Consider the following 72,089-nt stretch of genomic DNA (forward strand, 5'->3'; position numbering starts at 1 on the left):
GGGCAAAATAATATATCATAGAGAATTTTTTAAATGGCCTATCAATTCCCTAGCAACCACTCACAACACCTTAGCAACACCATAGCAACACCCTATAATAACTATAATATGTATTATTATTATTAGTGATGCTATTAGTTATTAGTGAGGCAATAAAATGGGCAAAATAATATATCATAGAGATTTTTTTGAAATGGCCTATCAATTCCCTAGCAACCACTCACAACACCTTAGCAACACCATAGCAACACCCTAGCAACCACTGAGTACACTCTAGAAAGTTTTCTAACTCCAACATTGTGGAGGCAAGTTTTGCATGAGCAAGCACTTTTCCATAGAAAATATAAAAATCTAGTTAATATTATTTTGGTCTTGTAAATGTTATGCAGTCTTTTAATGTTTGACACAGGCACATTACTTACTCCATACTTCCATAGAGTATTTTTACTGAAGTCGTGGATTAATTTACATTTTACTCCGGCATATTCACAGTCCATCTTGAGCGGAAACTGCACTTTAAAATTATAAACACAAGTGCTTGTGTAAAGCATATTTCAAGACATTAGTCTCTCAGATGTGTTTGTGTTCTCTGTTTATACAAAAATCTTTGGTGGTAAAATGATATATCACAGGAAACCTAATTCTTCGATAAACCTTAACACAAGGGCAAAGAAAGAAAAAGAAAACAGTGAGAAAGAAGAAAAACAAAGTGCTATGTCCTCCAGAGGAACTCGCACTATATGCTAATAATGCGTCTGCAAATCATCTGGACAGACAGACCATCTCCCTCTCCTGATATACTGCTTCCTTTCAGCCCGTTTCAAATTCCTGTGACACTTCTAATAAAGGGTGACTAATACACATTAGTCATCATTTACTAATTAAAGTCCTAACATGTTTATACACTTTTGCTTCGCTGACATGTCAAACATTTTGAAGAGTAGTTAGATGAAGCTACGTGAATTCAAATGTTTATTGTGTTTAAATTACTTACTGGCACAGAAGGAGAGTTTGACAAAGCACATCTTGGAAATTCTGTTTGCGTTGTGTTGGATATTTGCGTAGCATATACGCTGGTCAGGCAGTATGATTGAATTAAACTCTGATCATGTAGCTAAAAGTCAAAAAGAGATTATGTGTGAAGCTGAAACACTTTACCAGCTCTTGCAAAGACCATGACGTAATTTTAAGTTTGTTTATGAAACTTTTACAGAGGAACTTTGAAGCACAAACTCTCAAAGCTTGTGTTTGAAGAAGAAGCTTAGTGTGTGAACATGCTGTATGATGAACGACTCAGTTATCATATCAATAATCAGTAATGCTTTCTAACGGTGACAATAATGCACACTATAAAGTCAAATGTCTTGCAATGAGCGCTGAACATGATATAATTGCCACTGTTTGTGGAAGATATTACTTATGTATGTTTTACAAGAAAATACTATTTCAGTCTTTCTAGTTCAAAATTTCACGTTTAATTCAATGTTACTTGCCGTTTCATTGTAATTATTTGTGAAAATAATTTGATTGGAAACTTTTGAAAACTTCTGCTTCATATCCCATTGCATTCCATGTTACCATAATGTTTAATGAGTGTCATGCTAAAAGAAGTTTATTGTGACATCCTGAGTAGCGTGACCATTGAAATCATTTGATATGTGCTTGTTTAGAACCGCAATCAACTGTATTTCAGTCATTTGGTTCTATTTAAGTTATTTGATCCATTTCACCGATCAGATTCACTTCTAGAAATGTGTTTAGACGAAGCTTTTCCTCCTTTTTGAGCACCACCAGATGACTGTTTCAGGCTACAGCGTTTATCCCAGGCCCAAAGGCATGGCGAATTCCATGCATGTGCGTTTATTTGATTGTTTAAGAGTGATTTCCGGAAACCAAGTATTAAAGCGCCAGGAGCTGCCTTGTAACAATTAGGGGGTTAAATGGTAGTTGGCCACACAGGAGGGCATCGTCACACTGCACCCCTCTTCCTGGTCCCCACAGGTCAAAGTTCAAGGAACTTTTCAGGAAACGTCAATTTCTCAACTGCCCCAAAGCAGGTGGACACCAGGCTGGCACTGTTTACCCAAACAGAATGAGGGAAGTGAGGGAACGGCCAGCGAACGAACGCTCACAAGAAAGTCCAAGGATGAGGGTGTCCCGTTGTCTCTCCTGAAACCCTCATCTCCAAACTGTGTGGCGTGACGTGTGCAAAGTGGAGTTTGTTATTATTATATTAGGTTAATCCTGCTTTTCGGCAATAGCAAGTCTAATATAACTTAAACTTTAGTTCAGGTACTCCAGCTTTGAAGCTGATGCCCTTAAAGCTGATGGTCCCTCAGAGTTATGCACTTCCACCATGTTATTGTATTGAGACCTGAAGATGAACCCTCCGGGGAAGAGTTAGCCATTAGTAAAAGGATCAGACTGTTATTTGAAGAGCCTGGGTCAGATTTAGTAGATTGAAGGAGAGATAAGCTTTAGGCTTCAGTGTTTTGATTATGAGGTAAACATCATGGCCTCGGTTGGGACGTCTCTTGAAGGAACGCTCCGCCCTTTCTCCACCGATCGCCACGCACCTGCGAGAGGAGCTCGAGGAGTACAGCAGAGGACAGAGGTCCCGGGAACTCTGTGGCGTTGTTCTCCTTGACACCAGCTGCCATCACCAGCGTGGCCAAGGGCAAGGTCACTACGCCGACCAGAGGGAACAGCAGGCAGATTGTTTTCGCTCCAGCAATAGACAAACAGCCGCCGTGGACACGCTGAGAGAGCCAGCTGTGGCCGTGACCTTTATACCCCACAGCCTGACCCCAAATTAGCACTATAAAGGCAAGCAGGGATGACAACTAATTATTGGCCTCTTGGCCGCCTCTGGCCCCACCTGAGAAAAATGCAGCTCAGATGTGCTGCTATGTGCAGCTTTTTTAAAGGCAGAAATTTGAGTTATGACTTCAGTGGGTATTTAATTTTATACAAGCAGCAATCATTTATTCATTCATCAACTATGACTTTTACTACAATAAACTACTAATTACTGTTTATTAATAATAAACAGTAATTTGTTCAGTTTAGGTATTGGGTAGGATTAAGGGATTAAGGCATTAATATGTGCTTTATAAGTACTAATAAACAGCCAATATCCTAGTAGTATGTTAATAGTGAGAATTGGACCCTAAACTGAAGTGTTACCATATATTTACAAATCTTTATATATGAAGACTTCAGTACTATAGCCTAGTACTGGGCAAAAGTCTTAGGCAAGTTAGGTGTTTTGCTCCTTACTGCCTACATAAGCATTGCCTTCTAAGAAATCATCGGATCTGAAATGGGACTTCATTAGTGATGATTTGCAATGCTCTACATATGGGCAGCAACTCTGCACAGCACGCAAATAACGCTTCACACGGTAGACTTGACTTGCAATTGATTTCAATTGAGTTTGATGTTAGCATGTTGCTAAGCAAAATACTCGACAAAAATTACAGCACAGATGTTCATGATAATATGATAATACATTAAATATTTGATGATTTGATTATATTGAACTAATCTGAACAATGCTTTTTTGAGTTTATATATATATCGAATAATTTATATATTTATGAATTGTGATATAAACATTGATCTTTTCTCCCATCTTGGATTTTTTTTTCAGTGAGCTTGTTACGCGGCATTCTGGGATCGTCTTTTCTGTGAAGGATACCATGCCAGAAACATTATAATGGGAGGAGATGGGCCATAATAGATTTTAGTCACGATTATATATGCTTTTCAAAAGGACTATTCATTTCTTAATTGTGCACCTCTAATTTTGATGTTTGACTTGTAAGTAAATTTGGCTTGTAATTTTATCTTTAACTCTTAAATACTGTTATGCTCAATATTTGTCCATGTGAATTATTAGTATTATTATAGTTGGTGTATTTTACTACAACACACACATTCATCCCATGACCTATATTCACCGTCAGACAAGCCTCTGTAATGACACCGATTTTGTAGTCTGTCCCCTGACAGCCTGCTTGCCTAAAACATACAGTAGGTTTTATAGGTTCATATGACATAACATTTATCGCTAAATTAAAGAACTGCTTGCAGCGTTGGCTCGGTTCCCTCCGATGGAAATACCCACATAGTCGTCTAATTATTATCATTTCAGCACTGTAATCACGGAAACGTTTGGTAAAAGCTACAGGTTAGCATTTGAAAACGTTTTGCACAAACACAATTCTCACGAAGATTGTGCTCCACCTGTTTTACCACCCAAATGAAAAAATATAGTTCCATTAAAACAACTCAATTTTTCCATTACGTTTCCCATCGACCACAAGCTCATGAGCTCATAGCACATATTGTGCTGATGTTGCCTGGTGTTCTTTGCGCAGTATGTCGCTAAGTTGGCCTTATCCCATTATTAGGCTAATGTAATGGGCTGGCCTAATCCAAACACACCAACTCGCTGGACCACAGGGGGTGAAACGTTGGGGCACCATGTTATCTGGGCACAATGCGGCTTCTTCCACTGATACTCTGGCAGGCATTAGGCCTGTTCAAACAAGTCCTTCACACCAGCTCTCTTTTAAAATGATTTTCTCCCTTCAGTCTCTCTTTTTCTCTCGCCCCGACTCTGACTGACAATCACATCGCTGGCTGTGCACATTCTACGGTCTTTAATGCCAAATTAAGCTCCGGACTCTTTTATTTTAAATGGGGGAGCCAGAGAGAGTGCTGACAATCACGATTGTGCCAGAGAGAGGAAAAATTAAACGGTATTTAAAAAATACAGAACCCCACATTAAAACCCTCCGCCACAATTGCTGCTAATTGGTAGATTATCCGGCCGCTCTTGGAAGCCTAACACACGGGGTTGAGGAAGAGGAGACCGGGCCCCCGTACTCTTCCTCGGAGCGGCGGGGTGTGGGGGTCCAATCGCGTCTGAGTGGGCGAAGGATTAGAGTAGCGCCATTGTCGGAGAACATGACCTTGAGTGGAGTTTGGTTTAGCCCCTCCCTGTCCTCTCCGCAATCTCTGTCACCATATTCTTTAACGGCACATAATGATATGCTTTGGGAGAGCCGCCGATCCCACAACAGACAGGATCCTGCTCGCCGATGCCAAAGGAGGTCTGATTTACAAGTATATAAAAGTGTCACGTTTCATGTCCTTTTGAAATAAAAGAGAAACAACTGGTAATGAATTCCTTCAACTTGACCTTCCAGAGTGACAGACATAAAACACACTGATTTGGGATTTCACCTCAGAAAATATATCCTCATGTTGTTCCAAACCTCTATGACTTTCTTTCCTTCTTCTGTGACACACACACACACACACACACACACACACACAAAAGATATTTGAAGAAAATAGTCATATGGATTCATTTCGTGTTAAATACATAATTGGTCAAAAGTTTGGATTAATTATGATTTTTTTAATGTTTTTGAAAGAGGACTTATGCTTACCAAGGCTGCATTTATTTAATGACATACACACTGCAAACAGTAATATTGTGAGCTATTATTACAATTTCTGTTTTAATATATTTTGAAATGTAAGTTAGTCTGTGTATAAGAATGATTTCTGAAGGATCACGTGACACTAAAGACTGGATCACTAAATTACATTTTAAAATCTAAGTTATTTACTGTATTTTTCATCAAATAAATGCAGCCATGGTCAGCATATTTCTTTCAAAAGGATTTAAAAAAAGTAATCATTCCAAACTTTTAATGCATGTGCTTTTTAGAGCTTGAAGGTTTTGCACTGCACTGATTTTCAGAATATGGACAAAGGAGATGATGCATTCTTCAAAATATCTTCTTTTGTTTCCTGAAGAATAAAGAAAGTCCTACAAGTTTAGAACATCGTGATGGTGAGTTTTTGGTCAAACTATCCCTTTACTATTCAGAATTTTCTCCAAAGTTGTTCCATTTGAAGGGAGAGATCAAATGCCCAAGCTGTTGACGAGCAATTATCTTCATTAATAAGAAAAAATATTTAATTCCTGTACATTATAACTAACTGCTGTTCTATCTCCCTCACGTTTATTGCAAAGCCTCTTTTAATTAATCACTACTGCACCATAATAACACTCAAATTACATTTAAACTTCATTACTATTTGGCTTACTGATCCATAAACAGGGGGCTGGGAACAAATTAGCAGTGTGTTGTCCAGTATTGCGCTCCTAATAATTTGAACCCTAATCCTTTAATTGCGAGTGTGTGTGACTCGGATATCGTAGCAGGAAGACGTGTACAATGTCCACACCTGTGCAGGCGACTGCTTTTCAGCACTCTGAGTGGACACTTTACACAGTCCTTGGCTGTGTGATTTCCCAGAACGAGAGCGAGACCCATTACCGTCCCAAAGAAAGAGATGTTTTTCGGTGCTGCTTTTGATGAGCGTCCATTTGCATCAAAAAAGGCCTCAGTTTCCGACTGTAACTTGTGAACTGATCAAAAGGCCAAGCGATGTCTTAAAAGCTGAGCGGCTTTTCCCCTCTTTTGACATAAGAGAGGCTCTCCAGAGGCCCCCTTGCTGTTGTGGCCTTGGAGGTTAGCTAAACCAGCCTCTCAGACTGTACTGAACAGATCTGTGCGCTCCTCTCCACTGTGGCCCGTTTCAAAGGAGAGGCTCAGTCACAGCGTATCGACGCCCCCTTTCACGAAAACACAATGAAAGCAACTTGTGTGCCTGCAATATGTGTATATGTGCGTATCGGTGGTCATAATGTGCGCCGCTGTGAGTGCATGTTGGAATGCTTTGGAATAAAACGCCTGGAATTCTAGAATTATCCCTCGAGTTGCATTATTTGCGCTATGCACCAAGTACATTTATACTCCCGAATCTGCTTAATATGAGAAGAAATACAGTGAGGGTCTAAATGTCTGAGAGCACTATAGTAAAAAAATTTTTGCAAATATTTATAAACATAAAAAATAAAATAAAATGTATTATTATTATTATTTATAAAATATATTTTCATTTTAAAATATTTGTTTTTAATTTGAATATTATTTTACAAATTGTATTATCAGCATGACAATTTGAGAGAAAGATTCAACTTAAAAATTGTGAATTTCAGGACATAGTTGGTCTGTTTTAATGACAGCTGAAGCTACATGAAGTTTGTGTCAAACCTGATGATCATATTTTCAGCATGATTTGAGAATGATCTAAAGAGTATCGTATGCTTTAATGGAAGCAATAATGTCTATGAAATGGAGTTTGCATGATCAATATCATAAATTTGCTTTTTGATATTTGCTATTTTATTACTGGCATAGAAAAAGCACAGAACATTAATTATATATTTTAAATAAATATACAAATTTTACATCATAATTTTTCATAAGCCCTCTGTTTATTTCAGTAAAAAAACAAAACAGATTTAAGATTTTCAATTTGAACCCCACTATACTGTATGTTCCCTTGACCTGCTTTCCTCCATTTGTTCTGCTAAGGTAAGTAATAGAGCACTTCCTTTTAAAAATAAACGTCAATTTAGTTCATTTAAGAGCTATCGATCCATCTCAGTTTTAAAATATAAATATTTGTAAAAACCTTTACAGATGTCATATTGACCCTTCATAACGTTCTACATTTTGTGAAAGGGTTTGCATGTTTTCATTGACCGGCACATTATTACAACACAGAATAGAGATGAGAACAGGTTGTATGTGTGCGTGTATGAGTGTTTACATGTGCAAATCTCTCCTGATCTGCACCCAGCTGCTTTCACTTACAGGACATAGGGGTATAGGGGTCACAAGGTCACAGCATGACCTCATCAAATTAGCCCCAACCGAGCGAGGTGTTTAGCACGAGTTAACGCTCGTAATCTGAAGGGCATTAAATGCAAATGCAGCAACCATATGCCCACTTCAAACAGGCACCTCTCGCTAGCCCCCCCTACCAGTATGTATTCACTGCCCAATCATTCACATGCCTGCCTGAGTAGGGGGCTGTTAAAATGACAATGGTTTTCTCTCATACTGACCAGGTGCAAAACATTTCCATCCCTGCAGAGGGAAAGACTGGGAATGGAAAGGCATTCGATATCTGGAAAGATTTGCCATCAAAATATCTAATGTTGAGCACCAAATTGTGTTTTCTAACTCTTCCGCACTCCCATGCATATCTCCTGATGAGTCAATGACGTGATGCAGATTCTTTGTCCGATCTATTACTTTATTTAAAAATGCATGCAATTCAGATATACTGTATAATTTGAATACAGAAAAAAAATGATAAATATGACATATTCATGACAAGGCACAAGGATTTCAGATTATAAAATCCCATGAGGTGCAACTCCCAGAAAGAGAATTTTTTTTTTTTTTATTGGTGATCGAGACATTCAATTTAAAAGTTTTAAACTTTTGCTACTAACATTTAAACTAACTTTGTTAAAGGTTTATCATTTTCTTAATCGTGGACATTCTTATATGACACTGACCCTTATATATACTAGAGTACTGTTGATCTAGTGAAGTGAACTTTAGGGTGTATTTACAAAATGGTTTGCTGCCGTAGTCGATCTCTCATGAGACAGAATGAGTGAGTAAAAGAGAGAGAGTGAGTGCTGCCAGGGTTGCTGATGATTATGGGTGTGAGGGCTGATTGTACACCCTGAGGCTGTGTTGCATGCTGGGACATATGGCAGCTCCTATGTGCTAATAAACACCTGTGGACAAAGTGAAACAGGGGAGACCCCCACTGGGCCTGAGGCCTTTAATGCCACCTGTGCAGACCTCCACTATTCATACTCTTTTTTTTCTCCTCTTGACTTTGTAATTTTACCCAATAGTTATCTTTTAACTCCTTTTTGGTCTGGATTTCTTTAATGATGCACTCAGGAATTTTTGATTTAAAAAAGTAACCCAACTAAAATTACTGAGTACACCTTGAATTACATACTGTTTTAAAAAAAAAAAATGTCTTCATGCATTGGAGAAGATACTCACCATTAAAGCGTAATGCAATGTTAAAACGTGTATCATGACCACCACGTACTATTATTATGGTGGCATTTAAATAGGGAAATGTTTTCATAATGCTCTCGGAGTGAGATTCAATTGTTGGGTTAAGACGCACCTCTGCACAGCTGCTGTGGAGTAGGAGGAGTTCCCGGCAAAAAGAGAGCATTGTGGGAGAGCTCCCCCCTGTCACTCAAAGCTCCTCTGATTAAATTTGTTTAAGCTGTAAAAGCACTTTGACAAGAGTTAGACTGTGTGCCTCATAACATATTCCAAATGGTAAACCTGAAAATTAGGGATGCGCTATCAGGGATTCCCAGAGAATAGTTTACTACTGCTTTGAAACCAAGGGAAATTGAGTCTACTATGGTTAATGTCTTTTAAAACTAATATCACCACTGCTTTTAATATAACCTCAGAAAATATTTATTTCTCATCATTAATGAATGACACACTATCCATTATTGTTATGTGTTGGTATAATATTATGTTGGTGAAATTCATGATCCCTTAAGACCAGGGCAGAGTGGCCAGAAAGCACATGATGGTATGTGTGTGAGATGTACACATGCATTTATACCCACTTAAAACTCTGAGTCTCGGTTTCCTCAGATAATTAGATTCTTTACTGTGGGTCCAGTCTGCAAAACCACATTACAGAGGGGCAAAATATGTGGGGCTTTAATCTGGGAAAAAGGCTATGAGCGATGTCCTGGTACATATTTCAACTTATTTCAAAATAATTTATAGAATTTCATTTTAAACATCTGCTTTTCATTAAGAGATTTGTGTGATGTATGCTGACCTCTGTGGACATTCTGTATATTTCAATGAAGATTTGAAATGTATTTTAATAAATGTTTTTCTGCTTTTATCCGTTTTTGATAAATTACACAGAAGTTCTGTAAAAAAATAAATAAAAAAAATACATCAGTGGGTATAAAAGAAGTATATTGTAACTGAAGAATTTACTGTAAGTGTATAAGTGTATCTTTTGTCGTCCAGCTGCTGATTTAAAAAAAAAATTACATTCTATTCAATAATACACAATAAGAGTGATTTTTAAAAAGGATTATAATTTTTAAGAATAGCTCAAATGTACCAATGTACTCACCATAGAAATATTTGTAGACACACAATTCAATCCTTTACCTTCTATCAAAATAAAAGTTCCACAAGGACTTTTTTGTACTGTCTGTCCGTCTACACGTGACTTATTTATATGTATTATTTGATTGCATTATGAAATAAAAATGAGTTTAATTAATTTGCAATAGATCACATCATCATTTATCACTTTAGTCAGTTGCCACTCATACAAAGGTTACACGTGTTTTGCGTCATTTTCTTGTTTGTTTTGGTGGCAATATTACAAATCTGAGATTTAGTTCACCCTACACAGGCAGGATTCTCAAGATTACGTCAGTTCAATTCTCTGTTACGCCATTTATGTGAAGACTAACATTAGACTACCCACCTTTAATCCTTTTCCTGAGCCTGTGTCCTAAACAAGGGCCTTTTGACCCATTCATTGAGCCTGTGCCCTTTGATATTGAGGACTGGTTGTAGAGGAGCGCAGCCCCTTTTGCAATGCCTTAATAAGTAGCTTCAAGCGCAAGGTATGGAGATCTGCTCTTGAAGGTGAAGGGTTAGCATTGCTAGGGCATGAGATCAAGCACTGGTTTATCCCAGCATGGTATTGAAAAGCAGAGCCACTTCAGACACTAACTGCCCGGACAATGCCGATCGGGTCGAACAGCGTTTGGATGAAGTGGTGCCCCTTTCACATCCGCAACAAGTGACAAAAGAGGCAGAATGAGAGACTAACCTGCTGTTTAGATAAATAAAGCTACTCTATCAGCTCTCATAATTGCTCCGGCCCCCTTCTCCTCTTCAGAGTCCCAGCACCCCTATTGTCCAGCGGCGAGTGCTGCATGGCCCCCTCAGATCCTCCTAATTGCTGACAGATTTGATTTCTCAGTGACGGCGGGAGCTCTGTTCGTGGCCTTTACATCCAGTAATTGCTTTCTCTTCTCCCCCCTCGTTCTCCCCTTCCCCTTCCCCTTCCTTCTTCACTCTGCAGTCCGTTCTGCCCCCACTCTTCTCCCAAAACGGAATTCCCCCTCCCCGTTCCGAACCCCCTTTTAATGGTTTCCTTCTATGTTAATAAATCCTCGCCATTTAAATCACATTTAGAGATGTTTTGAATAACTGATTCCAATTACCCCGTGCCCCTCTCGCAGAGGAGTCTCGGTGCGAGACCGAGCTGCATTTGGAAAGTGGGAAAAAGTACAGGGTTTAAAGTGAAAGAGGGGTCCTCGAGTCTCTCTTCAACCCTCAATAGTGCATGAGCGCATACTGCGGAAGTTTCCAGAAGCCCTCTGAATCGTAGAATCACTGGATTTGACTTTCCTCTTGAATATTTTAGGGAGATTGAAATGATACAGTTGTGCTTCGTAATTCTTTTTCCTGTCTAAAGATTATTATTATTTTATTAATTATTATGAATACTGTATATCCAATCATTTCCATTTTAAACAAGAAAAGTAATTAATAAATTAAAAGTAATAATAATAATAATACATTTTTCTAGATAACAGTTCAATGCAGCTTCAATGACATGAAAGACAAATCATACAAGTTTTCTTGTTTTATGTTCTTATTCATGTATGTGTGTGTATACAGTATAATATATATAAATTAATTGATGCAGCCATGCAGTTAAGCCATAAACATGCCTCAAATATTCCTGAAATATCAGTTCAGTACTATTTTATTCTATTTGTGTATTATATTACATATTCTAGCTTATGTATTTTTTATATACATACTGTAAAATAATATGATAAAATATACTGTAAATAATTACATGCGTAGGTGCACCAAAATATTATACAATGAAATTCACGAAGCACATTCAAAACACAAAGCAATTTTGTCTCTGTAAATGTGTTTTAAACATGAATGAAGGGGCAATTCAAAAGCAACTAACCTATTAATGCAACTCCATTAAAATATGTACAAAGCCTCAAGCATAAAATCAAAAAGAAGTCTAAACAAACAAATATGCTGAACTACAAAGTTATTTACAGCCAGAAAGCCACTTTTCCCCGCTAATAAAAGTCCTCAACACACATACACAAGCAAACACAAGTCTCATTCCCCTCAGGAAAGCTAGAGGGCCCACTTGAAAAAAGAACAGGCGCCAGAGCACAGCTCCCACAATCACTCCAGCAAACATTAAAAAGCTAATTATCCCGGGAACAAAAGTGCCAGTTTATTTTCACTTAACACAATTAGTCATAAACTGCATTTTGAGTTGTTAATCCAAGCCAGCTCCCATTCTCTGCCAATTATTCATAGTTGCATATTCATGCCGACCGTATTCAAAGTTTCAAAGCAAATGTTTTTTTTTTTTCATTTGGTTGTGTGAACGTTAATCACCCCACCCACACATTGCATGGATTAGCCATTTAGATATGAGGCCGTATCAGGGCCCGAACGCAGCACCGCCAAGTGCTCGCTTTAATGTATATAGTGTTTATTCTCTTACTGTGGTAAGTGGCTAGGTACTATGTTCTCTGTCGAAATCGTCGTTCTAATCCACTCTCAGAGTGGGTGGAATAATTAAATGATTAGCAAAATATAGAAATATTTAATGCGTCTTGCCTTTTATTCACTGAGCATCAATGCAGCCCCTTGAAGTGTCATAGGAGCTTGAAATGCTCAAAATCAAATTGGCTTGACATTCATTTTCGAATGCTTGAAACTAATTCAAATGAACTCTGTCAACGCATGACCCTGAAAGCCACAACTTTTCATTACCGTCCTGCAGACTCACACGTTCACAAGTGTGCGTGTGCTTGTGAAACTGACCAACTGCTTTTTTGTTTGTCCTGCCCACCAAATATTTTGTGAATGTTCCATAAAGAGAAATGTGCAAAATCACTTGTTTGGAAGTTGCATCTCTGTTCCGTATGTTTAAAAAGACCAAATCCATCGCGGACATCACCTCTGAAGGTCATAAACCTCAATGTGTCAGTCAAACACGTCTAAGGAGCATAATGTCATCTTGGTAACCTTTAATGTTAAGATATCATTTTTTAATCGAAACACCTCTCTGATGTGAGATGCCCTTTGTTCAGCCAGCAAATATACAAATAATTATGTGGCTTGTGATTCAAAGACTTTCTTTTCTTGCACTCGACGCTGTCGTATGCAACCTCCCCGTTTGTTTGACTATGACAATGAAAAATAAAAGTAGATGATCTGCAGGCCACGTTCAGGAGAAGGCACAGAGAATAGTAGGTGTACAAAAACATCAAACATAAAGCCGAATGCATAACATCTGGATAGTGCATTAGCAGTCTGGTCAGATATAAGTGATTTTTTGGTAAGGTCACTAACACGTCTTGCGCAGCGCAGGATGAAGAGTGATGGTGACAGTAAAGCAGTGCTGTGACTCGCTGACCCTCCTGTGCTACCACTCCTGGGACACCTGGGAAGAGTTTTTAACAATACCCATGACAGCTATGGTCTACACAGAGGCGTTATTTAAAACATTTAGAAGTTACGGCATTTCCGCTGCAACTTGCTTCATTTTAGCGTCCTAGTGCAGACTTATAAAATACACATAAGGAACATCACATACACAAATAACTTGAAAAATGTAAAGTGTGACCAAATGTTCTCTGATTTGATTGGTTAAAAATGTTTCAATAGTGCACTTTAGACATTCTACTAAATATAAGTAACTTTGCAACAACATGTCAACTAACTTAATTTGCAACATCAACTAAGTGTACCGTTATACAACAAAGATGTACAAAAAAAAAAAAAAAAACGTGTTTTTTGCATACAGACAACTTCTCCAAATCTCCATTCACACAGATCCTCCAAAATGATTAAAAACGCTGTATGCCAGGGGATGTCACTTTGTAAAGAAACAATATGCGCCTATAGACTGAAAACATAACTTGCATGCACATGACGTCACCGTTTTCATTTTTTTTTGTTTACACAGAAACGATAACGGTATCGTTTTTAAAAACTTTCACTCTGAAACCTGTTTTTAGGCCTCCAAATCGCTATTGTCGCGTACGTGAGCGGCCATAACGCATAATACGTTTTCCGTTTTTAGTTGAAAACGGTGTCGTGTAAATGGCCTTTTACTCTCATTAATTTGCAACTACATGTCAACTAACTCTCATTAGTTACTGGTAGCTTATAGGGTTAGTAGAATAAGTTGACTTGTTCTTGCAAAGTTACTTCAGTATAGTGTCTGTTGGGGAGCATCAAAATAGTGTTAGCAGATATTAAGTCTACTAATACTTAAAGGACTGCTAGATGACATGTAGTTGCAAAGATATATTTAGTAGAATGTCTAAAGTGGAATATCAAAATAAAGCGTTACATTTTGATTTGCCTTATTATTCTTTTCTTTTCACTTGCATACATCAGCAAAACTTGATTTATGAGTACATGGCTTTTGCAGGTACTTGCAACACCATTTGCGGTGTTAAACAACCATAAATAGCTCTGTCTCTGCCAGTAGATTTGTACAGTACTAGCCTTGTAACTGTCTAGTGTGGATACCAGTCCCAAAACATTTGAAAATGATTTCTAAGCTAGACGAAAGCATGTCAAGACCCCGAGATGACTTCATCACAGCTGCGGAGTGAAGATGTGTGAGTGTTTGTACAGTAGTTTTGTACGCCGCTCTCTTCTGCTTCAGGGATAAGATGAGTGTGCTGATGTAGCTGGAGTAGAACTTTGCCTCTTGTCAACAACACAGCTCTCTGCCTGCACTGGCCTCCACTCTCACCATTCTGGCTAACAAAGGTAACGGGAAAAAAAATTATTCAAGGAAATATTGTCTTACCGAATGCATTTGTTATGTATATTTTTATGGATTGTTCATTGTGTTTTTTAAAACCATCTAAATATATTTTGTGTGAGTAACTATGTGTTAAGTAAATCTCCATTTAAATGATTAAATAATTATTTGTGAAGTAATGAATTTGTGGTAATTATATTAGATGAATGATAATATTTGTTGCTTTAAAAGGAACGATAAAGACAATCAGCAGTAAATGAAGCATGCAGTCACCTGATAAATTACTCATAGATTCAGAATAAAGCAAAATGTGCTTATATACACTGTCACAAAGATATTATCAGTGTTTTTACTTAAATACAGAATGCAGTTTTCAGCTAATTTTTCATCCATAAATAAATTATACGGTAACACTTTATTACAGTGTCCTTGCTGCATATCTTTCATGCACTTTTACCAGTAAATGACATGCAGCTAACCCTAAACCAAACAGTAAATCTATAGTAAGTACCCTAAAGTAAGTACATGTTGTTAATTAATATTAGTATTTAAATAAGTAAAATAAAATGACACCTTAAAAAAATACCAATTATAAATTATATATAAAATCTTCTTTCACATTCCCTATAATAGCTTCGGTCCCACTTCATGATGTGTATTTAACTACTTTGCATTTAAATTAATCATTTAAGACAATTCACCTCTTGTTTGCATACATGTTTTTGTATTTTTTGTATTTTTTTTAATACCTGCATGTAATTACAGCTGTTATTAATTTCTGTAATGACATCTATAATTACACTGTTGACCCTTCCCTTACCTCTTAACCCACCCTTAAACCTACTGTAACCATATTACTAACCTGACCCGTATCTCACCTCAATAGCAGCAAAAGTGTTTTGCAATACAACATGAACACAATAAGCACATTGTACCAGACATTTTTGTTGTTGTTGTTGTAAGTACATAGTAGTTAAATACACCTAATGAAAAGTGTGAGTGTGACCATAGCATAGTAACAAATATCTCCTTGGTTGTGTCTTGAAACTACTCACAATGCAACAATTTATCAGTTATGGTATCGCTCACGTGCATGGCAGGTCGAGACAACCTTTATCGGTGTAATGCATTCCCGTGGGAGAGAGAAGACCTTCGCCACAATCCTAACCTTTGGCACCAGGTGCACACAAAGGGCATCAATTTAGCTAAATGTTACCAATAAAAAGAGATGTATCTACTTATCTCATATATTACAAAAGAAAACTGCAATGACATTAGCAGCTAGATAATATTTGATGGATAAATATCATTCTGTTCATTGTAGTAAAAATCACCAAATGAAGGCTGTCTGTAAAATTATGAAACTGTTTCTTATACAAATATGCGTATAATCACTAGTTACAAATCGCTAAATTTGCTAAAATTGATGAATTATTATTATTATCATTATTTTGATGAGAAAGACTATCTGCACATGCTGTTAAATCTTGGAGGGAAAGATTCTGTATTTGTTAATGCTAATCAAAAATAAACCATTCTGTATTTAATGCATTTACACAATGTGGTGACGAGCACAAAACGTGTCCATTATTTTATTATTAACCTGAGTGTGTTTATCAGTTGTGTATTCAGTACATGTAAAAATGTTTTTTTTTTTTATTGTGCAATTTCTGTTTAATTGACATTACTGATTACTGTAATTGCATCACGTGTTTGTCTGTGTTTAGATTGTGAGAGGTTTTATAAGGCTGTCCTGTCCATACGCATTCAATAATAAATCTTTGCACATTTTCACAAACATCTTCAGGAATTTTGATTGATTTGTTTAAACAGATTGAGAAAAGCCTCGTCTTGTGCTAAGATTTTGCTTATTCGGCGAGGCTTTCAATGTGGGTGTCTTTTCATTGTGTATGTGATTAACCGCATGGAGTTTGATTTATATATGTGCGATGTGTTTATTTAATTTATTCTAATATGCTGCTCAATATGAGCTATTTTCAAGCATCTTAAATAGATAAGGCTTTATCACTGAGGGAAGACATGAAAACAGTACGCCGTTTAGTGCGGAGTTGAGCTTCCCAGTGACTGCTAATAGGCTTTCACTAGAGCGCTTTAGCACTTTGAAGCCGAGGAGACTTAATGATCCCACAGAGTGCATTTCCATGCAGGGTAAAGCTGTTTCTCACACATTTTTTTGAACTCATCATTACTTTAGATGTATAGCCCCTTTCCCCGTAACACTTCTCCTGCATGTAATACAGCTTAAATATGTCCCTGGTATGCAAATAACACAGGCTCTTATACTCCTACATGGAAAAAAATGGAATGCCGTAACAGCTTTTTCTCCATTTCTCCTACTTCAGGCTATAAGCAAAAAAAAAAAAAAAAAAAATGTGGAATAATAATTTCAAATTCTGAGAGCAAAAATGTTTGACTGCCTTCCTCAAAGACATCTGTATATTTGCTCATCCTTGTTACATAAAAAAAAGATATAGGCCTAAAGAATTTACATAAGAATATACACACAAACACATTACTCTATCAGAACAATGATTTATTTATTTTTTTGTAAAACAGCTAATATTAAAATGTTAATATAATGTTGACAGTCGTTATATTAATATAACACACGAACGATAGATAGATAGATAGATAGATAGATAGATAGATAGATAGATAGATAGATAGATAGATAGATAGATAGATAGATAGATAGATAGATAGATAGATAGATAGACAGACAGATACATAGATAGGAACAACTTTAAGAAAGTATAGTGTATGTGTGTGAGAGAGAGAGAGAGAGAGAGAGAGAGCATTACAGTATTCTTTATTTTACTATTAAATAGTATTAAATTATATATTAAATGTGTGTATTCTGAGACTGAAATCATCAACAACAACCACATTAGGTTGCAATCTCTCATGAAGGCAGTGAGGAAGCATCGTAAAATTCCAGCGGAATTTTTGGCTTGTGAAATCTAACCTGTCAGTTTCCGTAGGGGAGATGCCTGATCTTCGGTTGCCCAGCACATTTCATCAGGCGTCAGAATTACTGACATACTATAGCTTAACTCATCAGCACCAACAGAGAGATCTTACTGAGAGATAAACACACATGGCTCCTGTGTTAAAGGACAGGTCTTTGATATGGACACGTTTTCTTTCGTCAAGTGTAAAAATGAAGATGGGTTTGAGCATTTTACAGTTATTCAAACATTAATGTCACTTTTAAATCAAAATTGATATGCAGTATCGCAGTATTTATTATAAATGATTTATCCATGCACATTATTATCATTATGATTTGTATGTGCCCTCAAAATATCAAAATAACTTCCCCTCCCTCTCTTCTCTGATCGGCACGAGGGCGGGACAACCTGTCACTCACATGAGATCACAGCAATAGCAAACCACAGCCATCCAACCATCCAATCAATTAAAGTAAAAAAAAAAACAAGTCCCGTCCTACATTTTTTCTTGTTTGAGAAGCTGTTTCTCTCTATATGGCACAATTAACAAGAAAATTCTATTGCAACTTCCGTTTCATGCCATCCTTAAATGGAATCAGTCTGCAATCTGCTAATAAGAAATATCTCAGCACAAATGCAGACTGTGGCAGTCAAAAAGATGAGTAATTTATTAATTGAAAAGCAATTAACACATTTCTTTCCCTGTCTACAAGGCATGCATACGATCACCACATTAATCAGATATAACATGTCATTCAGTTCTAACACTGTTACTCCATCCCTTACAGTGTCTTCTGGTTGTTATTTTAATATTATTGCTGATAAAACCTATTATTTGCCCATAACTTTCTCATCTTTCAGAAAGCCCCTGTGTCTTTTAACACAACACCTTCAAAGCTTTTCTCCTTCGTCTATTCCCAACTTATTTCTGGGAGCGCATTAGCATGTGTCTGAACTATGGCACTGCATACCTCCCCATCACTCTAATATATACATACACACAAGGGGGGAAAGAGGGGCCGCGGGGCACACACATGTGTGTCTTTTCTTTCTTTCTCTCTCTCTCTTTCTCTTTACTATCTCAGGCTGGGGCACAGGGGACTTCTCTTAAACTCCAGCAGGAGGGACACCTGTTCACTCGCCCCCTGAAGACATGAGTTCAGTATTGCTCTGTCAATCTCTCAGCATCCTGGCTGTTGAACACATGGCAGCGGCTAACCATTCACTGACTCATTGAGAATGGAATGACTGAGTAAAAACCTGAGCAGTTTAGACATGCTTTACAATTGAAAATGTACATTTGAAAAAGAACAAGAGAAAATAAACTGTATTACAAATTGCACTGTAAAAAGAGGGTTTCTTTTAACATAATTTGCGTTTCATGTGGTAGCATCTAAATTAATTGGGTTTTATTCAAGCCATGAATGTTTAATCTGACTAAATAAACTTGGCAAATTACAGTTTTTTTCGGAACATTTTCAAAACTACAAAAATCCAAACTGATCACACTTGTAACACTACTAATCACTCTTCCAAACCCTAATTTACTTTCATTACTGTTACACACATTTTCTTCACAGCTTCAAAACACAATATCATGTATGTAATGAGGTACATTTGGTTTAATCACTGAAACACAATAGTATGATTTAGTACTTATAACAACCATTTAATTCAGTAAATAATGCAAGATATGTGTTTCAAATCAGCTTTGTTGCTGAATTAAAGATGTTAGAGTAATACAGGCCACTTTAGAAAATAAACTTATACCTAACTTAAGGAAATTACATTAATCCATAATGTTTGTAATATTATATGTGCAGTGTGTTATTAAAAGGTGTGATATGGTGTGAAGTGAAGAAATGACATGACTACAAGGTTTTGTGCTAACAGTTTGCTGCAAATACAGTTATGACTTTACTATGTGACTGAGTATACACTATACTGTATAGTTGTCTATACTGTAGTTGACACTTTCAGCATGAGTTACGGTGATTTTGCATTCTCTACCATGTTAAGGCATCTGTTTACTGTATCATGTGGCATACTGTAATATAAAATGCCTGTATTTGATCCCATCCGTCTTCTGAAGCATCTCTGATCAATCTTGGACAGACAGTCATTGATTGTTTCATCTCTCTCTCTCTCTCTCTCTCTCTCTCTCTCTCTCTCTCTCTCTCTCTCTCTCTCTCTCTCTCTCTCTCTCTCTCTCTCTCTCTCTCTCTCTCTCTCTCTCTCTCTCTCTCTCTCTCTCACACACACACACACACACGCATGTCTGGTTCACCATCTTTGTGGGGACTCTCCATAGACGTAATGGTTTTTATACTGTACAAACTGTACATTCTATCCCCTTACACTGCCCCTGCCCCTAAACCTACCCATCACAGGAAACATTCTGCATTTTTACTTTCTCAAAACAACTCATCCTGTGTGATTTATAAGCCTTTTGAAAAGTGGGGACCGCTGGCTGGTCCCCACAATGTAGGTGATCTCAGGTTTTACTATCCTTATGGGGACATTTGGTCCCCACAATGTAATATAAACAAGGGCACACATACACACACACACACACACACACACACACACACACACACACACACACACACACACACACACACACACACACACTTTGAACATCATATCAGAGATAAATCGCTACACTGTAACAAGAAATTTAGATATAAATTCTGGAAATTGCAATCCAGTTTTATACACTGTGAAATCTAACAGTTGTTGTAACTATCACTTTTTAGTTAACTTTTTAGTCTTAACTTAATTGAAAAAAATCTAGTCATATTTGCATACTATTTCTTTGATGCCAAATTAAGATTAATGGTTTGAGTATTTTGTCATAAAAAAGAGGGTTTGAGGTGGGGAAATTCTTAATAGAATTTTCATTTTAAATCTTGTCTCTATTTAGACCCTTCCCTTCCACTCCAAAAATTATAAATGCAACATAAAACCAAGAAAAAAGAAAGAAATTAAATAATAAAACTAAAAACAATTAAAAAATAAATGAATATATTCATTAATAGAAATTAACAGAATTTATAGAATTATATTATCAAATTCTCACTCATTTCCTCCATGTGTGCAGTTATCTTTTTCCTAGTTGCCTTCGTTCATTTTCCAAAGTCATTTTGAATGTTGAATTTTCAATACAACTGAAAAATTTGAGAGAACATCTCGTAAGTTGACTTCATAAATTTGTTAATTTCGTAAAATGGTTTTGTTGCACCATTATGGTGATCAGTGTCTCATTTGGTTGACAGCCTGGATCTTTATTTATATTACTACAATTCTCTTCCTATTGATGCAGTGATGCAACAAGAAATCAGTTATTTTTGGTTTCTAAGAAAAATAAGTAATAGGCTGTTTTTAAAAGGTGACCTAACTAATAACTAATCTATATCTATGGAATCTATTCCAAAAGAAATCTACTGATGTACCAAATGCAACTGAGCGAGAAGAGATTCAGATGAAAAGTTTGATAGTAAAAGCATTATGAAAGGCAGTTACTGTGAATAAAATGTTTAAATAGATGAACTGTAATTTTTTCTTCAAACATTTTTGATGTAACTGATTTTTTTTTTTTTTTTTTTTTTGCCAGCTTATTCGGGTTTACAGTATGCATAAGTTTCTTTCTTAAAAAAAAACATAAATAAATAAAAACTATGATTTTAAACTCCCTTGCAAAAATTACACCTCTTGGAAAGCCAAAATTAGTTTTAACAAAATGATAACACATAAAACCCAACCTTATGAAAGTATGTTTTTTTTTTTCTAAATTTCCCAGCAATATTATGAAATGCAATGCCGTTTGAGGATTTCGACATGACGAACTCTGACTGCAAATGAATTGCTTTGGAGAGAAGAGCTTTATAAAGACTTCAGCTGAATAACAGCAGAAGGACACAGGGGATTCTACTGCTAATTTAATGTAATATGAATTGCACAGTAGAAACAGACCATTTAAATTAATGCAACATCTGAGAAGCGCAAAGTGGGTGTACCTCATTTGCTATATAATTGCGTGCATTTGCCTCCATAATTCCCTGAATTGGTCATGCCATTTGTGGATCCAGCTGTTTTAATCACTCTCATTTGTTTAATTTGTTTGTCATATCCCTGGTCTGCACGTCCTCTCATGCATACAAAAGAGCGTTCAAAGGCAGCACTTGATTCATGCAGTGGAATGTGGATAAAATCCAGATAACTTGTTTATTTTACAACATACCAGCAGTATGTTTACATTTGCAAATGACTTGCTTGCCAGTTCACAATGCTCAGCATCATTAAATAAGCACCACTCGACTGTGTCATCCTGGTAGCAGTTTTGCACTTCTATGTGCAGCCATGAAAAATAAAATAAAAAGACTTGTTTAATTTACTGTAATTTGTTTGTAGTCATAAAATAGTAACCTCAATATCCTCATATGACTATTCAGACATGAATGCACACAAAATACACACACAGACAGTTGCATCATGAAGAGAATTTGTGCTGACACAAGATAAGATAAAAGAAATGTGCTCTCATAAAACATCTTAATGTTACCTTTGACAATGTTAACATCATTTTTTTTTCTTCTTCAAAACCCATCACCGTTTATGATTTGGCCTCAGAGGTTTTCTCGACGCTCAAAGTGCAAACCTGACTTCCGTGACAGTCTTGAGCGGCTATGAAGGGGTGAGAGGTGATAGCCTTTAGTGATACTCAAATAAACACTCTTGAAGTATTGTTCCACACAATGGACCTTTCGGCAGCCGTACGCCCCCAACAATTTCTGCTCCAGCCGTCGTGGGCTACATGCACATCTGCAGATCTATATATCACCATGCATTGCACACCCTAACATTCCACAGAGCGCAGCGCCGGCAGTGATTTGTGCTCTTCTCTCCTACTTTTTTTTTTATTATTATTAAATTTTCATCTGCAATCTGAATGTCCTCTTGACTAAAAGCACAGCCTTTTAAATCAATCTCGGAACCCGACCGTAAACCTGAAGTGCATTATGAGGCTTACTGATGTTACAATGGCATCCGCTCACCTTCTTTTGCTCCCTCTGCACTTGGAACGCATATATATTGTCGTGCGCTAACAGATGGGCAATCTTGCAGCCAGAGATGCTTAAAAGTGTTTAATAAATGTAAAACAACCTATATAGTGTTGAAGAAAGGGGCCTAAAGCAGAACCAGCTGTCTGACCGTGGCAAGAGACCTTACAGAGGATCCAGGCCCATAAAGATGATGCCTAATACAGGCCAACACATGGACCTTACTGATACGCAATACAGGGTCCTGTTGAATATTGGACAGTTTATGGGCTACAACATCATTCCTCTGGAAAAGTGGACTGAGGCCATACGTTGCTCTTGGCTAATTTATGACTTGATGGATTTTTTTTTTCCCTTTATATACTCTATCAGAGGAGAACAATAAAAGGAAGCAGGTGAGGTTGGAATGTAGAGCCTTTCATGTTTTTATCCCACTCCAGAGGCACACAGGCGTATTATGGTCTTAGAAGGTAATACATGAAAGTGTCTAACAAATTGTCAAATTAAGGATTGGTGTCATGACCCCTGGTGGTGTCTCTTTACAGCCATGAGCCTTTAAAACTGAACAGAGCAAAATTGAGAGCTAAATTTATGGAATGCAGAGGAAAAAGCTGTCTTCTTTCCTATCTATCTTTACTTTGTCTGTTTTTGCTCCGCCAATGAAAATAGTTCCAAACGCTACAGGAGAATCAGTACAACACACAGTAGTGGTGCTTTATTATTATTACTAATATTATTTTTTTGGCATTGATTCAGATAGGATAGTTAGAAATTGGACAAGAAGCAAACTGGAGATGAGAAAGGATCAAGAGCCGAGATTTAAACTACCCTCTCTATGTCGAAGCACTTCTCATGAGGCTGACGATAGTGGTTTTGTTCCTGAATTTCAAATTATTTGAGTAAAGGATTCAGTGATTCATTCATAAAGACAGTCGCTTTTTGCATTCCTGAATGAATCTGTGTTTTTTAATAGATTGGTTGAGTGAGTGAATAATTTGATGACTCATTTGTAAACACAGTTGCTTATTTTCGTAATGAATCAGTGTTTTTTAATGAATAAGTCATTGAATGATTCAACTGACTGACTCAACATAAAGTCACTTGTTACAACCAACTAACCATGTAACCTGCAGAAAGAGTCCCTGAAAAAAATGTGTAAAAATAATCAACAGAGTGATACAAACAAGGAACGACTATACATTAAACATGGTTTCACTGGTCCATGAAAGGACCAGCTATCTCCAGGGCTTGAATGTGGAGACTCTTCCACTCTGGTTCCTCAGCTGTTTCCTGGTGTTTGCAATGAAGCTTAACTGGAAATGGCACATAGAAGGGCCCCTCCTCAGTTTAAGCTGTCTTAAATGCATTTTATATGACCTAATATTTCACCACACCAGGCCCATTTTCATCCTGAGATACAGTCCAGATAAGAGTGTGTGACAAATGTGCCAGACTCATGCCTCTGACTCTGGTATGTACACAACACTCTGCGGTTATGGCAGACTGATGGGGATAAGAAGAGAGAAAGAGAATAAAATGAAAGAGCAGGTGTGTTTGGTTAAGATCTACCTGTCAAGTGGGTGACACACACATTTAAATGAATCTCTTATCAGTACCTCAATGTCCCCACTCAAGAAACATTGGCAGACAGTATGTTAACATGGTTGGTTTAGTTTTGTCAAGAGTCCCCAATAGACATTTATTGACTTTACTGTCTACAGGAGAGGACATTATAAGAATCCCAGATAGCCTGAATGGGACAACGTTATGTGTGTCCCCCCCCCCCCATCTATCTATCTATCTATCTATCTATCTATCTATCTATCTATCTATCTATCTATCTATCTATCTATCTATCTATCTATCTATCTATCTATGAATACTGCACTATAAGAATTATTGTTGGTTTAACTTAAAAAAGTAAGTTACCTGATTTCCTTAAAATTTTGAGTTAATTGAATTAAAAATTAATACAATGCAAAGGAGATTGGTTTAATAAATACAAACTCAAAATACTTTAGCCCCTTTCACACAGCGCTTTGAACCCAGGAAATTGCCGGCAAATTGCCAGAGTGCCTTCTGTGTGAATGCAAACACGACCCGGGATTGATGCCGGGATCGATGCCGGGTTGGGGACCTAGTAACATTGCCGTGTTCAGTCCCGGAACGCGCGCTGTGTGAACAAAAGCCGTAATAATGCCGTGTCGTAGTGATGACGCTGAAGCGTGGGATCGTTCGCCAGCTGTGAAGCGGTACGTAATGCGCAAGTTTATGATCGAATCAGAGAAAAAATGCACAAGCCTGGTTTCTCGAGAGAGAAATCGCAGCTCATAAGCAAACTTAAAGGGGGGGTGAAATGCTCATTTTCACTCAATCTCCTGTTAATCTTGAGTACCTATAGAGTAATATTGCATCCTTCATATCTCCAAAAAGTCTTTTGTTTTATTAATTTTTTAACAGAAAGATAGGCTGTACCGAGTCTTTCCGGAAAAAAACGAGCGGCTGGGGGCGGGCCGTGTGGGCGAAGCTTAGCTGTGCTAACGCGCCAAGCTAGTGACAACACACAGAGACATTTGTTCAACAAACAGTTTTACTCACCGTCCGGTTCCAACGCACGACCGCGAACCTTTATCATTGTGACTGCTCGATCCTTAAGCATTAGACGATCTGCAAATCCGTCGATATGGGCTTTGTTCATAAAACAATCATCGTCGAAATGCAGGGAACAACAGTCTTACACAACTCCGTTTATGCTCAGGAAAACAAACTCCATCCACGGGTTCCTTAACGCTGGGTTCTTTGGGAATCTGTGCAGGGTTGTCTTGCCCTGGCAACCAAAAACACACTTCTTTGGTGACACTGACTTCCCAAAAGCCGGGCAGGGCGCTTTGATGGCGAACTGCTTTCACTCTCTTGCTCTAGTCTACGAGTGCGCGCGCGGCCGCGATCTTACCGGAGAAGTGCCCTTAGAACCCATATAAGGAAATTCCGCCCTATCTTACGTAAGACAGAGCCATACTCGAAAAAAACTTTCCGAAACTTGTGACAAACCGGAAGGAGTATTTTTGGAACAAAAATACTCCTTCAAACGTACAACTTAGTTTTTGAAACTTTGTCCATGTTTAGCATGGGAATCCAACTCTTTACCAGTGTAAAAAACTCAGTATGCATGAAATAGCATTTCACCCCCCCTTTAAGACACTGCTGAGACATTATCATAGACTGTAAAAAATATGGACAAAGCGTCTGTGACGTCACCCACAGACTTTCTGAAGAACGGTTTTGAGGCCATTTATGTGGGGTATGGGCGGCGCCATTTTGGAAAATCTTGGGAAATCCTAATGTTCAGAAAGGATACAGAGGTGGTATGATGTGTTGTGTCAGATCATGGCCGAGACGTCAAATTTCAGGAATTCCACTTGGCGCAGCCTATGCTCGTTATCAAGCTGTCAATCAAAGTTAACCACGCCCTTATTTGTCATACATTTTATATTTAAATACGATCTAAACTAACGAGTTAGAAAAAAATTCGCCCCCCTCACAGTTGTCAGGCACTCGGAACCTATCGAAAAATACAATAAAAGTCCATGGGACCAACCTGTAAAAACATGAATTTATGCTGTGAAAACGGACATTTTAACATGGGGGTCTATGGACATTTGCCCTTTTGGGACCTGCCCCTTGCGTATTTTCGATGTATTGCAGTTTTTCGCACTTCCGGGTAGGCTTCATTTTTCAGATTAGAATGTTGCCGCTTGGACATTACAAGTCACATCGATGTCACGTGTCTTTATGGGATTTTTACGGGTTGTGTGTCAGTGTGTGAACGCATTCTCTCTGATTCCAGAAAATCACTGGCAGTGTGAATGAACAAATCAAACGAACCTGGGTCAAATCCCGGGTCACTTTATCCGTGTTTTTTCCGGAATCTCTGTGTGAAAGTTGCTTAAGTTATCTGAACCACATTAATTATCAATGTTGATTTGACAGAAGTTGTGATAACAAATCATGAAAATATTTCCTTAGTGTGGTGAAGGTTTTTAAGGGGACATGTTTTTAAAATATGATCCAGATCCATTTCACCTGTATTCATCTGACTTAATACATACATCCTACTTAATCTGCTAAATGAATTACTGATGAACGACCTGCTATTAACAATATAAACTAATAGGGCTAGCCTTCTACTGATTATAGCCTACTGTAAACTATCTAAAGTTAACTTATATAGCACATTTGTGTATCTTTAATATATTGCAATCTTTTACAAATCTTTTACAAACAAGCTGTTGTTTATTCCTTTTCCTCTTTCTTTTTTCTTGACAAAACTGACAGCAAAAGAAAAAAATACCGAAATGCTCGAAAGTCTAATAATCCTCCCAGTCATTCGAATCCCAGGAACAGCGCCAGGCGCGCGCTGATCAAATCCTGTGTTTCTACGGCAACAGAGGAGGAGTTTCCACTTCGACCCGTGACCGCATCAGCGGAAATGAGGAACTAGGAAGTCGAGTACAAGGCTGATGTGGAATACCACACATATTTGTTTGAGATGAATTAGTGTCGACTAAAGCAATTTATTAATTTCCATCCACCACAGATGTAGAGAATTGATGCCGGTTCGCTTAAGCAGTCATCCCACATGCAGTGGCGTCGCGAGCTGTGCTCGAGGAAAGATGCTTCAGAGGTAATTATCAGAGCTTTGTGCTGTATGTTTGACAGAAGAAGCAGTAACTGTGGCTAATAATAAAACTAGCTGTAATGCTTCAGTGGTTTTGTACCATGTCTGATTGAATCACATAAGGGAAGACCGCGAAGTAGCCTACTTGGTCAGTAACCAATTTAACCCATGAACACCAATTGTAAATTGAAATTTGAAGTTGTAAATCTATATGAAAAAAAAATCCTTAATGTAAAATTTCAGGTCTTGATTAAAAAAAATGAATGTGAGAGAACTGAACAAAGAACTTATTTGAAACTGCAGTTTTTTTTCTTATTTAATTTCATATACAGTATAAAACAACCTATTCATCTACATTAATGGTATTTGTTTAGAATGACTCATATGTTAGTAGCCTATATGTACTATATATCTTTTCTGAATGACAACGTTTCCTATAGCCTACGTTTAACATTTGGTTGACAGGACATAGGGCAACTATTATTTTGGATGCAAGTAAATTTGATTACCACAATAAATTCATGTGCACAATGTAATAAAAAATACATATGATAATAATATATATACGTTTGAGATGCATATAGTAAAAAAAAAAAAAAGTAATTTTAACTGTTTTTTGTATTGTTAAAGTCATTCGTTTAAGTCAAAATTTTAATTTTGATGTTATTTGTATTGTAATATGAATTTAAGTTTGATATTTAGTTTTCTGTTTTTTTGTCTTTTTAGGTGACCTGAGTTGGAGCGGGGTCAATGTGTGGAGTGTTTTGTAGACACGTATGTTAATAGACACAACGTTTGTAATTACAAATTATGTTCTTCCCACGCTGTTAAACATAACTTTCAACTTTTATCACCTCTTGGTCACTCATTTACTGTGATTAGAAGCTAAACAAAATGCCACGGCCAAATTGAAGTAGCTACTACACTTTATCATTTCACACACCAAAATCCATAGTTTTACACTTGAAGTCATCATGTCATTGGGCGAACAGTCGCAGAAGTGGTTTCCAACTCATGTCCAAGCCACTGTTCTCCAAGCCACAGACCTGCAACCAAAGGGCAAGAATGGCACCAACGATGCCTACACTATCATCCAGCTGGGCAGAGAGAAGTACTCCACATCAGTGGCAGAGAAGACCCTCAGCCCGGTGTGGAAGGAAGAGGCTTCATTTGAACTGCCAGGGCTGCTGATGGAGAGCAATCCAGAGGTTTATGAGCTGTGCCTCACAGTGATGCACAGGTCCCTGGTTGGATTGGATAAATTTCTGGGCCAAAAACTCATCAACTTAAATGAGATATTTGACAACAAGGAACGACGGAAAACTGAGTAAGTGGGCTATTTCATTCATTGATGCCAGATCTTTTAACTTATTAATGCAAAAGCCTCGTAGAACTATACAAACATATTCTTTCAAATGGAGCCTTTTCACATTTCCAAGGTTCTCAGAAGCGGATGTCTTCATAGTTGGGTAAACTTTTATAGTGGTGAATGGGAGACAACAGCAAATATAATTTTTGTATTCCCATTTGCTCTAATGGCAAAAGAAAAAAAAAACATGAAAGCTTTTGCATGCTACTTTTGCCGTCCCTCTCTCAGCCGTTGTATTATAAATACCCCCACAGCAGCGTTAATTTACTACTAATGTAATAAAACAAACTATAGCATATACATTAATTAAAAAAAATTTGTTTTTTATTACGATGAAAAACTACTAGATGTTGATAAAGGTGGGGCCATCACAGTCCAGGAAAAGGGTCCATAAGCAGAAGTGCAACTTAAAAGAGGAACCTGATACTAAAGCTTTGTCCTCTTTTAGTATCACAGTGAAGTTAGTGACTATGAATGGTGTTTAAACAATACACTTTAATGTTCCAATCCCAACATGCAAATCTTTTTATGGTACCAGTGATCGTCACTACTGTATTTACACAATCTTTACAATTCTTTTGAAATCACTGGCCTTTTTTTCTCATTTAGATTTTATAATTGTTTTGAATATTTGTAGGTCACATGTGATAGCTGTTGACTGATTACTGTTATCATAAGAGCAGACCTCAAGGTCTGGCTCTGAAATATCAGCCTACATAGACCCTAGTGTTTAATGCTTGCCTGCATTTTGAAGCCAATAGTACTCAAAGAATAACAGAATAAAAGGTTTTGAAATGGCCTGGGCTATTTTTAACTCCTGTAACTTTAACTCCACGTTGCTGACATTGAACTTTAGTGTAATTATGTCTTTGTTTTTGAAACCTGTTATCTGAGTTTTAAATGTCTTTGGACATGCCATTGCTGTTCAATACTATGGAAGGGCAACCATCTCATGTAGGCCATTTTGTTCTGGTATGCAACTCAGATAAAGGCCATTTGACTTCTTTTAACGGCAGTTTTGAGTCACAATCCCATGGCGGATGAACCGGTTTAGTGAGGATGATTATCCTGCATGCTGTTATATTTTCCTTTCTTCTTGTCAGGCAGTGGTGACCGTATTCTCTTTAAAGAAACTTTTATGTTCTTCTATCTTCTGACTTCCTCCTTGTAACGAGGTTAGATGTTATGGGAAGAAGGAAGCTGGTATGGCTGGTTGAAGTAGAAAAGGCAGTGCTGCATACCTCACGTTATTGAATGCAGAAAATGACAGAAATTACAAAATGTAGTTTTTAAAATATTACTATTTGCTTTTATCTACATGTAAGTTAGTAAAGTGTATGTTTTGCACTGGAGATCTGTTGATGATTGTAGAATTTAAAATGATTGATGTAACTTCTCAATAGAAAATCTAAATAGTGTAGGATTTTATTAACTGCAGTTATTGGCCATAATATGAAAAATAATGTTGCATTCCATTTGTCTTTGGGAAGTGGGAAAGTCCCGGTTCCCAGTAGGAACTTTTAAATGGAACACCCCCTCAAGTCAGAGTTGCGATGGGGAAACTCTGGGGAAGCGCAACAACCCTGACTTCAGAATTCAGTATGGCTGCTCTGCGCATCAACCATAGCAAATCAGTTGTAATATATGCTGTGTCCCAATTCAGAGGCCTCATCCTTCGAAGGACGCAGACTTCAAAGGCCACGCCTTAAATTATAATAATAATAATTCGTTACATTTATATAGCGCTTTTCTAGGTACTCAAAGCGCTTTACATATAGAAGGGGGAATCTTCTCCACCACCACCAATGTGCAGCATCCACCTGGATGATGCAATGGTAGCCATATTGCGCCAGAACGCTCACCACACACCAGCTTATTGGTGGAGAGGACACAGAGTGATGAAGCCAATCAGTATATATGGGGATGATTAGGAGGCCATGATGGACAGAAGCCAATGGGCAAATTTGACCATAAATTGGATGGTCTAGCCTATGGAGGATTGTTCTTGTTGGTACTAACCAAATTCTATTTGTGGGCATGATACTTTGGGATTATCTGTGCAAAAAAAAAAGCACAACATAGATTGCTTGGATGCATCCAGCTTAGTTTTTCATCTTAGTAGTCCATTTTAACTAGGGTGTGACATCATTCCCAGCTATGACATCCCTCCTCCGAGGTAAATGGAACACAGCATAATTATTAGCTTATTGGTATCTGCTAGAATATTAATATAGATGCATCCTTACTCTCTTGGATATTTCAACAGTTCCTCCAAGCTTATAATTATTGTCGGTATGTCACAATCAGTGCCTGTATTCAATGATACTATGGTGTCACACCCTTGGGAGGGAGTTATGTACTGTAACTGATTGCTGAGATCATTTTTGACACTCGTGGCACAAATCACTCTACCAACCTTGCATCCCATTGACTCTCAGGGTTAGCAGTCCCCAATGACTCTGTTCATGCAAAGGTTTCCTACTAACTGACGCTAGGGTACAAGAGTCCGTTTCGACATTGGAGTCGACAGACCCTAATTATCGCACACCTGTGTTTGTTGATTGTACGCTGGTTCCCAGCGGCCCTCGCAGAGTGGGAGTATTGTGGTTCCAGGCAGAGGAAGATTTATCTTGGCCTTGACTCCCATGTGAAGAACAGGGGCTGGCTGGCTCTCCACATGCCCAGATCAGAGCTCCCTTACTGGGCCTGAGACCAGGTAAACCCTCTTCCCTCGGATCTACAAGCTCCCCAGTGTGTGGATGGTCTTGGAAAGAAACATAATCACCATTCACTAGCTGTGCCATGAAGGAAGAAGAGCACTCAGCAAGATGGCAGCCTGTGACGACCCCAGAGGGAACCGTGTTCCGATACTGAAGGAGTGTTTACAGTAGTGTTTGCATGAAAGAACTGTGTCTAGGGTGGAAGTGTCGAACTACATTTCTGCAGGGCTGGTTTATGAGTGTACAGAGTGTCTTTTTAATCAGTGCTGAGGTAAAAAAAAAGGGCCCAAACTATGTTTGTACAAAAATATTCAATCCCATTCAACACAGTCTATCAGGTTTTATTCCTTTTTCAGTTGAATATGGGTGCACAGATATAATACCGATAAACCAATAATTATTTTCATGTTAGTCCAAAATTAAAATTCTATAACATTTTGTCTTAATAAATGATCAAATACTAAAATCAGTCAATTTAAACACAAGTGAGTCTAGACATCGCACCATTATAATGTACAGTATGAAAAATGGATGGAAAAAATAGTTGTACTATCCAAAGGAACAACACAAAATATAGAATGATTACAACTTTCCCACCTCAAAAATGTCTAATAATAAATTTACATAAGAAAATTACTTAAATTATACAGTTAATCTGTATCTGTTATTGTTTAAAAAAATCTCACATAATTTGTTCACAATCATTAATTATTTGTTAAATTGTATAAAGAGATAATTATTAGTGTTTTTAATAATTAACTTTCTGAGTGTTAAATGATGGCAAAAGGGCATCTAAAAAAATAGGGAAAATGAGCATGCACAATAAATAATAAATATACAATATCGGCCTACAAATATCCAACACTGACTAATAAAAAAATCTCTAATATCTTTTGAAATATGCTTTGCCACAATATGTTTGCCTATGCAGGTGTAAGATGATGTATTGTATAATTCACTCATTGAACACTCTGGCCAAATCTCTGTCTAGTATTGTACCTACATTAAGTGTTCACGATGATCATTTCTAAATGAATAATCCTGCTCCAAGTGTTTTATATCGCAGGAGCATCACGCAGCTCTGCTGAAATATTGTCCATTTCATAATCTCCAAATACCGGTGTGAGCATCAATGAACAAAGGCCAGATTTGTGCAAATGCCACCTCCTTTTCACACAGTTACAGCATCAATCACATTACTTCCAGCAGAAAAAAAGAGCAAGAGGTTAAATAAACAGGAGCCGGGGAATGGCCTAGATGGGGGCGTATTACTTCACATTCTTTATGTGGCCCAAACCTTTGCAGTTACCAGGGAATTATGTTTATCCTTGCTATAATATGCATTCTCAGGAAGGGGGAAGGCTTTCAAATTGACTAAATGGACTATGCTGTGGATTTTTGTGAAGTGAAATTGGGTTTCTGGCCAGACAAACACATTGCCCCCATGTCGTTTTTGTATGAATTATACATACAGAGCAAAGCCTGAAAGAGAGTCTTACCACCAGGGGGGTTTCACTGAAAAGGAGAAGTGAAAGAGTGTGTGGTTTTCTGCTGTTTGTTTTTATCAAGCTGTGAAAGTACACTAGAACATCTGCAAATTACTGGCGCATGTAACACCAGCCTAGCCGTTTCCAATAACACCTAAGAGGCCAACCATGCATGTGAGACAACGATTAAAAAAAATAAATCTAGTACAACTAGTCAACTTCACTAATTGAGTTTTTGGATGAATAGTGCTGTGTTAGCTGGAAAATAGATTTATTCTTTTTATCATTTACTCAGTTTAAACATTTTTTATGGATAATGTGAAATACTTTCTAATACATTACATTTATGTATTGATAAGAAGAGCATGATTGAATATGCACATGTAACCGGTCCTACTCAACCCGCTCCGAGTGAGATTTGAACCGTGGTCTCTGACGTGGGAGGCGAGCACGCTAACAAGGTCGCTAAAGACTGCAGCCGCGTGTGTGCCTCTTGAGGACAGGCGACTGAGGTTTACACGCACAGCTCTTACTGGCCTACATCCGTTACAATTAGGCTACTCCCCTAAACCTCACTCCCATCTGAGTCAGGGCACAAAATGTAACCGGTCGTACTCGACCTGCTCCGAGCGGTATTCGAACCGGGTCTCCGGCGTGAGAGGTGGACGCGCTAACGAGAACAATAAAGACCGCAGCCGCTAGCATCAGTCGCTAACACGCCTCTTTAGGCCAGGGGAGTGAGGTTTACATACACAGCTCTCACTGGCCTTTGTCTGTTACACATAGCCCAGTCCAAAGTGACACAGTGTATCTACTCTGTCAGTTAATTTGTCTTTTTTCAATGTTTTCTGTATTTCAGACAGTTTTATTGATAACATTTAGCCATATGCCTCATACTTCCTGTCTCTCTCTTGTCAGCTGGTACAATCTAGACTCACGGCCAGGTAAGAAGAGGAAAGACAGGGGCAAGATTCAAGTTAGCATCCAGTTCATGCGGAACAACATGACTGCCAGCATGTTCGATTTGTCGATGAGAGACAAACCCAGATCGCCGTTCTCCAAGCTCAAGGAAAAGATGAAGGGTCGCAAGCACGACGGTGCCTTTTCAGACACATCTTCTGCCATCCTTCCACGCTCAGGACGGAGCGAGACTGATTCTCTGCCAGACCAGCACCCGCAACCGCACCCTCAGGCTGCACCTGAACCCAAGCCAAAACGTTCGCTGCTCACTGGGACGCAGAAACTTTCTGCTGCTCACTCCATGTCTGATCTGATAGGAACTCACTTCAGGCCTAAACTCGACTCTATGAACTCAATTGAGGAGAAAGGTGAGGACATAGAGTACATGGTCTGCTCAAATAGTTCACTGTGCTCAGTACAGCAATTTTATTCTTTTATATTTTCTTTTTTCATGCGTTTAATTATTGTGTGATATTAGCAGCAAAAGGTATTGTTTACTCTGTGACCAACACAAGTTTATGATTCTTAAACGTATTGTTCACCTTCACAAATGAACAACCAGCGTAAACCACCATAAGTGAAAAGCTAAACATAGTCTTTAAATTAACTTCAGTATAGCCACTAGACTTTTACATCACCGTCACTAAGCTTCTGACAACTCTTTCTGTCTTTATTTAAAAAAAAAATATTTACACTGAAAGTTTGAGTTAGAAATTTGAATAGTTTGCAAGAGCAGGATTATAAACACAGTAAGGCTGTAAAAGTGGACTAGTAAGTAGATGAGATTACCTGTTCAGTGTGTTGTTTAATGTCCCGACAACTTCTGTAGGTCCCATTTAGCCACTTGTTAGCAACCACCTTCTGCTTAAAATAAAAATCACAAGGGGTATTACTTATGTATTTTACGTCGTAGAACAAAACGTGAGCATTTCATGAGCTTGTTCTCCACAGACCTAATTTCATGCGTTTAACCAAAGTGCTAAAATACTAAATTGTTTTTGGGTTTTGGACTACACAAATATGTCATCCCAGCTGCACTTTATGGAGAAATGCTAAAGAAAACATTGTCTTTCTCATCCGTAGGGGGCGCTGCCTCTCACCGACACTCTCAGAGCGATGGATATGGTGTCCCAAACAGCGACGTGCCATGTGACCCCTTTTCCGACATCGGAGACAACATGCCCCAGAAGTTCGCCACTCTCCCTCGCAACCACAATCCCTTCGAGGGAGATCAGGGGATGATGTGGGGGGCAGAGAAGAGAGAGAAGAAGGAGAAGGTCAGTCTTCTGGGCAGAGTGACTGGGAAGAAGGAAGGAAAGAAAGCGGCCACTGGAGCACGGACCGGAAGCTCTGGAGACCTGCGATCTCCAAACCCCTTTACCAATGAAACCTCAAGTGAAACCAACCCTTTCATCTCACATTACAGATCCAGGTACAATTTGTTTTTAGCCATTTTGTTTTTGTCTTAAATTTGTTTATCAAGCTTTCATTATAGTTACTTGAGGTCAAATGCCATTACTATCTTTTTTTGACACCATACTGTTCAATGAGGAAAAATAAATAGATTAATCTAATAAATATGTAAGTATTATATGTAGTGCTATAATTTATGATAGTATTATATATTATATTAAAATAATTGCTGAATGGCTGTCTTCCAGTACATTCCCAACTTCTGCTCTTTTGTCAGGAGAGTTGGGTGAGGACAGTCAAGCACTTAATGTTTAGCAGAGAAAGTCTGTCATTAGGAAGACCTTATCGATGTCATTAGGCCCAATCCAGACTACAGGGGCCTGACCAAGTCACAGTAATGAGATCTGAATGAGAGATAGACCATTCAATTAACAATTTATCTGCCCGTAGCCTACCAGGCCGCTCATCCTCTCAGATTACTCTCGCATCTTAAATCAGAGGTCTTCCAGGGGTCACAGGTTAGCTGAAAAGACATTTAACAAACATGCTTAATGTTGTCTAGTGTACAAATATATCTGTGATCTTTCCAACCTTATACATTAACTGACTTTTTACAACCAGCATCCTTAATCTATCCCATCCATTTACAAGTTTTTATCATTAAAGGATCGGACCATTACTCATAACTGTACTCCCATGTAAGTTTAAAGTCATTTTTATTTTCCTGCAAGTTGCAATGGTGTTTGACTGTTGTGGCATGGGTGGAAATAATGTGTCAACCGGTTAAATTTCCTAATTTCCTGTTAAGGTTTTTTTTTTTTTTAATCATAAGGGAGGGTGAGGGTGGGGGCGGGGTCTTGAGTGCACCTATGATGCTATATTAAAGGTTCCTAATTTTGTGTTGGATGTCTCCTACAATAGGTTTACATGTATCCAAGGTCAAAAACACTGATTTTCTCATAATATAGATTGCAGAATCACCTCTTTTCTCACAGTGTCTGAAACGGCTTGATCAATGATCCAGTCTCTCTACTCTCCTCCTTTCCGAGAGCATATTCTGCTCTGATGGCCCAGTCTGTTGTGATTGGTCTATAGCTTACAACATGTGTCGGAAACAAAACCTCTATTACCATATCTGAATTTCAGATTGTATACACGGTGATACAAACAGTAATGGTGGTGTCAGATTTACTGTCAGTTTTCATCCTTGAAATTCAAAAAACAGATGCATAATGGTTTCCACAAAAATATTAAGCAGAACAACTTTTTTCAACTATAATAATAAGAAAAGTTTCTTATATAGATAGATAGATAGATAGATAGATAGATAGATAGATAGATAGATAGATAGATAGATAGATTCAAAAAAATCTAAAAACATTTTTTTTAAAAATCTTACTGACCCTAAGATTTTAAATGTTTAAAACAAATAAGGAAATTAAGACATACACCGTTACTGTGGTATAAAATTGCTCATACTGTGATATACGATTTTGGTCGTACCGCCCACCCCAACTGTGCGAGCCGTAACTTACTGGCTGCAAAGCCTTTGTTGTGGTTAGTGACCAATTGTTAGGAAATGAAAAGTAGACTGGCTGTTTGCGTGTGAGGGGGCGTCAAACCATTTCCTGACCCCCTGTTTGTCACTTCATAAAGGTCAATTCAAAAATGATGTCGAACTTTTGCTGGCAAGTGGCAGTTGCGTTAAAGGATTTGATGTGTTTTATGACAGTACTTGTTGGTGTTGAGCAAGATTTCACCAGTATTGATAGGTAAGGACTTTCTTGTAAGATAAAAAAGGCAGGTAACACTTTAGTTCAGGGTCCAATTCTCACTATTAACCAGTTGTTTATTAGCATGCATATTACCAGGTGTTTTGGAACACAATTTACACATTTATTGGAGTAAAATTTGATCTCTGACATTTTTCTATTTTTTTCTGTTTAACAGTGACAACATGAGAAATCCCACTAGTAATGAGGACCTTACTCAGAGATTCAAAAACTCTCCAGAGAAGAAGCATGGCATGAAACATGCAAGAGAACAGGTAAGTTCATTCAAAAGAAATATTGCACACTCCATTTCTTTTATGCTTTACACTATTGTCATACAAATAAAGTTGAATTACATGTGACCACACTAAATGTAAGAATATTATTTTCTATTTCTACGCATTGGTAAACAAGGGTGTATTTTCACATTGTCACTCTCCAATCTGTCCAGACACAGCTTGACCACATTTCTCACAAGTTTTCCAAAGTTGCCCAAAGTTTTAATTGGTCATTTATTGCAGCCCTATTATACATGGAAGTTGATGATGCTGATCTCTGACTGAGTATCACTTGTGGCGCTCTGCTTGGAGGCCCATTTATCTAATTAACAGCTGAAATGGGTGGTCATCGTCTTTGATCTGCATGTAATTTGAAGTAGTGTGATGTTATTAGTGCGCTTCCATTTCGTTAGTGAACCATCTTGGACAGTATGTTCTCTCACTCAATAATTGGAAATCTAATCATTAATAATACGCAATTTGTCACTGGTCTAATTTTACACTGTAGGTCAAACCACGGTCAGTGTTAAACGTGGAAAGGAGCCCTCTCTCACTTTGTCATAATTATACTGATTGTGATCGTCATCATGTCCAGCGCAGAGTAACGCGACGTTTGCTTGTCTGCTGTGTGAGAATAGCTGCTGAAGTGATGTTGAAACTGGAGACGCGTTGCTGAAAATGGCTTTCCTCACCCATTTTTGAGGTTATGTTAACACTGCATCCGTGAAATAGTGTCTCTGGCACTCTAAGGCCTTAATTAAAGGATGGGGGGTGGGGGGTGGGAGAGTCGGCCGAGGCATTTCAAAGGACTTGGAGTTTTAGATTTTCAACGCAAAGGCCCTCATTAGTGCCCATAATGAGACAACTGAAGAATGCCAAGTGGAAGTCTTATCTCTCCCACACTCCTGATTGCCTAAATCTGCTCATCAGCTGCTTGCCAGTTCATGGTCATTTCCTGGGCTCTTTTCCTGCACCCACTAGCTTGTGCCCTGGTGTTTTTGCAATTCACGCAGCATCTCTTTCTCTAAATCTTCCTTTGATTCAGGGTTTGCTTTTCTGTATGTGCCAGAAAGTGTTGTTTTGGCCTGTGTTGTCTGTTGACCTGCATTACCAAACATACAACTCAACAAGCACACCTAAAAATGTTTGAATTTTATTGCATGCAAGTGGCATCAAACAAATAATGAACCTGCTATGAAATAATTATGACTTTTAGTGGATGTATAAGTTCACTACAGGTGTAGTTCATCACATTAACTAAATACTCCACTACCAGAAACAATAAAGCATCCAAATTCCTTAATTTTGAGCGATATATATTTCTTTTTGTTTCTTTCTTTCTTTTTTTTTTTTTACAGTCGATTCATTCTGCAAATGTTTTTCTTGGAAAGTGTACCTTTTTTAACTGTACTTTAAGTGTACTTTTTCCCTTTAAAATAAATGCTACTTGGTTTTCTATTTTGTTATCTAATGCAATGACATTCACATTTTGATTTACGCGTCTAAATGCTTTTTAGGGCCACTGTATTTTTGCATTAGTTTCTAGAATGGCAGTTTTATGGAGTCAAATTTGTTCTGCTGTTTCCTCAGGGAAAAAGAGAAGGAATGTTTTGTTTTCATTACCGTAATCTAAGGAGGATAATCATAATCAAAGTGTCACATGTATAAACATCTGTCCGATATGGTGGATCAAGTTCAAACCCAGAAGCAGTTCAGACTCTGAGGCTTCAGGTTAAAAGTGTAGAGGCTTGTTCCTGCATATTGTTATTTCCTAACAAGTGCAATGTATTAGTCTTACATTTAATATTATACATACTATAAACACAGATCATTTATACAGGTTTTAATATTTTAATTATATTTATCATCACACATGGCTACCCATAAAATAATCAAATGTGTTTAATTCACTTTTCAAAATTTAAGGCTGTAAAAAGTGTTAGATTGTTTGTGGAGGTTTTAAATTTGAGAAAGTAAATTTAATTTTCACTTTAACTACTCTAATAGCCAAATTTGAGGCAATTTTGGTGCATATGAATAAATGTGGTGAAAATATTTTATGAAGGAAAATAAAACGTTAGAGGAAACTAGAATTATACTGTATTCTACTCATTAAACATTTTATGATTTTGAAACTTTTTCTGTACTTACTGTAGTATGTCGCCTAGTCCTAATCTATGTAATCTTGTTTCCACCATGTAATAAAAAAATTGAAAAGATAATTGCGCCTTTTATCTCACAATTCAGTTTTTTTCTCTCGCAATTCAGACTTTTTTCTCACAAATGCGATAAATAAACTTGCAATTGCAACAAAAAAAGTCAGAATTGCGAGAAATAGTTAGAATCGCAATTCTAAATTTTTTCTCGCAATTGGAAATTTATATTTTGCAATTCTTTTCTTGCAATTCTGACTTTTTCTCTTGCAATTGCAAGTTATAAAGTCAGAATTGCAGGATATAAACTCGCAATTGCGAGGAGTAGCCTAAAGTCAGAATCGCAAATCTGACTTTATAACATGCAACTGCAACTTAATATTACGCAATTCTTAGAAAAAAATCTGAATTGCGAGATAAAAAGTCTGAATTGTGAGATAAAAGAATGCAATTACCTTTTTTATTTTTTATTCAGTGGCGGAAACAAGCTTCCATACTAATCACCATTGAACTAACCAAAGCAATGTTATTTAAAACGTCCCAGTTAAAAACTTTAGCCTATTTAATGACCTAATATATTCATTTATTATAATAATTTGCATCAAAAATCTATCTAGGGCGTAAGTTTCATTTCCTTAAACACCCAGATAACCTTATCAGAGTAGATTTGGTACGAGTACTTCATTTCTGGAGCTATTTGGATTGTTTGGTAATTAGATGAATTACAGGTCTGTGTCCTGTTGTGTTGATGTTGATTTTGGGTGGCAGTTTTATTGTAATTATCTAAGCATCAGTAATTAAGCAGGACTGAGAGACATTGACTCATATTTTGACAACAGTAAAATGGATAAGCTCTTTGGGAGATTTTATCAACTGACTGCATTTAGTGCTTGTTTTCACCTTGACAGCAAAAAGTGTGAATTTGTCAGACGCATGATAGCAGATGAGCAAATGTTTCTAAATTGCTGGTCCCTCAATATCATGGTTAAGTCAGATGCAGACACTTCTCATGTCAACACATAATCACTCTGCTTCAGAGAACTGAGGCTTGAACGTTTAGAGCAACACCTTTAATAAAAGCTCATTTATCAAGTGAGTTCTATTTTGAAGGAAACATCAACATGTTTATTTCACTCTTATCTTTTACACTTTTTTTTTTTTTTTGTCTAGTTTACTTTGTCCAACTACTACTGTATATGGCATTATTGCTTATCCACTTGTCCATTTACAAACCAGGGTGAATTGTTTAAATTAACATATTGTTTCATGTTGGAAATTTAGCAAAAATATCAAATTATAGGTCAAAAGATGCACGATTGATTTACGCACTTCAGAGAACAGTTTGAATTCTCAGCATTCTATGAGCAATCCAGTAGTATTTTCTAAATGTATTTAATACATGGTACATTTAACAATCATATGTCATCTGTTCTTCCTCTCGCATAGGAGCCTGCACATCTGCATGCGAATATGGCGGCCTACAGCAATCTCTCCTTTGAGGAAGTTGTGCAAGAGCTCATCAAGCAGAAAGAGGTGGTAAGAAAGAAAGATGCTCATATTCGGGAGCTGGAGGACTACATTGATAACCTGCTGGTCAGGGTAATGGAAGAGACGCCCAGCATCCTGAGAACACCCTATGAGCCCAAGAGAAAAGCTGGGAAGATCTCAAAGAAGTAAAAGATCTCAGAAGCGTATTGTAACTTAAGATTTCTGGCAAAATATATATTTCTTATATAAGGATACGGCAATGTTGGTAACTTGTGACAGAACGCAAGTGTATTCTTTCACACACGGACACATTTCATTCCGTTAGTCTAGGTTTGCAAGAACAACCGGATATATTGTGAAGAAAGACGGGCACTAAATGTGGAGATGCCAAATGGCCTTTTTCGATTTTTCCATAACTTTATTTCGAATTTTTTTTTTTTTTTTTTAAAGAATCCTGTGAGCTGTTCACTGATACTTGTGAATGGAACCATTTTTGAAAATATTCACAAGCTGCCATTTATAGTTTAGAGCGGCGTTTTCGTGCGAGGAGACCAATGTTATGTTTGCACCGAAAATAACTGTGTTTAAGTTGACTTTTTCTTTGAATTCAGTCAGTATAACATAATTCAGCACTTAATACTCTTAGTAGTACTGTGTTTTGTAGTTATCACTGGGATGGACTATCCATATGAGGCCTTTGCTGTGATTGAATTCAGTGAATTTGCTGTGACTGAATTCACACTGCAAAAGCTGTACCAGATCAATGTACACGTTTGTCCTACACACATATGTGGTGAGGCAAGGAAACACTTGGATTGATGGCACCACGTGACATAGAAGTGAATGTTTGGATGTTTTAGCACCAAGGCGGATTGGTTTACTGAAAGACCAGGTTGGGTTTGACAGGGTAACTCTCCTATCGCTCTTGATGGTGTTTACACTGTAGACAAATAGTGATCAGACTCATGATATTGGCATGTGTTTGGTGCCATATTGATACGTTAGTTGCTGAATGTTGGTAATGAAACCTTTTGGTACTTTTTCAGAGCATACATCTATGAAATAATAGACTGGTACACTACTAATTATAATTATTTATTTTGAGCTTGATTGTAATGAGCAAAATGTGTATGTGAATAACACTGTTCACTTTACAAGCAACTTTACTAACACAAGTCCAAGAAACAAACTGCCTCTGATGTATAGTGACAACAGGAGTGTAGAAATGAGCATCCAGTCTCCAAAGACTTTATTCGGAGTGTCATACTGTTGCACTGATGCTCCATATCTTCAGTATACTGCAGGACTGTCAAAACCTGTGGACTGCCTACAGTTGACTACACCAAAGTGTTGACGGTTTCTGATTAAACTTAAGTTAAGCCAGTCAGTCGGTCAGTCAATCGAGCAAAGACGTATTAACTTCTTTTAGCTATTTGAACTTAATTTCTAACTTTAACAGAGCAAAATTGAAACCACAGCAAATAACTGATTCATTTGGGAAGTCTGAATAAGTCTTTAGTTCAAAAGGCCTCTTTATACAAACATTTCAGTCGGTTTGATTTATTACAATGTAAAGCATGTTTCTTACAAAACAATTATGAGCAATGTTGAAAAAACCTTGCTAAAGAACAGTTGTTTACAGATTGCTTTATAGTTTCAAGGCAGTACTCTGACATTGTACTACTTTTCCAATTCCATTTTCTTATCTTCTACCATGTTTAGTACATATCTGGTGAGAAAATGACATTGGCTGTAGGTCTTGGTAACTGAGCATCTTTTTCGCACCTTAGGCTGATAAGCTGGCCTGGAGCATCTGTGTAGTGAAATACTGTACAACAGTGGTGCATGTGTGCACCAGATACTAAATAATGTACATTTGAGAAAACTAGAATGATGAATTTAGTTTAACTGTAAAATAACCGGTTTTAATACAGCCCTTCATGTGAAGAACGAAACTGATACAGGGCAATTCTTTAGGCCATAATACCCCTTTTTATGTTTATTTGATGAAAACACAATAGTGTATACTCTCTGTATATAGCTCTGCAGAAAGCTTCCCAGATGTAGTTTTTCTTATTAACATGGTAAAACACTGTGCTGGTTATTTGTGCTGGAAAGGAAGTCACATCATTACTATATTGGGTCACAATGAGCAAGCGTTGTATTCAAGTTATAAATGATTGTATTGTTTTGTTTGATTTGCTTACACTTTAATATGTATTTGGAGAGGTTTACATGTGTGTAGTTGACGATTCACGTTAAAAGCATTCAGTGCCACTTGCAGTGTTACACAGTGCTGACATTAAAACCCTAGTTTAATGCCCTATGTTTTTTTTTTTTCTAATGATTTTAGTTAATAGGTTTATGCAAGAAGTTGGTCTTTAGTTAATTTTTTTTCTTTCTCAATATAGTTTTCTGTACATGCTAAATTTTTAACCTTTTTAATATGCATAAATGGGTTGACGTGTTTATTTACAAATATGTTATAATACGCTGGGCTTAATTACGTTTTTATTTATGATTTTTCAGCATTATATTAGTCAACGGCCAAAAATGTTCCAGTGAATGTGATTCAGTTCAGGAAAGTCATTAGCTGAAGAGTAAAGTTTGTTATAATTCAGTTTGCTCTTACTAACTCACCATCTCAGCTTATCCTTTTTTTTATTTATTTTTAATTTTTATCTGGACTTCTATGCATTATATGCTTTAATTTTCTTCTCGAGCTTTTGATCAAATAAGGTTCAAAACTAGATTTGCTGTAGATCTTGTTGTTGGGCAGTTAAGATGTGTTGCCTCCATTGTTGTATTTTTCTCACATTCAGCCGAGCACTTTCCTTCTCCTCTCCGTTTTGTCTCATTGAACTGGAACTGCTATGCATCTCTCTCCAGAGCAAATCCGTGTGGTACTCTGAATGTATTTTGACCAATCAGCAATGTCTGTAATCACACAAACAGTGTTGATCACCCTGTGTAGATATTATCTAGCACTTCTTTTATCACTTTTTACAGTATATACAGCTGAAATGATAATTATACATTGTTTGCCTTCACTCATATTTACAGAATAATGGTTGACACATTGTGTATGGTTTCACTGTGGTTGATTATCAAGAAGACACATTTGTTTTTTTAATAAGTACTTTTTTTTTTGTTCTATTCATTGATTTAATTGTCTAAATGTTTAGACTGCCTATTTTTTCCTTCTTTTTGTTTTACAAAATGTGTTTTTTTTCTGATTCTCTCATGGCTGTTGATCTTTGATTTTAAACTTTTCATTGTTGTTTATTTAGCTATGTTTATAGCTACTTAAAGCTTAATGTGTTAAGGTTATCATGTTTTTGTATGCTGCTATTTTCCTGCAATTTCCCAACAGATGGTTTAGGGTGAATTTACATAACTTTGAGACTTGAAAAATCTGAGTGTAAAAAAAAAAAAAATTATATTTGTGATTTTAGCAAAGGATAGTAGCAAGACAAACGTCAAATTAAAACACATGAAAGCCACAGTATCTACACAAAGTTAAAATGGAAAATAATATTTGAATATCAATTTTTTTCTTTTCCATTTGGTGTCTTATATTCATTAATCTCTGGTGCTGCAATCATATCTAATAAGTTACCAGTTTTTCAGTATTCCACATCATATATGTTTCCATTTGATGTAAACTACTTTCTACTCAGACACTCCTTCCTTTAAAATACTTATTCTCCTCCAAAAACTTGAATTTCCAATAGTGTGTAAATAACACTACTTAGAATATAGAATTTTACCCTAGGAATTTGCTTCTGGTTTCAGAAAAATCATAGGCAAGTTGAGAACTTTTCTCAACGAGCCACTTTCCTGTTGGGTGGTTAAACATTTTGCGTAGATGTAGTTATTGATGATTCATCCAGAAGTAACATGTCTGTCTTTGCATTCTTGGCATGCGGCATGAATGAGTGTAGAAGAGAGAGCTGAGTGTATTGTCTATGTGACTACCGTACAAAAGGGGGAAAATTACGGTACAGCCCATTTCAATAAATCTCCTGTACTTCATGACGTGTCTTTCATTGCTTTGATATACGTGTAAAAGCTTGTAGAACAACATATTTTCACGTTCCAAGCTGGGTAAACTCAAATATTATTTGACAACAATTGCTCTACACCACAAAAGCATCAGTCTGCATTCAGCATTCAGTGTGTATCTTTATTTCAATATACTGCAAGCCACTGGTGTCCACATCAACATATCCGTTAAATGAAAATTCATTAGGCTTTGCAATTATCTCTCCAAGCTGAGGGATTTTAGCTTTCTATTTGCATTACACTGCGAACCTCACGGATGTTGTTTCTTTCAGGGAAATTAATGGGAAGGAAATTCTCATGCCCGCCCAAACAAATAAAATAGCCTCTTTAGTGACAAGGTAGCTTGTTAAACTTCTCACCTCATTTGTTTATGAGTAACAGGAGTGTGTGTGTATGTGAACGGCTGCATGTGCAAGTGCCACTCAAGCTGTTTACCATCTCCTCCTTCTGAGGAGCAGTATCATTGCTCTTCATTCACAAGACCGGCCCCTTTACAATCAGCAGGGTCCTCCACGTCTCCGATTTGGATGAAAATGGAGCTTTTTCAGACGCAATGAGATGTAGATGAACAGAATTCCCCATTGAAACCGAACGCTTCTCAAAGCAAGGATTTCCAGTAGTTCATTCAGTAAGAAACAATGTGCTGTGCCAGACAGATGCTTAAAAGTATTCAGAGAGCTTTTTCGTTCACAAACGGTTTAGTTTTAGTTTTTAAGGTTTACAGGCGAATAGGAAACCACTAAAGTATAGTCCATAAGTCTGGCCGAAAAAATAAAATAATGCTTTAATTCTTTTATTTAAGTTTATTTGTTAAATGTAATGACCTTTGCTGAGTATTTAAACAGGTTAAAAGTCTAACACAGCTAAATTATAACATAAATATGTAAATGTGTGAATTCTTAAAGTTTGTGGTCTTGCTTTACAAGTTAGATATATTTCCATTCTCGCTTAATGATTCCACAATCTATATATAAATCTTTTTTCACACGTTTCTATGGTATGCTGGAAAACAATGATGTGCATGTTTAAATGTGAATTAAGTGTCCAAATACTTCCTGGGGTCATTGTAAATGTTCCACTTTGTACCACTAAAGTTAATGATTATGCAGCATTAGACACAGATGGTGGAAGGTGTAATGTTTAATGAGGTGCACTGTGGATCATTTTAGACTGGTAATACATTAATTACCCTTTTTGAAGGACGTCTAAAAGCCAGTAGTTACATTCATTACAGCATAATGTTTTCCCCCTCTGAATCAGAAATGTGATCCTCTTTTGGTCAAGTCAAGTGTATATTGTATTCTGATATCGGCCAGCAATATGCAACATAATCCTAAAAAATACATGAGGAGCATCTTTTTATGCTAACTTTTCATGAATAAGCAATGACTAACGCTGTAGATGTCCTGGCGTAGGTTTACGTCTCATTTTCATCTGCTCTAATTGGAACAATAACTTCAACACATTCATTGCGAGATACTGTTTCGTTTTGTGTAGTGTCCAGTGGACGTGGCACGCGTCACATCCCTTTCGATCTGAAGCCCATAAGGACAGGGTTTTATATGATACGCGATAGCACCTGCTTGTGATCATAAATTACAGGACGGACAGCCGTGGTTCGAGCTCACCTGGCGGCGCGTGTGTTTACAGGAACACGCGTGCAGGTTGAGGCCACCCACAGTTCATCTGTGCTGGTGTTAAAAATGGATGGGCGTCATGGCGCAGGATCGGTGACACACGGCACACGTCCATTCAGAGAGAAACACCCGCAGCAATTTCTGTGACAAGATGTTCGACAAGTGAAACTCAACACATGGATGAGCTGTTCGGAAATGACAGGCATAGGTGGCTGTCGGCCCCTCCTTATGGCCCGAGCTGTGTCTGAACCTGACCTAACATAAGCCAGATGTCAAGGTTAGCTTCCACTCGGGCTTCCACCCTGCTCTGAAGCTTTAGGAGAGAACAGTAAGCTAATCTGGCAAAGCACTTGGTTTATAGGGGAAACCTGCACGCGGCAAGGTGTCAAATGAGCCTCTCAGCGCAAGGATGGGCCCCCATCAGGCCCTATTGTGTGCTCCATTGTGTGCTTGATTGGTGCCACGTGTCCTGGATCAGGTGAACAAAGGCCAGATGACACCCTGAGGTGCAGGACGAGGGGAAATCAGATAACAGGACAATTAAAAGAAAAGGAGGTGTAAGGACCTGAACCAAAGCTAAGAGAAAGCAAAGAGAAATTCAAAGCTGATAAAGTTTATAAAAGAGATCAGGGCAAGTGGGAGAAACAAGGACATTTTCAAACATTTTTAGAGAACTGCAATAAGGAATGACTTCATTTATCAAGAGATTTACAGAACTTTCATTAAAAAGCACAGATTGTTACGCAACAAAAAAGGGCTGGGATATTTATGCTGTTCTGTATAAGATTATGTGCATCTATATGGCTTCAGTCCTGACCTTTAGCACATCGCTTTAGTTTACTCTAAACAACATTACTCGGTTTAACAAATATAAGTAGCATATATATATATATATATATATATGCAGCTGCAATGTCAAAGAAAACAAAACAAATATTCACATACTATAACTTTAGATTTTTATTGTATTTTATTGTTTTCTTGAGCAGGTTGTAGCTGATGTAGGTTTCAGAAGGACTAGTTATGTCTCTTTACAAAGAATTACTTGAGGTTTCCCAAACTGGGGATTTTGAACCCCTGGTGGTTTTTGGGGGAACTGCTGGTGTTTTGTGAGTTGATGAAAAATAAAACAATACATCATGTGACCATTAGCCAACATCAGAGAATAATTAAAATAATTCAATCAAATCAAAGGGGTTTAGCTGACAAAAAAAGTATGGAATCGCCTTAAAGGGATAATCACCCCCCAAAAAATTATTCTGTCATCATATACTCACCCTCAAGTTGTTCCAAACCTGTATGAATTTCTTTCTTCTGCTGAACACAAAAGAAGATATTTTGAGGGATATGGGTAACCAAACATTTTTTGGGCCCCATTGACGGCCATAGTATGGGGAAAAAAATACTATAGAGGTCAGTGGGGCCCATCAACTGTTTGGCTGTTTGGTTACTGACATTCTTCAAAATATATTCTTTTGTGTTCATTTTATGCTTGTGAGAACTGCCATTACTTCTAGTGTCCCCTAATCTGACTTTAATATTGTGATTTTTTTATTTTATTTATTATATATTTTATAAGATATACATTTACATACATATACATTTTATTGTGATTTTACCAGCTTATCTTATCTCTGGTCTCCCAGCCTTGTCAAACTGGTCCATATGCAGGTTTGAGCTTTTTTTTCCCCAGCAGTGAGTTGTGCAGCAATCAGTTCCGGGCTTGTCTGCATTACTTATAGCGTTTTATCTTAACTTATCTTAAAATATTTCTGTTTTATGAGAAATGGCTGCTCGGTTGCATAACTCCTGTCAGATAATTACCAACAAAAGCACTTGTTCAGATCTGTTGAAATGCAAATGACAAACTGAACTTTGGAATGTTTATTAAGGACGACTTGCGTGAGTCAGTGTGTATGTTGATCTGTAAATGCCTCATTAGTCAGTCTTTACATTGTTCATAGTGGACCCATCTGGTGGTACCAGATTTTCTGGTTTAAGCTGATACGACACAACCTCAGGTTTCTCTCTTGCTCTCCTGAGCACTTTTACTCTCAAATATGCCGCTAAACACGGAGTAATACAGTCAATCAGTCAGTTGTCTGCCTGCCTTTCCTCTAACATGAAAGCCCAGTTGGAGCACCGCTGGACCCTATACCAGCCAAATTACTCCGGCGGGAATTACCAGCTCATAAATTCTAATGTGTCAGAGGTGTGGCGGGCTTTCGGAAGCAGAATGTTTTCACCGTTTTCTATTGGTTCCTGTGTAAGAACTTGTCATTTTGCAGGCCAGACAAACAGTATCACAAACTGACAAAATGTAATGGTGTTTACACCTAAACACGGCCCAAAATCACAGCAATCTGGGCGGAGGGAAGCGATGGAAGCTGGGAGGCTGAGTGGCTTCCCACCATGTCTTAACAGGTCTCTTCAAAAGCAACATCTGTGATGTGTCAACTCCCAGAGACTCAAATCACCATCCTAAACCATGATAATCCACTTTGTAAATGTGGGGCAAGTTGCAGCCTGCCTTTTTCTATTTCCTATTTTGCTCTCTCTTGCACACTTTCTCTCTGTTTTCTTCACCGTAGTAAATGTTTATTCTTCCGGCACCTTGCTGACACTTTTTGTGGTATTTAAATTCACATCTTCCTCCTCTATGCTGTTTCTGATCATTGAACACATGGTGAAGAATTGAAGTGGATGGATTTAGATGCACATTAGGGAAAGCTGCTCTGTGCTAAATGTGGTTAATGAAATTTCAGCAGAAAAGATGTTCAATGAAGAGAATATTAGAATATTTCCAGCTCACTCAAATACATTTCAGGCTTTCGATGGAGGTTTTGGAAAATAACACCAAACGACAAGTGTTGGGAATTTTTTTTTATATTTTTAAAATTTACAGTTTAAAAGTTTTGTGTCTGTAAGGTTTTGTTATGTTTTTGAAATTGATCACTGAGGCAAAAATTAAAAATGGTAATATTGTAAAAATATATTTACAATTTGAAATAACTTTTCTATATTAATGTATTTTAAAATGTAATTTATTCCTGTGGTGGCAAAGCTGAATTTTCAGCGTCATTACGCCAGTCTTTAGTGTCACATGATCCTTCAGAAATCATATAAACCCAAACCTTTGTTTTGAAGAATCCAACTCCTCTCATTGGCTAAATCAAGTCACCTGATCAACACCCTCCGATCTCCATATGCTTTTAACAACTATTCAATTGAACTACATGTATATTTCTCCCTGTTATTTCTTGATTTAGCACAGGGAACATGGAGACCAAATGGATGGACACCAAAACACGACAGGTGTTGTATTTGTTCCCCATATTTCAGTGAACAAAAGCATGTACTGAGTTAACGATGATATGAAAACATTCACAAAATGCAGCAGCTAGTTCTTTCATTTAGTAAATACTAGGATGCTTGATGAATTTGTGAATTTTGAAGGAGTGTTGGTTAATTTTAGTGTTATGTTTATGAACAGCCTCGGGTGGGCCGGCAATGGGTCACATAACTGACAGTGCCAGCTAAACAGGCACCAATTTGTTTGTTTATTTATTTTTGTTTTTTAGTATGCTGTCAACTAGCCAGTCTGAAAACGTCTGGCCTGCTAGTTTTCTTGTGTCAATGCTAACAGAGGCCACATTCAGATGTCTGATCATGCCTAATGGGCACAGAGAGAAAGAAGGACAGGATGACCGTGACTAGACTAGTCTTGATATATTAAAGGATATGATACCAAGCTACTTTTTAACCTATCGCCTGTCTGTCAACACAGACAGTTAGCATCAAGAAAATAGTGTTCATGCCTCACTGTTAAGCATTGTGACCGTATTTTCCCTGTTAAGAAAATGCAGTGAGGGATTAAGCATAAAGAAAAATTGTGCCACTTTTTTTTGTTTTTATTTGATTGTTATCAACTATTAAAATATAATGCATTCGCATGAAAATATCTGTTTTTAGAGGTAGGTCATTTTTGTAATTTTTCTAAAATGGCCAACGTTTTTTTTTTTTTTATGTATGAAACCAACATGAATACTACACAGAATTTGGCACTTGCATTTTGATCTAGATTAGCATAAACTTTTTCATTAGCATAAACTTTTTCATACATTTTTTCATTCATTCTTGGAATTAATTTTAAAGAGTGATGATGGTCCCGTGCACTTTATCACAAAGCAAAGCAGTATAATCTTTCTCGATGGGACGGAACATATTATTTTGGAAAGCTGCTGGCATAATGGTTTGGTATAAGATTGGTTTTGATAGATCACGATGGCGGGACCCAATCCCTCTTTACACCTGCCACCTCCGTTTTACAGGTGCCTAAAATCAAACCGGCTTCTCCCAGTGTGAATGTCACTTCACCTTTATTGCATCTCACTACGTCTGAAATCTTTGTAAAGCTTTAACAGTCAGTCTCATGTGAATACTCTAATTTCTCTGCCTGCATTAGAGGTGTCAAGGTACTTAGTGTAATTTCACTCTAATCCTCTCTGCTAGCCGCTAACAACAGGTGATATGATTTCCCAGCTGTATTTTTTCCCATTATTCCCATTTTTTGAACCTCAATAGAGAATAATTCTTTGGGACTTTTTATGTTTGGATATTCTTTGGCCTATAGCTGAGCGTGGATTGAACATACTGGCGGAATGAAAATTGGCAGTGTCTCCAGCGTGAAAAAGGTCACTGTGCAAGAGGAGACATCAGTCTCTCGGTGGTCCCTCATTAAGAAACAGGACAATTAGCCAATTGCCCAATTAATTACAATCCTCTAATCTACAGAAAATGACTGGCTGGAAAGATGCACTGCTGCTTTGGGCGCTCCACAGAAGAGACTTAAAAGCTCTTTAATCAAATTAATCTGAGATAAACAATCATTTACCCCACTATAAAACTGCTACCAGTGAGGATTACAGTGGTATTTAAGAAATGAATTAGCTCGAGTCATTCGCGTTCGCCTCTTTCTCTGCTATCGAGATACTTTCTCATTTTCTTCCTCCCTCCCTCCCCTCTGTATACCCGACCGTTTATATTACAGTCAAATACTCTGCTGATTCGACACCACTTGACAACAAACCGTGGACTGAAAACCCATCTCCTAGTAATCCCAGAGGTCACGAGGTCACCACGGCTATAATGATAAGCAGCGATGCCAAATCATGCCGAGTGAATTTTTGGTGCAGAAATGAAGCATTGCTGAATATGAGTCAGCACAGATGTTTTACCCTCTTCCTTTGACGCTGTAATTATCCTGGAGAGCCAATACGGCCTCACAATGCTTCATTTATTTTTCGGCCTTTGTGGCAAACTTTCTAAATGATTGTGGTGTTGACATGAAGAATGATCGTTCGGTTCCCAGTCACGGCCAACAACCCCAGGCTCTCACAATCCCCTCTTAGCGGCGTGCTTGCAAACATGCCAAGGTTTATTTTATAAACACGGGAACATGGCAGATAATCGCGCAGTACTTCTCAAAACAGGCCCACAGCGTCATTCCGGCCGGTTTTCGCCCATATGTCCTCATTAGGATCTCTCGCGCTCCGTTTCCATAGTGCAAACAAGGTGGAAATTCTCCAATGTTTTGCAAGTGTCACATAGCTGGGTGATGAGCCATCAAGCACAGGCTGGCTGGAATATCACTGACCCTCAGTCACCCCTCTTTTTTTTTCCCACCCGTGTTTTTCTCCGAAACGTTCCTGATTTGCAAGTAAAATGAGCACAAGAGTTGGCCTTGTAAACTACTCGCAGGTGGTTCGATTTGAAGGGGTGTTTTGATACAATTAGGCAACAGATAGAGGGAGGGGGGTTCAAAAGTGGTCTATGACTGTGAGAGTTGGGAAAATATGAGTAATTAATTGTGAGGCATCAGTTTTGACGGGGCATGAATTAAGCTGTCAGACTGTAAGAATGGAGATTCTTATATCCTCATCCAAATGGAGTAATTGCTGGCTGTCACATGATGAATTGAAAGAGCAAACCTGTATAGTAGAAGAAAAAGCATGGTAAAAAATCATGCATCATGTTCCTGCTAGCAAACTGTAGAAATCAAAACAGTGCAGTATTTTGTTGCAAATATGCTTAAACCTTTTTGTGTGTGTGTAAAATGTACTTTTATACATTTTTATACATCAAAAAACACAACTGTCCCTCATTTGTGGTGTCATTTTATGTGCCCCAAAAACTTTTATCCAGATATTATTGTCAAAAAAGTAAATGTCACTTATAAGCAAATATTTTTGATTGAGGCCGTTAAGATGTCATTTTGTCAAATTGTGAAAAAGTGTTAATATTAAATGTTATTTCATTGGGTACGTTGGGGATACATAAAATGCTATCAATTAAATTAGTCTTTGCTGCCAAAATGTAATGGCATCATCTGGTGGGAATTTTCAAAAAAGTATTATGTGTAATCCAAAGGGCCAAAAGTGGCCATGTTGAAGAAACGCCCGTGAATGTATAAAATGTCCTGCAGTCTTGGTATTTTCCCTCTCTTTTGACAGAGAATGTCCATTAGGACTGAAACTCTACATCACTTTCCAATGCTTATCAGCACACACTCAGATGTGATATACTGTATATCCTGAAAGAGCAGGAAGGGGCCGAAGTGAATAAGAAGAGAGACCGGGATGAGCATAGATACTGAGGGAGAAAGCAGATAGGAAGACGGATGGACAGATGGATAGATGTGGATGAGTTTAAGGCCGGAGTATGGAGTACCCTCTGACTCACTGGACCAGAACCAAGTGGGGCTGACTGAGCCATCCACAAGAGCTCTATTGTTCTCTTCATTAATCAAACTCCACTAGGGCAGGTAACATTCCCCTTATACACACATACACACGCACACATACTTAAACACAGACTGCCAGGAGGCATGAATGGGCTGCTTTTTTAGCTGGCAGCGATTGGCGTTTGAGCTGAGGAGAGGATGTGTTTCTGTTTCATTAGTGAGATGAGCTCAGCGCAGGCTCGCCACCGTGTTCAACAGCAGGTATTAACCTCCAGAGTTTGACCTCTGCTCAGATTCAGCTTCCATTTACCAGTCTTTCCCTCTTTTCTTCTCTCTGGCCCCCCAATTTTTTTTTTTTTCTGTATTAACTGTCATCTCTTTCTGATTTTGGTTTGGGATGAAGGTAATTGGTCATTTCTAGTCATTTCACTGTGCTGTATAAATCATGGTAGTCAACATCATATTTTTCAAACACATTTAGTACTGATTGTTTCTTTAAGATGAATATGTTTCAGGGTGCCAAGAGTTTACAGATATACAGTGGGATCCAAAATTTGAGTCCACTAGTTAATTTTATCTAACTGGTTATATATATCAGTAGTCTGAGACCACTTTAATGTATTTCTAATTGACTTTTATTCATTAAAAAATTAACAATAAAATAAAATAGTTAATTATTTCACTTCTAATTCAAATACAATAATAATTACATTAAATCTAAAATAATGTCTTATTTCACAGCTTTTCTTTGTTTTAAAATTCTGTTTAGTTCCATTTCCATGGCATTTAAATTATGCGAACAGTGTTACAGATCCTTGTGCTGTGTTGAAAATCCTTTACCTAGTATGGTGTTCAAAATGACCAGCCTTTTTAATTGCTTGTAAATCTCTGATTATGCTATATTATGACCAATTTATATTTTTCTTTCAATTAGCACAGGGTTTGTATTTCTTTTTGGAACTGACTGATTGTGGGCCTCATTGATCTGAGCTGATACACCTCAGTTTTTGAGTGAAAAAAGTTAATTCAAGCTTATTCGCCTTAAAAAAACTAAGGTGTATAAGCTTAGATTAATGAGGTCTATGATCAGTTTGTTCCAAAAAGAAATTTGTCCAAAACTTGTCCTAATCGAAAGAAAACAGGTTGATAAAAAGATTGAATCCAATATTTTGCAATAACATTGTATAACGAGAGATTTATAAACAATTTTTTTTGTAGGCCTGCCATTTTTGATCGACCCCCCCCCCCCCCCCCCCCAAAAAAAAAGGTACAAAATGACTGGAACACAAAGTAAGGGTTAAGCATATTTCCAGATAAATGCAAGCATATTTGTATATAATTTTTTAATATGCTTTCAAACTTTGACTCGCCTTGGTCACAATTGACTTTTTTTCCCCCCATATAGGTGCAAATAAGGATAGTCAAGCACAGAGATATGTCTTAACCACCCTCAAGTGTTTCTCTCTCTCATTCCTTTCAACCATAACAATGTTCTGTTAACTACATTTGTTAACTAAGAGATAGCAAAAAACCATGAAATCAACAGCATGAGTGTCTATGCATAAATTCCCCAAAAGTTACACACACCTCTTCAGGCACAGTAAAGCTGTGAGCTTCGAATTCTCATTCATGATAAAGATCTAAATGGCACACTCATTAACCGATCAAAACAAACAAGAGGGGGCAATCTGCATGCTCAGACACTTGAAAACAGCGCTCTTTATGCACAGGACGCTTTTCTTTTTTCTCTTTGAAGATAACACATTTAGGTGGTTTGTCTATGGCAGAGCTTGAAAATGAGGAACATGCAGCTGAGATACATGCAGTATTAAGTTACAGGTGCTGTGTTCCTCAAAAGTACCTGCTCTTTTTGTGCGCATTCATTTCTATTGTGGTGTTTTAAAGAGTTTTGTATTAGACTTGTGTTCTGAAAACCTCATGCTGGTCTTGACCCCCCACCTGAAGTACTAACTAGCCCTGTCATCTTTTTTTCTTTAGAATCCTTGTATGTGTTAATAAGTGTGACATTGTCACTTGATGCCGGTCTGCACAGTGCACTTGGTCACGTGGAAACTTTTTTGTAGGTTTCTCTCATTAATGAAATAACTTTTAGTTATTAGTATGTAGAGTAAATGTTCACTCAAAAATCAGATTTGCTCATGCCATCTCAACTTGTAAGGTTTTTTTTTTTTTATCCGTACAAAATAGAAGAATATATATTGAGAAATTAATTGTGTGTGTGTGTGTGTGTGTGTGTGTGTGTGTGTGTGTGTGTGTGTGTGTGTGTGTGTGTGTGTGTGTGTGTGAGAGTGTTCAGGTAAACCCTAATTATAGGGACAAAATGTCCCCACAGAGATGGTAATATCCAAAAACTTTTTCCAGTTTCCAAAAACAGCCTATAAGGCCTGTATAGCTATTCTTCAAAATGAATAAAAACTGTGAAATGCAAACTCAGAATATTATGCAAATATATTTCAAATGTTAAATACTTCAAATATACTTTGAACCTTGAACTTTCTCTTTCTTCTACTGTGTCCTGTTCCAGAATGGCAGCACAGTTGTAAGATTTGTTTGAGCTCCGCCTTCTACTGTACAGGAGTGAATTTGAATTTCCTTCAGCCTGAGGCTTATTAATTTTTCACCAAAAATATAACTTTTTTCTTGTTATAAAAAAAAACAAAAAACAAGCAAGCCCAGCCCAGGTGAGAAAAAGTAACGTAATGCATCACTTCCCATAAAAAGTAACTAATGCTTCCCTTTTGGGAGTAAGGGCATAATTTAAGGTATGTCATTGTTTAAACGTTGCTCTAATTAACTGTACTTCTGTTATTTCACCGCAGCTGTGATTTGTTGCACCGGCAATAAGTATGCACAGTATTTCATGGTTCTGTTGTTCTGGACTGCTAAAATTATTTTCAGACTAGTCATTTAATTGGCTTGTACTACTTTGACTGTGCTTATGAAAATAAAATAAAAAAGTCTCTGGTGTATATATATCTTTAAAATCCACAAAACAGATGCTCACTTATTTAATTACATGTTAATTCACTTAAGCAGAGTGCTCCTTGACTCATGAATTCAAGGGTTCATGGATATCAAAAAAAAGCTCTGCTTCTCTAAAGCACCGTGGATTCTGGGGAAAGGCCTTTTCGGAGTCTGACGCATTAATTAAAAAGCTTGTGGAAAGTGAATGTCTTATTTTCCTGTAATGAGTGTGGCTTTCATCATCCTGTTTTCCCCAACATGATGCTTCAGGCTTAAGTTTGCTTTTTTCAGCCTTTACGTGCAGTGCTGACGCTGAGGCGGGCAACAAAGGGCTGTGAGTCACAGCGTGTCAACTCTCTATAGCATACTGTTTTTCCTCACCGCCTTTGAAAACAAATTATTAATTGGATTTAGATATTTGCAAAATGATCTATTTAATGGGATTACTTGAGCAATAATGATCTTATTTGAGAAGGAAGCCATCCAGGCTTTTGGGGGCGGATTTATAGTGTCTTACTAGTTCTTCGGTAGTTAATGTTGTGTTTGGGGCAAAGATAAAACTCGGTTTGTTGTTTTTGTGTGCTTGTGTGAGTGAGAGCGCAAAAGTTTGGATGAGAGATGGGCAATGGAGTGAAAACGAAGCCGGGCTGGTGAGATGTCGGACGAATCCGATGGGACCTCTCGCTCACTTGCATCCAGGGGGCCCCTCAGACACTGAACTCCTGACATGTTCAAGGTTTGAGAGAGGGAGCGAGAGCGGGACAAGTGAAATAAGGGAGAGGGATAGAGTCTCTCGTGGCTACATAATGGCCTTTGCTGGCGTCTTTATCCAGCCTGATATCTGGCTGAAGCTTTAACAGGCCCCATGTCAACTTAAGTGCTGCTATAGGTAATGTCCTTTTCACTATCACTCTCTCTCTCTCCATCTCTGCAATTTGTTCCCCTTCCCCGTTTACACTCATTTTATCTGGTAATGAATTTTGCAGGGAAAAGTCGCACAGAGTTTACATTGTGTTTGAGTATATGAAAGAGGTGCCTTTACACAATCCGATGACACATTTAGGTATTTGGAAACTTTCCTCATGGACGTTCCGACCTAGAATTTGTGCGATTTGTCACACATATATATGAGTCTACTAATGCCCGAACACACTGCGCACTAATTCCTTCACAGTCCACACCACGTTTACATTAACATTTGAATATGTTTCTTTAATATACATGTATTTTAAAATGCGCTGTAATCTTTCACTTGGTTTATAAGGATGTAGTCAAATGTGATTATGCTAATGACTCATAATTTGCATAAAACGGGAGGATATATTAAACTAGATTAAAAATATTGAATATTTATGGCATTAATTGCTGTTAGTCAACAGACATTTGAATGAATCCTCAAGATAAATTCATTGCATTTTAAAATAGTGCAAGGAGCAAGTAAGAGATCTATTGTCTTAAAACACATTTTTTGTGTCATATGTTCCCATTCTGGGAGGTCCACCATTAAATTTAGAACATCTGTGCATCCAAAATATATTAATCCGTAAATTCTCACATAAAGACATTCAATTATTTTTAGTCTTTAATGCTGTTTATTGTACTAAAGTGAATATTTTGGTTACACTTTTTTCAACAGTCCACTTGAGACATTCTAATAAGTATAACTTTGCAACTATATGTCATCTAACTCTCATTAATTTGCTACTACATGTCAACTAACTCTCATTAAAGTAGTAATGGACTGTAAGATTTAGGTTGGTTAGAATAAGTTGGCATGACACTTGTAAAGTTACTTCTAGTCAGTAGAATGTCTGTTGGGGAGCATCAAATAAAGTGTTGGTGGATATTTAGCAGACAGTCTAATACTCTATGACTGGTAGTTGGCATGTAGCTGCAAAGTTACTAATGTAGAATGTCTAAAGTGGACTATCGAAATAAAGTGTAAGCAATATTTTTAATGTTGCTTGTTTAAGTCTAAGTGTGGTTTGTTGACAATTTTATACATGCAACAAAATCTCGACTGGATTTGTGGTACCCGTGTGTTCGTGTGTGTGCGCAGTGTGTAACAGGAGTGAGTTGTAGGTAATCCTCAGGCTTGGTCTTGAGGCCCACATGTGAAGCCATCCATAAAGGGCAGTCTCACAGACCGCCATTCAGAACATTAATCTGCAAACAAGTGTTTTTTTGTGTCCCTCTTCTCCAATTTTCATCGCCATCAATTTGGTACACAGATTGAATGTGATTCAGCTCATGCTATCGAGTTCCAGTCTTCTTTTTACTAACACAGATCCACTACCCCCATCCACACACACACACCCGCTGCGTCTGTGCACGAATTTACACACAGCACCTCTCCCCACCTCACCCCTGACCTGCCCCGACTCCAGCCGTGGATTTAAATTGGGTCGGAGGATGAGTAAGACAACAGGATAGATTTATCATGCTCCTGGCTGCACGTACATCAACGTGGATAAACATTATCATAATCATATACATGCATTCAGGGAGATTAAACCATATGCATGAAAATAAATATGTGTTTACATACCTCAGAGACTCGATTAAAAGCGTTTAAATGCATTCACATGCACACACCTTCACCGGTTTGAGGATGCCAGTTCAAGTGCATAGAAAGCAGCGTATTGTGTTGTATACGATACATTTAAATGAGAATACTGCATCAAATCCCACATATGTCTGTACACAAATAGACATGGACATAACTACAGCTTCTGTGTAGTTAATTTCCTCTGAAACAATCAAATAATGAATTAAAGGAGTGAAGAGCAAAGCCTCCAGCAAATCACAAATATCAAACTGGCAATATGATTATATATAAATGATATATCCCTGTGGTCACCTTTAATTGCATTTTTGGAAAATTAATAGAATATAATTTAATGTAAATAAGCCTTGGGTGGCAATGGCAGCCATGTTGTTCTCATTGTCTATTCCTTTGAGGGACTCAGTTGACCTACATGTCACTCAAATCAAGTGGCTAATCGAGTTACACCGTTTCATTTTTCCCATAGCCATTCTCTTAATTTGCTCATCGTTGGATCATTCTTCCTCCCAGCACCTCAACATGGTGCAATATGGTGCAGTCCATTAAATTAAACCATTCATTGTTCTATATGAGTTACAGCTCACATTTATGACACTTAGGCTAAGTGTCTGGAATTCCCTTCTGCATTAATTGGGAATACTTGGCCTCGGAAAATATCTTCCGGGGCATTTTTTTTAATAATTTTTTTTAGGGCATTTTTCCCCTCTAATCATGTTCAAACTTAGTGTGCCATCCATTTAAGTTAAATAGCTAGTCAATTAAATTTCAAGAAGTAGTTTAAATAAATTGTCGATTTGACCATAATATGAAGTAGCCTAACTAATTAAAAAATTTTAAACACAATAAATTCTCTAGTTGCTAATTGACAGGTTCTGCATATTGAATTAGATGTACAGTCCTTACAATGGCAAGCACTGCATAAACATCCTAGATCATTTCCGCAAGCTCGATGGTGTTTTAAGCCCCCAATGGCTCCTTAGAGGCAGCTAACCCATACCCTCAACCTTAAACCTACCCATCCCCTCGCTGCCTGAAAGGTGCCGTTGGGAGCTTAAAACACCAAACACCTTTCCGCAATGCATAACTTTTAAAAAGTTTTTGTGTACTGAAAGTTTTTGAAAAGACGTTCAGTCTGCTGAACAATCGGATTGTTGTTAAACAACAATACAATACATTGAACGCACTGCATTCTATCCCTCACAAACTTGTTTTAATTTGTCAAAAAATGAAATACCCTGACTAAGGTCTATGTACATTTTAAAGGTACAATAATGTAACTTTTTTTTTGTTCAAAATGAACAACATTTAAATTATGGGTACACAGATTGATCATTAATCATTAATCCAAAATGTGCGTTTGTCTTACTCTGATTCACTATGTTAAGTCTAATATAAGTGTTTATTTTAGACTTGTCAGGATTTCACCCATGCGTGTCTTGTCATATTTGTAAATAGAGAAAAGTTGCACTGGCTACTTTGAAGCATGATGTGGGAAAGTTCACGGCCGGCTTTGACCGTTCCAATAAGGCCGACGGATTACGTTTAGAGGCCCATAGCAACAGCCGCTAATGAGGAATCTATGCGTATATCTATGGTTTTCATAACGAACAAGAAATTACATGGAGCACACTAAACCTGGAACCTCTGGGGAATCACCCGTTTTAAAAAATGCCAACAGAGGGAAAAAAGCTGGCAAAAAGAGAACGCGTCAGAGCTCGTAACAAAACGAGAATCAGTGGATGGCTTTTCGGTGAAGGCGGGAACTGAGGGATTTGAAAAGTTGTAAAAGCAACGCAGTTACGCAGATATGGGGAGAACAGAACTGAGGGATTTGAAATGTTAAGCAACGTAACGTTAGAGATGGCGTTTCATTACTCAACAGGTGAGTAAGGTATTTTATCGAACAGATAAATTGCATATTTGTTATCTCTTGTGAAGGGTCATATTTGTCTGCACAGTCATGCAGAGCCAAAGCACAATCAAAACAATGTTTTTCCGCAGAACGCCTGCCGTTTTGTTTTTAAGCCGTTAGAGAGCCAAAACTTGCATAATGTACTTTGATATGACTTTATACTGTGTACTATCATAGTACATTTTAATGAAATTGGTAGTGTTTTGCTGCACGTTCAGAGTTTTTAAAGCTAGGCTATGTTTTTCATGAAAACTATCAGCATTTTAATTTAGCCTATTGAATGACATTTTAAAGTGTTCAAAACTGATTCACAATGTCACAGCATGCACTGTGGTTGTCCGACATTGTGATGTGGTAGTTTTTGTCACTGACAGTTAAACGCTGCTATTGTCTGCAGAACATTAGTCATGTTTCAGTATCTTTGCACCCCGAGCATCACAGCAGGTTTGAATATTAGTCTCTTCAACCAGCTTGTATTTCATATTAATAGTCCATCTGACATGAAGAATCCAGAGAAAGCTCTCCACGGGCAGCCTCGATTCTGTGCTGTACAATAACACTTTGATGCAATGATTAAGACTGTGCTGCATATGACAGGCTGGCCTTCTCTCTCTCTCTCTCTCTCTCTCTCTCTCTCTCTCTCTCTCTCTCTCTCTCTCTCTCTCTCTCTCTCTCTCTCTCTCTCTCTCTCTCTCTCTCTCTCTCTCTCCCTCCCTCCCCCTTCTTCTCCCTCTCTCAGAGATTATTAATGTAGTTGGAGATACTGCCGGAGCGAAATAACTTGGACATTAGGATTAATGGGGGCTGGTGAGTGCAAAGGATATTGAAGTGTAGGGATGCACAGCTGGGATGAATAACAGACCCATCCCTGTTCGAGCAAAATTTTTATGAAAATTTCCATAAGGCCTTGAAATGCACCTTTAGATACACACCGTTACTACAGGGGCATCATGTACCTTGCAGTCCATTCTCACTTTGTGAACCAGGTAGCATTTGTAAATTATTCTACATTTCTACAATTCTATTCTACATTATTTTAAACCAAAATAATCATGTAAGAGCTTTTTTTTTTTTTTAATTAGCCTAAATGTTTTTCTTTAAATTGCATGTAACTAAATTTCTTTTTTAAGAATTTTTTTTTTTTTTTAAACATGCCTCTCCAAAACAAATATTTGTGATAATGTCCAGTTGGCAACTTAAGAAATTGATAACATTTTTTAAAATTGAAAATGCATAACACATGCAGTGCCCCTGCTGGGGAGGAAATGAATTACACACATACTTCGTTTACTGCCTTGAGTAAGAGGAAATAGTATGGTCTCATTATAACTTTTTTGCACTGCATCATGGCCAGTTATACTCTTTGAACACGCTTATGATAAAATCCTGTTTAATAATTGTTATTTCTTCAGACAGTGCTGGTTCATGGTCCGCTTAGAACCAGACATTTAACAGCCAAAGTATGCAGAGAATTCTTCAGTCCAGGTGCTACTGTTTTAGCCATGGAATCTGAATTTGGCAGTTTAAACAGAAAAGGTGTGTATTACCCCCAACCCCACCCCCCCAAGTGTAGCTCTCAGACATTAACCACGCTTAAGTTTTATATCCCAAGCATAGAAAATTAAATGTAACATTTTTATGGCCTCTTACCCTTTTTATTGCAGATGACACATTAGAAACGCTACTTTAACAACAAATGTTCCGCTATTCGGTAGACAATCCAAAACCTTTTTGGTATTTGAATTTTCTGTTCAGCTAGCAATCTTGCTCAGATGGGCGCACAAGCACTCATCCATATATAAGTCCGGCCAGGTACCAAGCAACCTTATTCTGACATTCACAAACATGGCCCACACAAGCAAACTTTTTTCAGGGAATTTAGCTCCTAGGTTACAGCATGTTGACTTGGAATGCGAAATTTAGCACCTTAAATGAATTGCACACCTCATGAACAAGTGAAAGCTATACTGAAACAACCGTAAACCTTTTGCTTAATACTTGACATCAAACCTTTTGGTTAATTTGTGCGATTGTAATCAGCAGCAGATGCCTGCCTCGGTTCTTCTTTATCAAGACTCACAATTTATTACTTCCTAAATGATTGTTCAACAGGTGGCTCCCTGTGCATCTGTGAACCTTGCCTTTGTGAACTTGAAGCATGCTTTAAATAGCTGCAAAGTTAGATTAAACATATTCCCTGCTGCGTTTTCCCCCTTTTCCCCCTTCCATCGCTGAATGTTGAATATGTTGATTTATGAAGTGTTTGGGACTGAGGTCAGCGGCCCATTGAAGATTTATGAAACGGCAACTGAGAACGATTAAAGAAACCCAATCTATCACGCCACGCTGTTCTAGCATTGTTGTGACTCCGCCGTTATAACCTCCATCAAATGCATCACTCTCTGTAAATTGTGGAAGTTTGTTTGAAGTCAAAAGGGGATTCAAAGATCAGTGTAGACGGCACACTTCAGTGGATTGAGCCCATCCCTCTTTCTCAGTATGAAAAAGCTTCATCTAAACTTCCACTGTGTAATGCAGAACATGTTCCTCTATATGTCAAAGCAAGTGGATGAATAAGCCTAATTGTTTTTGTAACCCAATGTATTATGGTCTCTTTAGGACTCTTTATATCACTGAGTATAAAGTGGCACAGTATTCAAAAATCCATAGTGTGAATGTGTTTGCATTTTGAAACTACAAGGTATTACAGTACTTACAAGTACTTACAGTACTTACAAGTATTACAGTACTTAGTGTGTGTGTGTGTGTGTGTGTGTGTATATATATATATATATATATATATATATATATAAATTTGGTCAAATCGATTAATCGCACCTAACAAAAAATTGGTTTACATAATTTATGTGTGTATATATGATATTATATTTATATATATTGTGTGTGTGTGTGTGTGTGTGTGTGTGTATATACATGCACACACACACATGTATAATGTATGTATAAATATGTTGTGTGTGTATATACAGTATACACACACACAGACATCAGACATATAATATATATAAATATAATAATATATATACACACATAGGCCTATAGTATGCAAACAAAGACTTTTATGTTAGATGTGATTCATTGATTTGACAGCACTTATCATATATATATATGAATATATATATATATATATATATATATATATATATATATATATATATATATGAATGAATATATATATATATATATATATATATTAGAGGTGGGCATAGATTAATTTTTTTAATCTAGATTAATCTAGATTAATTTTGAAATTAATCTAGATTAATCTAGATTAAAATGGCTCATTTGAATTCTGCCGAAGGCATTCAGAATATGTGTGCTACCCAAATAATGACTATAAAAGTAAGTCTTTGAGAACGGGTTTCTCAAGCCAGGTGGCGCATTAGACCAGGGGCTCATCTCCTGTTTCCAAAATGCATCACAAACTGCTTGAGAAAGCTGTTCTACTCACAGACTGTAAAAGGTTACTACTGTACTGTTACCGTCCGTAGGCAACATTAGGTAGGCCTATGTTATTATCAACTACTATAGGCTATCAATTAGGGATGGGCGATATGGCCTAAAATCCATATTGTGATATACATTGCAGCCTCTTGCGATAACGATATTATAATAAAACCATTTCAGAACAGGTTACACAGACCCTGCTAAACAACTGCTAAATGTATTTGTTTTTTTGAAAGGGTGTATGTAGTTTTGAGAACATATATTGTGCAAAACTGTAAGTATACAACATCATTTTGCAGATAAATAAAATTTAAGTACACTAGCTGCAGAGACTTAAGTAGGTCTAATGTTTATTATGGCTTGGAGCTTATGAAACCCCAAATTTAAAATTAGAATATTGTCTAACCGATGTCTTTTCAGTTAAAAAGAAACAACAACGATTCTTAAAATCGGGCGCTTTTAATAAAAAGAGATTATGTGCTACACCACTCACTAAGATATATTGGGAATAATACGCGCGCGCTGGTATTCAGTGATATGTTTCGTTTTGAATTTGAGGTGGTAGAACGGATTAGTCGTGTGTTAATTTACCGAACTGTTACACCACACAGTCTACGTCGGACGGCTTAAATACAAACCAAGTCCAAATAATGGATGTTCCACCGATCTTTTACACCAGCTTTCACTTTCAGCCGTGTTTACTTAAGATGACGACGAATATGATGCGTTGCAGCCGGGTGTTCCTCGCGGCCGCGGGTAGATTGCGTCATCATAGCTTGTGTAGCTTGAGCCAGCTCCCAACCCAATTTGGAGAATAGATTAACGGCGATATTTTTTTTATCGCGCGATAAGAGTCTCGCGTTAACGCAGCGCGTTAACGCCGATAACGGCCCACCACTAATATATATATATATATATATGTTTATATATATATGTGAATATATATACACACTCACCTAAAGGATTATTAGGAACACCATACTAATACTGTGTTTGACCCCCTTTCGCCTTCAGAACTGCCTTAATTCTACGTGGCATTGATTCAACAAGGTGCTGAAAGCATTCTTTAGAAATGCTGGCCCATATTGATAGGATAGCATCTTGCAGTTGATGGAGATTTGTGGGATGCACATCCAGGGCACGAAGCTCCCGTTCCACCACATCCCAAAGATGCTCTATTGGGTTGAGATCTGGTGACTGTGGGGGCCATTTTAGTACAGTGAACTCATTGTCATGTTCAAGAAACCAATTTGAAATGATTCAAGCTTTGTGACATGGTGCATTATCCTGCTGGAAGTAGCCATCAGAGGATGGGTACATGGTGGTCATAAAGGGATGGACATGGTCAGAAACAATGCTCAGGTAGGCCGTGGCATTTAAACGATGCCCAATTGGCACTAAGGGGCCTAAAGTGTGCCAAGAAAACATCCCCCACACCATTACACCACCACCACCAGCCTGCACAGTGGTAACAAGGCATGATGGATCCATGTTCTCATTCTGTTTACGCCAAATTCTGACTCTACCATCTGAATGTCTCAACAGAAATCAAGACTCATCAGACCAGGCAACATTTTTCCAGTCTTCAACTGTCCAATTTTGGTGAGATTGTGCAAATTGTAGCCTCTTTTTCCTATTTGTAGTGGAGATGAGTGGTACCCGGTGGGGTCTTCTGCTGTTGTAGCCCATCCGCCTCAAGGTTGTGCATGTTGTGGCTTCACAAATGCTTTGCTGCATACCTCGGTTGTAACGAGTGGTTATTTCAGTCAAAGTTGCTCTTCTATCAGCTTGAATCAGTCGGCCCATTCTCCTCTGACCTCTAGCATCAACAAGGCATTTATGCCCACAGGACTGCCGCATACTGGATGTTTTTCCCTTTTCACACCATTCTTTGTACACCCTAGAAATGGTTGTGCGTGAAAATCCCAGTAACTGAGCAGATTGTGAAATACTCAGACCGGCCCGTCTGGCACCAACAACCATGCCACGTTCAAAATTGCTTAAATCACCTTTCTTTCCCATTCTGACATTCAGTTTGGAGTTCAGGAGATTGTCTTGACCAGGACCACACCCCTAAATGCATTGAAGCAACTGCCATGTGATTGGTTGATTAGATAATTGCATTAATGAGAAATTGAACAGGTGTTCCTAATAATCATTTAGGTGAGTGTATAAATATATATATATATATATATATATATATATATATATATATATATACACATAAACATATATATATGTATATGTGTGTGTATGTGTGTGTGTGTATGTATGTATATATGTATATATGTATATATATATATATATATAATGTGTGTGTGTGTGTGTGTGTGTGTGTGTGTGTGTGTGTGTGTGTGTGTGTGTGTGTGTGTATTTGCATACCACACACCATTGCGTTTTGGGGTAGTCACACCAAATGAAATTTTACGCACTGAACTAACTTTGCCCAGTCATACAAAGGTCAAATTATCTGATATTTTAAATATTTATTGACCTTGAAACAAATTTTTGTTTGCAAGGTTTTTTTAACCACATGGCTTTGTTAGTTTAAGTGAAGCAGATTTGTTAAAGTATTATTATTTGTTATACATATTATTACTTAACTTTTGTCATTTACTTGTCTTACACTGTAATTTACACAAAAAGGATGTACCATAGCAATAGTTTTTCATGAGCTTATAAGGACACATAGACTAAACACAGCATCTTCTGTGAAAAAACAGTAGCGCTCAGTTGGCAGAATGTAAAGTTTACTCGAAAACATTTGGAAATGAAGCTACGGCGTTTAAGCTAAAGAGTTTTACATGATCCTTTTTTAAGCGAGCTATGGATGGCTATGAGTTTAGGCTCGTGGGCGTTTTTCAATGGCTCTTCTGGCCTTAGCAGTGGGCAGATGCAGACTCTGTCCCAGATCACTGAATAAACTCACATTGTTGAGTGTGTGGGACGACTTGCTTGGCAGTCAACGCTGACAAGTGGATTAGTGGAGGCAAGGCCACCTCTGAATGGTACCCACACGACTTGCAGCCATGGCGACGAGCATCGCCGAGCATCGGTGCCACATATCATACATCTGACAATGCTCGGTGTTTGCAAAAAAGAAAGGAAAGGAATATGTGGGGAAAAAAACAACAGATACGCTACAGCATATTTTGAGGCTTCCGTGCATATGGCAGTGGCATTAAATGGTGGAGTAAATTTGGCATGTCTAAAAACTAGGATAATGATGATAAATGTGACAGCATGAAAACTAATTACAATTGTTTCACTGCATTTTCCAATAATGCCGCAAACGCTTCTATGAAAACTCATTTGAATCTTCCACAAGTCCAAAAGGCAGTCTTGCTCCAAAGCCATTTGGCACGTCCCCTCACCAGTTTACATTTCTAGCGGATTAGCAGAAGAGCTCAAAAATAATCATGCCAGATGTCTCCTTACATCCAGAGAAAGAGCCTCCCCGGTGGCCATTTTGTTTTTATCCTTTTCTCTTTTTTTGCCATATCACTTTTAAGTGAAAACATTTCGGGGCCTTTAGACATGCTAAATCTCATGTCAAGATGTTGTGAATGCAAATTCGAGTCCTCTCATGTCTGTCAAGTTTTACAGCATTACCAGATTTATTCATTACTGTTGTTTGTAGTGGTACTTGTCAGAGTAGCAACCCGAAATGCCTCTTTTGTTGAAAATTGCGTAAAAATAAACTGGACAGTAGGCAGAAGAATGAACAGCAGAGAAATTAGTTTAAAGTGCTGAGAACTTTAATAGCATGTTCATTTTCATTACAGAGGGGCGTTGTCGCTTCTGTCACGTTGTTAAATTAACTAATGCGCTTTTACTGGACTTTTCTTCTTTGATTTATAATTTAAGGCTGTACAATTAACTGCCTTAAACGTTTTAGTGGTCTAAAGTGAGTAGCTTACAGGAGAATGTAAACGACTGGACACTAAGCTTCTTTTCTTTTTAAACGTATTTCTTTTCTTAATCCCTGTAACAAAGGTTAGTCCAATATAGAGTTTAAGAACATCTTATTAAAGGAATATTTCAGGTACAATACAAATTAATTTCAATTTATAGCATATGAGGCATAATTTTGATTACCACAAGAAGTGTGTGTGTGTGTGTGTGTGTGTGTGTGTGTGTATATATATATAATTTTTTCACATTAAACTCATGTTTAATCTCATATTGTTTGACTTGTAAATATACTACTAAAACAGTTAGTATTTTCCTTTTTATGGATTGGCCCTTATTCCCTTCCACTGTAAAAGCATCACTGTAATCCATATTCTTTGCTTTATTAAAAGAAAATGTGTAGAAACAAGTAGAAATATTTTTTGTGCTAATCATCATTATGCCACAAGTGCTGTCAATTAAGCCTGTATTGAAACCCAATAATAATATAAATAAATGTCAGAGGCAACCTGACAACTTGTTCCACGAAGCACAGATTCCTCAGCTGACCCTCCACTAGCAAATATCGTCTTAGTGGGAAAATAAAGACACATGTCTCGTCACCCCATGCATGAGAGTGCTACAGTGTTTGTGGGATGAGTGTTTTCAGCTTTAATGAGCTTGGCAGGAATGCTCTGTCTCCCACATGTCCCGGGCAGGGAGGGGGCCATCTTATTGCTGCCACATGTTGAGGTCCCTCTCCAAGCGGTTCCTCCAGCCTGGTGTGGTCAACCAGTTCAAAGCAGCACGGCTCATTTGTTACACAACTTTATGTAACAATGAGCTGAAGCCTATGTGCGTCTGAGAGGAAAAAAGGGGGTAGCAAGTTCTAGCAACGTAGGAATGTATGTGCACTCATCCTTCGTCTCTCCTCTTCTCCCTCTTTAATGTTAAATGAGACCTGGACCTTTTACTTATAGCCTCTGGTTTATCTGTTTTGGATGAATATCTTAAATCCAGTGCCCCATTGCCACATTTTCCAGACAGCTCAGTAGTCATTTTCTCCCTTTTTTATTCATGGAAGCCCTTTTAGGAGGGTTTTAAACTCCAGTAATAGCACTTAAGTCGCTCTAAGAGATGAAAACTCTGCACACCACACTTGATCATTGTCATGGTGGAAGCAAAGCGCCGTGCCACATATGGCAACAATCTGCCACACTAATCCAGCCAGAGATTAGACGACTTCGGGTTCGGGCTCCCTAGATCATGCACACTCCATCACATCTTCTATGCACCATTTTTATGAGAAGAACATAGCCAGCAGCCTTAAGTGGTGGCTGACAGAATCATTTGCCAGTGGTGGGGAATCTACCTCCAGCAGTGTCATCTTAGGCCCAACAGCATGAGTAACAACAGTTGTTGATTTGCAGGGTGCTGTAATTTAAGACCACATGGGTTCGAGTTTGGAAAAAAATGCGAATGACAGTTTGATCCCTCAGACTTAAAAGTGAATTATTGGCTCTGTGCATTGCAATTGTTTTTCACCTGAAAAAAAAAAAAATTAATAATATATATATATATACATATACATATATTTACACACACACACACTGACATAGAGACATACGTAGATTAGTTTGATGATAAATGTCAGTTTATTTTGAAATATTTACCTGATGAGCACAGTGTGAGAAACTGTTGAGATCTTTTCTAAAAAGCAAATGCGCAACATATAACTTTTTTCTAAGGAGAAACATCTGAGAAGCACATTTCATCTGAGAATCTCTCTGTTTATTCTCACTGCTGCCTATAAGAAACAACTTAGATATTAAAGAGATTTTATGTTATCAATGATTTTTTACAATCTGTATTTTCCAAAAACATTTATTTATTTATGAAATAACATCTTAGGGAAAAGTTGAGACAACACCTGAGATCTAAGTTTATACTTGAATGTAGTGTAACTGAGGTGTCCATGAAGTGTCTGTCTATCTATCTATCTATCTATCTATCTATCTATCTATCTATCTATCTATCTATCTGTCTGTCTGTCTGTCCGTCCGTCCGTCCGTCCGTCCGTCCGTCCGTCCGTCCGTCCGTCCGTCCGTCCGTCCGTCCGTCCGTCCGTCCGTCCGTCCGTCCGTCCGTCCGTCCGTCCGTCCGTCCGTCCGTCCGTCCGTCTCTGTCTGTCTGTCTGTCGAACTCAAGACCATCACACTGTACTCAAACTGTATCCCCTTCCATTCATCCTCCAGCCAGTGTGTCTGCTCTGGGCCAAAGTCCTGAGGGAGTCCTCAGCGCCTCTAATTTGGGCTGCCTCAGGGGGCTCCAAGCTCTGGCTAGCTGGGGCATATGCAATAATCTCCTTTTTACCGTTTAGAGGCTAATTTGGTAACATTACACCTGCCTCTGTGAGCCACCGCTTTGGCATGGTGTAGTTTGTGAGGCTTTTCCCTTTCTCTCTCTCCTCATTTTTTTTTTTCATCTGTTGGTAAGTTTTGTAATGAGATTACCCCAAAGCCTAGCTCTGCTTTGTGTCACCCGGAATACTCTGAGATCCGGGATCAACCGAATCAAAGCGAGGAGTTCCAATCGGCGCAAGATGCAGCCCAGCCGACCTCGATTCGGCACATCCCCCCTGCCGTCCAGACCCCCACTCCTCATGTGACTTGGACAACCTCGTTCGCTATCACACATGACATTGTGTGTGAGCTTTGCATAGGAAATATCTTTGTCTTCTCTGTTGTGTTTGCTCGCCGGGAAGCTTCTTGCTGCTGTCTTTATCATGGCGCCCGGTCTATATTTATTGTCTATATTTATTGTCTATATTTGTGTTATTTTACCCCAAAAATGGGTCAAATATTAAAACAGAAGGACAAGAAACAGTTCACTGCTTCGTCTGCTTCAGCTGTGGTAAAACCCAGCATTTCCTTTTCTGTTTCTCTTTAATAGTAATATTGGATTTCATACCGCAAGTTTTGAGAGCTAGACAATGCTAAACAGCCCTTTATAGACGGCTGTGTACATGACTGATTCCAATAAAATATTGAGCCACACACCCAAAACAGCCCATATACAACCACTCTCTTTGTTCTTCTAATTTGCTCCAAACCTAATGGCCTTGTGACTACAGACGCTACAACGCAGGAAAAATGCTGCAAAAGGGGAAAAAATGCTGAGAGGAAAAAAAGAGAAAAAGAGAGAGAGAGAGCGCTTCACAAGACAAAAAAAAAACTTCATTCCCAGAACATTGCCCGTGATCCTCTCGGTGAACACATTAAGAAATAACATGTCAATATTTTGCCCTTCTCCACAAAATATGATTTTGATTAAAAGGTGTAAAGGTTAGGGTCATTGAGAGGGTGAGGATTAGTATCATGGGCTGTGTCTGGGGTTACCATAACAGTCTGGCTAGTGGGACTAGTAATAACAACAGTAGTAATAATAATCACGGACTAATTGATTGAACTTTGTGTGCTTCCTAGCTAGAGAGTAGATATTTTGACAAGCCTAGAGCTCCCCTTGAAGTCTGTAGAATTAAAGCTAATATAATGAGGGATGCTTATACCACTTGTTTTTAAGGATGAGGTTCTGATGATCATGGAAATTGCTTGTTGAATACCTTTTGTTTGCTAAAGTAATGAGTAGAAGAAGAA

At 37.8% G+C, this 72,089-nt stretch overlaps 1 protein-coding gene across 1 annotated transcript; it reads left to right on the top strand.

The window, feature by feature from the left end:
• The first annotated feature begins 27,326 nt into the window (after window positions 1-27,326).
• rab11fip2 (RAB11 family interacting protein 2 (class I)) lies at window positions 27,327-45,201 on the top strand. Its single transcript, XM_079855578.1, has 6 exons — window positions 27,327-27,533; window positions 28,254-28,854; window positions 34,022-34,431; window positions 35,147-35,495; window positions 37,427-37,523; window positions 41,126-45,201. Exons 2-6 carry the CDS (start codon window positions 28,502-28,504, stop codon window positions 41,354-41,356), a joined length of 1,440 nt encoding a protein of 479 aa, XP_079711704.1. The 5' UTR covers window positions 27,327-27,533; window positions 28,254-28,501; the 3' UTR covers window positions 41,357-45,201.
• Window positions 45,202-72,089: the final 26,888 nt, after the last annotated feature.

Source organism: Squalius cephalus, assembly GCF_949319135.1.
Source record: "Squalius cephalus genome assembly, chromosome: 21".
NCBI lineage: Eukaryota > Metazoa > Chordata > Actinopteri > Cypriniformes > Leuciscidae > Squalius > Squalius cephalus.

What these genes read in the sequence shown, in the direction of transcription:
- rab11fip2 (XM_079855578.1), top strand. Translation starts at nt 28,502, where the DNA reads ATGTCATTGGGCGAACAGTCGCAGAAGTGGTTTCCAACTCATGTCCAA. An exon ending in GAACTCAATTGAGGAGAAAG is followed by an intron (nt 34,432 to 35,146) that starts GTGAGGACATAG and finishes TCTCATCCGTAG; the next exon opens with GGGGCGCTGCCTCTCACCGA. An exon ending in ATCTCACATTACAGATCCAG is followed by an intron (nt 35,496 to 37,426) that starts GTACAATTTGTT and finishes TCTGTTTAACAG; the next exon opens with TGACAACATGAGAAATCCCA.